This window comes from Phocoena phocoena, chromosome 15 (assembly GCF_963924675.1).
Source record: "Phocoena phocoena chromosome 15, mPhoPho1.1, whole genome shotgun sequence".
NCBI lineage: Eukaryota > Metazoa > Chordata > Mammalia > Artiodactyla > Phocoenidae > Phocoena > Phocoena phocoena.
The window spans coordinates 66,937,553-67,008,550 of NC_089233.1; the positions used below are offsets into that span (position 1 = coordinate 66,937,553).

Consider the following 70,998-nt stretch of genomic DNA (forward strand, 5'->3'; position numbering starts at 1 on the left):
TATTAACTGATTCACCCATCAAAATATCCCTCTACATTCTCCGGCTTACTAAACCAGATATTAGATAAGATCTTAGAAGTTTTATTAGTCAGATCTACCAGATCACCAGGAATTATGTCCCTGAAGATTCCTATGTGCATGAAGGAGGATTTCTGAGCTTCCCCAAAGAGTTAGAGTGTGTGACAACTCTCATTTATCCAGGCTACCCAAACCTTTTCCCATCTGCTGTCCACCTACACCCAACTTGCCCAACGTTAAGCTCCCACTAACAGTGCTCCCCCCTCACATCTCCACCTCCAGTTTCATCCTCAGTGTAGAACACAGCCTCGGACACAGAGATGGGGCTATGCTACAAGGCAGTGAAGCCCTTCTTGACTTTCCAAAGAAAATTAGATGGAGAAAACTCACACCTATTCAGTAGCGTGTGCCAAGTATCTACCGTGTTTGAAATTGTGGGGCCTCCATGATTTATGGAGAGAAGAGGTGTTTTGCTCACGATCACTGAAGGTTGACAGCAAAGCTAAAGTTTGACCTTGGGTATATACTGCTTTTCAGCTATTCCTTTCACATTGGACCAGCCAAAGGCACATGGAGCTTTCCTGAGATAACCTTATATTTGATGCTATCAAAGGTCCCTTTATATCACCCCTCCTTGGGAATCAGCCGCAGAGTGACTGCAAGTCAGACCTTGGGGCCTCCCCTGATCAGCAACCTCCCTGCTTCAGAACATAGGGAACCAAACAATGCACTGGCTGATTCCAGCCCAGGAAAATCTAAAAGAGCTTTTTAAGTTACAGGATGGAACCCAGAACTCCCCTCCTGCAAACATGAGGATACATGAGCCAATCAATTAAGGAGAGACCAGTTTTGTAATGAAAGTTCAAGGAGATACAAGACACTCAAAGAGGATGGGGGGTGATCAGGAAGGGGTGGAATGGAGGGGAAGATAAGCAGGGATTTCGTTCTCCCCTAGTCCCAGGCATTGCCATCTTCTATAGTGTGACTTCAGTCTAGTTATTAAGCCTCACTTGTATTCTGTTTCCTCATTTGTAATATGAGGGATATGATAGCACCTATATCGCAAGGTTGGTGGGTGGATTACATGAGTTGCAGCACATAAAGAACTTAGCAGAGAGCCTGACACAGTAAACTAACTGATTATTGTTGTCATTTCCCTCAAGTTCCTTCTTTGGTCGATATTGATGTGGAATCTCTAACTGCCCCAAGTCCTTCCTGTCTAACATCAGGAAGACTTAGCCTCACTCATTCTGCCTTGGCCAAACAGTCAACCTTTTCTTCAACCACTGAGCAAGCTGAAAAGTACAGACCCCAAAATAACACACCATTATTTGGCCTGCAAAAGAATTCTCCTCCCCCTCCCCTCACCATTCTCTGCCTCCTCCCTCCCCCACCCCTTTCCTTTCCTCCTTCCGTCCCTCCCTCACTCCCTCCTTTTTTTCCTTCCACCTTTTCTTGGAAAGCCTTGCGATGCGCTGTCCTCGGTGCTGACTCTTTTTCCTCCCTTATTCAGCTGAGGAAGGAAACTGTACATAAGTGAAAAGATGTGTAATTCCACACAGCTAGTGAATGCTGAAGCTGGGGACATTCCCCAAGCTTAGTTCTGTGCCTTTGGCATGGCCAGAACTGCCACAGTGCCCCCAGAAAGATGCCCGGAGATATGACCTGGCCTGGAGATGCCAGTCTGGGTGTTATCCCCTCCCCACAGCCATTGACTTCAGAGCTCAGGGTACAGACAGGTAGTGCCTTATCTGGGTGCCCCAGGGGCTGCTACTGGTACAGTGATGGCTCCACTGGGACCGTGAACGTGGAGCCCAAGCAGGATACACAGGCCGGAGATAAGGCCAAGAACAGATTCCCTTTGGCGCTCAGGTGCTGTTCATCAGAAATCGACAGCCCCACAGCCCTGGCTTGTGGCAGGCACAGGATGAAAACAATGCCATGTGATCAGTGACCTCGGAAGACAGGCTGTCACTGGCTCACAGAGATAAGGGAAATATGAGCAACCCCTCCACCTAGGGAGGGGCCCTCAGAGAGCCTACAGGGCAAAGCAGCAGCAACCGAAGCTTGTCTCTGACCCCCACGCCTTGCCACAGCTCACTCCTCCCAGCAGGCCCCCAGAGTTCCCTCCTGTCACCCAGGGATCCTTGGCCCCCATTTTGCACCCACTTTTCCAACCCTTGTTCTCTGCACTTAATCATGCTATTTCTAGAGCACAAGTGTTAAAGGATGATAACAGAATAGAGGTTTCCTTCCTACTTCCCTGCCCCACAGAGGCTGCTGAGCGAGTGGAGTGTGTGTGGGGTAGAAGAGGGACAGAGCTTCCTCCAGATGGTTTATCTGCCCTACCCACTATAAAAGGGAACTGCACCAGGGCATGAATTCTAGGAGGTGAGAATCACTAGGGGCCATCCTGGAAGCTGGCTTCCACAGTGGGAGATGTTCCCAAGGGTGAAACCACCTGCTTGTTCATAAGTTCGGAGACTCAGTCATATCTGCCTGTGCTTTGGGGCATATCTGTTAGTCTTTCATTGTTTATCTCCCTTTGCATTCAAGCTCCATGAGGCCAACTAACAAAACATATTTCTCTTTCGTTACAAATGCAGGCGTGTAAATTATCACCATGTCGCAGTTAATGATAACAGTCAACCCTGATGTAGCAGTTATTATGTGCTGGGCGTGGCTTGAGCAATTTACATATATTAACTCATTTGACCATCAAAAAACTCTATGAGGCAGAAGTTATCATTGTCCCCATTTTAGAGATGAGAAAACTGAGGCACAGAAAAGCAAAGTAACTTCCCCAAGGCCACATAGCCAGCAAGTATCAAAGCAAGGATTTGAACCAAGGAAATCTAGGGGGTAGTGCTCTTAACCATTGCACACTTGACAACTAGCAGAAGGGGTAATAGATTGAATGAGACGTGGGCAGTTTCCAAGTTCCCCTGGGAGCATTCAGAGCGGGTCAGTGACTGGGAGCTTGAAAGCACCAACACATAAGGGCAGCAGCCAAGGAAGAGCTTGGTAAGGAGATGGGAAGGGGCAAAGTAAGAGGTAAGAAAGAAGCAGGAGATGGGTGTTCTCTGGGAATCAGATGTGAGGGGAAAGAATTTGGTCAAAAGCTGCACAGGCCGCCGAGCTGTCAAGGAGAATGAGGATGACGTTAGAGGCTCCAGATACAGCAGTTTGGAAGAATGGTGAGTGGGTCCCAGATTACAGTGGGCTGGAAGTGGATAGGAGGTAAAGCAGTGGATGTAGACCCCTCTAGGAGAGGGAGGCTGGCTGTGAATGAAGAGAGAGGCAGCAAGGTGAGTGCAGGGAGAGAGGGATAAGAGCCATCCCAGCATGACCTGAGGGGTCCAGGACAGAGCTGAGCCCGAGCCCCTGCCTCCCACCCAGGCCAAGTCGAGCAGAATCTGCCTGGCAAAATTTGTTCTTGATCCCAGAAGGAAACCTCATCCCAGTGAGTGCCAAGCGAGGCCTGAAGACACAAATATTTGCTCGGCTTCTGCCTTTCTTGTTCAAATAGGGCTTTGGCTTTGGGGATTGAGGCTGGCTACGCTAGCAAGGAAGTGAGAAATCAGTGAGGGTGGAAGCGTGTATAGGCGCAGCAATTGCTCCTGGGGTCAGTAATGAATCCCCCAGGCTCACAGCTACCGGAATCCATTAGCTCATCAAAGCAGCTACATAACGCCCCTGCTCCTTTAGTACACATCTGTTCAAATAAAGGCAACCTTTCCTCTCACCATCAGTCTCCACTGCGCCCCGTGTCTGCCCTGCTCCGTCTGACTGTGGCTGAGTCAGTCGAGTCGGGTTGTGTGTTGCTGCCCCAGGCTGTAAGATGGTCTATTATTTCAACAGGGTGTGATGTTATATTAAGACCATGACCGTGACCACGTGCTTCTCTGAGGCTGTGCTCTGTGTGGGTTTCTTTTTGCCTGTATGTAAGTGTCTGTGTTTGCTGCTGTGACTGAGTTACTCCGTGTGTGTGTGTGTGTGTGTGTGTGTGTGTGTTTGTGACACCATCTTGCTGTGCAACTATATTATGTGATGTGTGGCTCTGTCGCCACAGACTCTAAAGTGTTTTTTTCATGCTGTGACAATTTGTGTGCCACGTGTTATTGTGAGGTGGTGTGCTACTATGGGTGAGTTGGTGGTTTGCAGTGAGATTTCTCCTCTGTGTGTGTTGTGTGTACACACAGTGTAAAATTGTCCCTGAGTTTGCACATGGCTATATTATGCCACCTGGTTGTGTACAAAGGTACATGAACAGCGGTCAGCCTGTGTGACGCTTCTGGAATTGGGGATTGTGCTACATACATTGAAGTCATGGGCCACTCTGGGAAACAGTGTGTTCTAGTAGGACGCCTTGTTGTGACTGCTGGTGTGAACAGAAGGACCTAAGTCTGATTTCTTTCCCCGTGGACCAGGGCTATCCTCAGGAGCATCTGGCCAGATGTGGCAGATGTGACTGGATGGTAGATGGGCTGGGGCACCACCTCTCGACTGCCGAATGAAGGTCCAAGCCCTAAATCCCACAAAGGACCCATCAAGGGCAGAGGCAACACCCAAGATGCAGCCATTCCAATAGCTGGTCAAGAGAAGGAGCCTGGAGAGAAGGGAGGGAGTCAGACAGTGGAAACCAAGCCCAAGAGGTCAGGTGGTCAGGTGGAGGCAAAGGCAGGGCCTGGAGATTCCATAACTGACCAGAAATTCCCTGCTGTCACCTTGCTGTAATGGGGTTAGGCTAGCAACGTCCCCATGTATCAGATTCATTTGGGATATTTGTTTAAATGCAGGATCCTAGGCCCATAATCAAAGGTACTGGTTTAGTAGGGCTGAGGCCCTGCAATCTGCATTTTTAACAAAAATCCCAAGTATCGAGGGGACCACACTTTAAGAAACATTAGATTCCAGGAACTCTTGGAAAAAATGTTAAGAACATGAGGCCCAGTAAGGATCTCAAGGTAAAAGGAGGAAAGAAGAGAGGGGAAAAGGAGAAAGGGGAGGAAAGATGGAGAAGGGTGATATAGCAGGTGTCATCGGTACCTGCCCACATCTCATGAGAAATCCCCATCCCAATTTGCGCTGTGTCCTGTGGGCTCTTCCCCTGAGCTGGTGCCTGGGGCAGCCCGGGATGCCTGGGAGTCCATCCCCTGCACCGAGCTGCCCTCAGCGGATGACGCCTGGGAGTGCGGGATACACGTCCTGATCCCTCATTTCTCGGGCAGCGCAGGTACTGGCCCCCAGCTGGGTCCCCGGCTGCCCTGGCAGAACCTGCTCAGTGATGCCCTCCCGTGTGTTTCTTAGCTCTCTTCCCTTCCCTCTCTTGCTTGCTCTCCTACTGAGGTTCCTGGAATCACCTGCCATCTAAACTACCAGCACCCACATCCCTGTCTCAGGGTTGGCCTCTCGGGGCCCAACCAAAGACAGGTAAGGGAAAGGAACCCCAAATCTCCTCAGTGTGAAGGGTCAAGGGGTGCTGGGTGGAGCTGACCCACTGGAAATACAAGTGGGGAGGGGAGTCCCGGGCTTCCCCTCCCACTGGCTGTTTTAGACCCTCCCCTGCTTTGGAGGGAGGGGCGACAGTGACCCGCTCACAATCCTGAGGACTGAGTAGAGAAGGTTACGACATTGTGCCTGTGTCCGATCTGGTCTTTGCGGTTTCTGATCAATTTGATGGATCCTTGGAAGTCTCCACCTCCAAAACGTTGTTCTTGAGGCCACAGAGCAAGATCCCCAGGCCTGGCAGTCCCATTCAAAGACATCTTCCAGGGCCACCCTCTTAGCTCCTGGCCTGAGGAGGCAGCAGGAGACCTGGGCAGGATCTGCTGGGACCTCCAACAGCTCCAGTTCTGGAAGCCTCCTTCCTGCTCCATCTGGATGGAATTCCTCTGCTCAGACTGTTCCGAAGTGCTGCCTGTGCTGTCAGATGCTGCCGCTCTCTGGTAGACCCAGCCTGTCTCCCCTGGGTAGCCCCACCATCTGCTTTGGAAATTTCCTGCAGGAATGTACTGCATGAAAAGAAAGACCACTCTAGGATGAGACCCAGCTGCCCAAAGGTCAGCCGCAGTGAGCAGAGACTTTGGACTTTGTTCTGAGGTCATTTCAATGACACTCGCTGACAAACTCCCAGCACTTCTCAGTCTACACAGCACCGTTCCAGCCTTTCCCCCAGAGCTGGAAACTGGGGGCTCTGGGTCTGATCCGTGGGTCCATGCGTCTTCACTAGAACAGTGTCTGAACGTCCAGCCACCCCTCTCTGTACCGGGCACATGCTGAGGTGGCAATTGGGGGCATGCTGGACCGCTTCTTGTCCACTGACCTGGGAGAGCTCTGGGCAAGGTCTAGGAACAGGGAATGTCAAGTGTGGAGGGAGTTAGGGAGCAGAGAAAACAAACTGGAAAGATAGAGCTGCCAGGCGGGATGTGATCACATTGTGTTCTAAATATCAGGAATCGGGAAGCCATTGACCATGACCTGCAACAAGGTCATAGAGTGGGGCTCATCTTAGGTAGCTTAGCTGTAGAGTAATGTGAGGGAGAGGTGCCTCGAAGAAACAGTCTCGTGACCAGAAGAACAAGGTGGGAAAAGGGATGTCCTAGCTTAAGGGCGCTCTCAGAAGCGTTCCCGGAAAGAGGTGACACCTGGGCGACACCTGGGGGATGAGAACTGAGGCACATTCATGGGAGCGAGGTGAGGCTGGCACTGCCCCTGTGCTCCTTAGAAATGTGGGGTTTGACAGCCCTGGGGTGGAAACTCAGACTTGCCACATACTAGCTCTGTGACCTTGGGCAAAGCACTTCAACTCTCTAAGTCTTCGCTGTCTCCTTTGTAAAATGGAAGTATTAATACCTGCTTTGCAGGGCTGCTGTGAGAGTCCATTGAAGTAATGAGCAGGAAGTGCTTCGCTTATGCCTGATATATAGTCAGAGCATCGTAAAGATAATTACCATGAGGGCTTCCCTGGTGGCGCAGTGGTTGAGAGTCTGCCTGCCGATGCAGGGGATGCAGGTTCGTGCCCCGGTCTGGGAGGATCCCACATGCCGCGGAGCGGCTGGGCCCGTGAGCGATGGCCGCTGAGCCTGCGCGTCCGGAGCCTGTGCTCCGCAACGGGGGAGGCCACAACAGTGAGAGGCCCGCGTACAGCAAAAAAAAAAAAAAAAAAAAAAGATGATTACCATGAGACAAATCAATTAGAAAACCTCTGCCACTTTTCCCGCCAGAGCAGTGGCCAGGAGTGGACTTTTTGCTCAGACCTGACTGTGCTTGATTTGTAAAGACTCAGGATCCTCCAAGACCCAGCCATGGGGGCTCAGGACAAGCCAGTTCAGGAATTTGTGTCGAGGACCTGGGTCACGGAAACCCTGGAGGTGATGAGGCTGAGGGGTGATGGGAATCTTAGCTGCAGGGCTGCAGAGGGGAAGCCTCCAGCTGTGGCCTTTCCCTTGGGTGTCCTCATCAGAGCTCTTCTTAGAGGCAGAATGTTTAGTCCATAAGTCTTGACCTAAACACAAACTCCAGTATGAGGATGGAGGATGAGACATCCACCAACGAGCAGTGGCCTGGTAGGCAGAGTAGCACCCAGGCCAGAGGGGGCTCCACTGCAGACCCCCAGCCCACATACCTCCCCTTGTCCACTTTGAGCTTCCTGCTGCTTCTTCTGCCTAGGATCACTCCTTTAATTCTCATCTAATGTGCAGACCAATCTCCAAACTTTTGGCGCAGGAAGGCCTCCCATAAAGAAGCTCTGGTTTTGACTGGGTGAACTCACCCCGGTATCCTATGGGCCCTTGTCTGGTCTCTAGTTTGAGGACCTGCTTTTGCTTATAATACCAGGAATGTCACTTAACCTTGAGCGTTCATCTCCAACCCAGGAGAGGTGAATAAAGAATGACCAACACATAGCACTGTCCCCTGCTACACTCAGGGCAGACAACACTAATTGATCAGATAATCCTTCCCACTGAGATCCAGTGAGCCTCCGAATCCAAGTCTCCTGCAAGCCACTGCCAAAGGATTAGGAAACCCATTTCATTCTAGCAAAGGTCTTCGGGCCTAAGTGATAGCAATGATGATGATTATGTTAATGACAGTGATGGTGATGATGTTGACAGTGGTGATGATAGTGATTTGATTCGCAGACGCACCTTGTGCCTTGAGGCTTGCAAAGTACTAGCAGCTACATTACTTCCACAGTTTACCCCTATAACCCTCAACGATAGGTAATTGTATTATTCAGGCCTCTTGAGGTCGTAAGGAAGAGGATTTTTTCTCAAACGTGCTAGAAGAAAATCCCTTGGGTCACATCTCTGTCCCTGGGACCTGCAGCGTTGGCCCCACCCATACCATAGGCACCAAGGAGGATTATTATGAAATAGGGGGCAGGGCAGGTGATTCTCCAAGAGAATGGATTCTGGAGGCAGAAAAAAGCACAAGTCCACAGGAGTATGATTGCCTCTTCCCCTACTCCTTTTTCCAGAGGAGGAAAGTGGTTGCTCAGAGACGGCAAGTGCCTTGTCCAAAGTCACACAGCCAGCGGATGGAAAAGCCAGGACGAGAACACAGGGTCCTAAAACTCTGGGGTCTTGGATGCTCTTCCCTTCACAAGAGCCGCTTCTCAGAGGCTAAAGCAAAGTGACCCTTAATGCCTTCGAGAAAGTACCCAAAACAGAGCACCCTGCAGTGGTCTCAAGTATCGCTGGCCAGAACCACTTTTTGTCAAAGTGGATAGAAGGTGCCTTTATTCTGCCATGGTTCCTCCCCAAATGGCCTGGGCATGGATTCAGAGGGGACAGTGGAGGCAAGATGTGGAGGGACACTCCCCTCCCAGCCATCAACCAGCCCAGGCCCAGGCCCAGGCAGGAGCTGTCCTGTATCCTCCATCTAGGTGACAGCAGGAGTCCAAATAGGCAATTAATTACTGCCTCGCAGCTGCTGGCTCCCCTCCCCCTCTGCTCAGCCAAGTGTGTAATGGAAATGGGACCAAAACAGACTTCCCTGCCCAGAGGGACCCTGGCCCTCTCAGCAGAGGATGAGCTCCAGGGGACCCGGGGAAGGGGGCTGAGATGCAGAGGTGAGTTTATTAAATCAATGAGCTTCGTTGGGCACCTTTCCCTGACTCTTGGCTGCAATACCATCTTCTCAGGGCCCTGCTCAGAAGTAAGCCCTTCCTGACAGCCTGAGTATAGGAGTACCGTAGGCATTCATCTTAGGTGATATTCATGGCAGTGTGTTGGGGAGTGTCCTACATACTTTACAGACATGATCCCTTAAAATCCTCAAGTCAGTCCTTTGATGTAATTTTTTATCCTTGTTTTACAGATGAGAAAAGGTGAGGCCCAGAGAAGTGAAACGGGCTCTCAGGGAATGGGATAATGTAGTGGTTGGAGTACAGACCCACTTATGTCCCTTACGACTCATTCGGTCCAGGGAAGTTACTTAACTTCTCTGTTCCTCAGTTTCCTCAGCTATGATGCGGCTATGATGGTTATATTCACCTCACAGTGTTGCTAGGACAGTGTGCCATGTGAAGCATTTAATAAATGGCAGCCATCTGACTTTAGAAGTTAGCTGCTATTATACCCTTGTTCTATAATAACTTTAAAATAGTAAATGCACCAGAGACATAAAGTGGATCATAATACATACTATTTGCACCCCAGGCACATAACAAACACCACAAGGAACTGTTCATTCACAAAATTTCAGGCACATTCTGAATCTCCGCACTCTGCCTCCTGTATCCCTCACCTGCCAACTCCGCAGTCGGGTATTACTTTCTGTGCTTTGTGTTAAGAACATTATGGAATTTTTGTTTGTTTCCAGAGGAGCCATGTAAATGCTGATGATGAATTTGCTTTTCTAACACTCAGGCAGGGACTTCCCTGGTGGTGCAGTGGTTAAGAATCTGTCTGCCAATGCAGGGGACACGGGTTCGATCCCTGGTCTGGGAAGATCCCACATGCCGTTGGAGCAGATAAGCCGGTGCACCACAACTACTGAGCCTGCACTGTGAAGCCCGCGTGCCTAGAGCCCGTGCTCCGCAACAAGAGAAGCCACCGCCATGAGAAGCCCGTGCACCACAACAAAGAGTAGCCCCTGCTCACTGCAACTAGAGAGAGCCCACGCGCAGCGACGAAGACACAATGCAGCCAAAAATAAATAAATAAATTAAAAACTCAGACACACACACCCCTGCTAGAGATTTAGTAAAGGTAAGAAAGAAAAACCCAGTCCAGACCAGTGGCCTACAAAAGACAAGTCACTCACGACTAGAGGAAACGCGGGACTGCCCCCTCCCCACCCACAGCTTGCTGGGGGTGACTTGGCGCCCACCAGCCTCTGAGCCCTGAGGAAGGGGGCCTGGGCTAATTCATTTCTGCTGCCCCAGCACCCTGCACAGAGCAGGCGATTGGTGAACGGATGAATGAATGAATGGCACATCTATTGGGGGGGAAGCGGTAGAATATAAAGAAAAGAAGGAAGGAAAAATAATTAGAGAATGCTATTCTCAGCTCCTTTAGAATGCTGAGTAATTTCTATATTCTGATGTGAAAGACCTCCAAAGATAAATTCGGCAAAAAATTAACCCAAAAAGCCTGTCAGGGTGTACAATGTGCCACCTTTTGTGTGACTAAAAAAGGAAAAGGACAATAAGAATATATATTTGTACTTGTTTGTATATTTATATTTGTTGTATAGGCAAATGGAAAGAAGCCAGTAACAGCACGTGGGGAGAATCACAAGGTAGGTGGATAGGAAATAGAAGTCAGAGGGAGACTTTTCACTATATACATTATATATATATTTTTTCACAACCATGTAAAACAAAAAGTAAATCAAGAAAGGAGAGGGCTTCCCTGGTGGCGCAGTGGTTGAGAGTCCGCCTGCCGATGCAGGGGATCCGGGTTCATGCCCTGGTCTGGGAAGATCCCACGTGCCGCGGAGCGGCTGGGCCCGTGAGCCATGGCCGCTGAGCCTGTGCGTCCGGAGCCTGTGCTCCGCAACGGGAGAGGCCACAACAGTGAGAGGCCCGCGTACCGCAAAAAAAAAAAAAAAGAAAAAGAAAGGAGAGAAAAACAACAGAAAGAGGAAATATCTGCTCCAAGAAAACGCTGAATAAGTCACCCCCTTGTTTGGAGGGAAAAGAATGCTTAGTTAATACCTAGTTACAGCTCATCTTCTCAAGGACTTAGCTTAATTAAGGGCTTGGAGATCTCCTCACCTATTGATCTTGGACCAGAAAGCATTAGGTGAGTTCCCAAGAGCCCTGAGCTTTCCAGAATTGTTTCCCTAAATTCCACATCTCTCTTGTTGTAGCCGCTGCACCCAACTTGATGGTAGTAGCTACGGATGGCAGGAAAGAACTCTTGGGGGGAATCAGAGGCCATCCTGGAGGAGGGGGAGAGAGGGGAAGAGGAGAAAAGCATAAATACAAGAGGCCAAGGAGCAAAAAGAAGGAAACCTCATCATCCTTGCCTCATTGCCCCTCCCCCCAGACCCACCTGCTGAGAAACATCGAAAGATCCAATATCTTGGAGAGAAACTTCTGCCAGCCGTGGGATCAGGTGGGCACCCTTTCTGATCTCCAGGGTCAGGGAGCATCCCCTGAAATCAGGGTTACATTTATAATAGGCCAATATGGAGGTTGCACCAATGCTTTTACCCAACATTGAACGCTGAAGGCCCGGCTGGGAGAACAGAGTGGTGGTGGGATGTTGGTGGGGGAAAGGGGGGGGTGGGGGGTTGGGATGGGGGATAGCCTGCAGCACCTGCACCTGAGGGCAGAGTTGATTCTGGAGTCAGAGAGAGGAGGCCAGGGCTGGATCTGACTGGCCCCACTCCGAGGGCCTTGGGTGCTGTTGAGGTACAAGGATTTCTCCCTGACTATGGGATCTAGACCCAGAGACCCACAGACAGGACCTCCTGCCTCAAGCAGGCCTATGGCTTGTGAATTTCTGACATTGAGGGACACCCTCTATAGGAGGCCCTTTGGTGAGTGCATTCACTTGGCTTTTACATCTTTGCATGGAGGAGGCCTCCTTGGCTTTCGGCGACCTTCATTTAACAGACAAAGTAGCCCAGGCTGTGAGTCCCTAAGAGGACAGCCCCAGTTTTGGTCTGCAGCTGCCAGGATCAAGGTCAGAGGGAGACCTCCAGCAGGCTCGGAGAGAGCCCCGCCCTTTGAGCCCTGCCCTACAGGCTGCGTCTGGGGCATGGTCTCTGGTGTGAGCAAATACCCTTTACAGAACAGGGTCTGTTCCAAGGATGGACAGAACCCAAATCTCATGGGTTCCAACCTCACATCCCCGCCTATGAGTGTCACATCCTCCTAAGCTGAATATGATCAAAGCTGGTAATAATAATAACAATAACACCACTGTTAATCACAGCCGCCATTTACTGAGCGTTTACTACAAGGCACGAGACTTTAATGCACATGATCTCATTTAATCCTTGCCACAACCCTACCAGCAGGGCAGACACTCGACTTGAGCTGTCAGACAGCTAGTCTCCCTCTGGTGATGGCAGCTATGACATAGGAGGCTTGGGAGCTATTGGCAGTCATGTTCCCTCGACATGGAAACAGTCAGTTTGCAGCAGAGGAAAGCAAAGGTGACATGTTAAGGAAACAGAAGTAAGGAACGGGGGTGTGGGGGGGTGGTCCCTGGTCCCAGATCCCCTGAGGCCATGCTGCTTCCTGTCCTCCCATAATTACCTGAGACCCCAGCATCCTTCCAGTACTGCCCCTTTAGACTAAGCTAGTGGCTGAGGTTGAGGATAAATAAGATACTACATTTAATGAGATGCTACATTTAATGAGATAATACATTTAGCACATTAGATGGAAAAAGCAAGGCTTCGATAAGTGGTAGCTGCTATTACTATTATTAAAAGAGCACAGACCTAGCTCAAATACACACCCTGAGAGGCAATCCATCTGTGTGGGGCAGACAGGCAAATTCTATTTTCTATGCAGTACTTTGTGGTCAGTGGTCCTGGAAAGTCCCTTGAGCAAGACAGGCTTTGGAGGCCAAGAGGAGGGTGAAAGGCATCCCAGCAGGGAGTACAGTCTGGATAATGGTCCAGGGGCTGGGATGAGGTGACAGGTCCCACTGAAGCATAGACTGGAGGCTTGCAGACTCAGCCCCACCTCCCCCTGGCTCAGGGCTTGGGGGTCAGGGGTTCTTGGCATCCCCACCTGGTCCTGGCTGTCAGGACAGTGGTTTGTCCAGAGGCCCATGGAGAGCCTCCTCCGTGGCAGGCTCTGTGCTGAGCTCCAGAATACAAGGACGAGTAAGACACAGGCCACACCTGTCTGTACCTGCCGCAAGACAGAACAAAGCACAGAGGGTGGTCAGAATACTTAGGAGGGGCAAACCCCAGACTTGGGAAATCAAAGATGGCTTCCTGGAGGAGGTGACATCTAAGCAGTGACCTAAGAATGCATAATACTACAAGCTAATATTCATGAAGGGTGTATTACATGTGAGGTATTTTATTTTTATTTATTTATTTTTATTTTTGGCTGCATTGGGTCTTAGTTGCGGTGCGCGGGTTTCTCTCTAGTTGTGGTGTGCACGTTCCAGAACATGTGGGCTCTGTAGTTGCTGCATGCGGGCTCTCTACTTGAGGTGCACGAGCTCAGTAAGTGTGGTGCGCACAGGCTTAGTTTCCCTGCCGCATGTGGGATCGTAGTTCCCAGACCAGGGATCAAACCAGCGTCCCCTGCATCGTAAGGTGGATTCTTTACAACTGGACCACCAGGGAAGTCCCCATGTGAGATATTTTAGCTGCTTTATCTCCTTTAATGTAATCCTCTCTGCCACCCTGGGAGGGAGATCTGATTATCCTCATTGACAGATGAGGATACCGAGGTTCTGTCAGGTGGAGTGAGTCTCCTGACCACACAGTTACAAAGTGGTGGGAATTCTATTTGAAGGTGGCCCTGCCTGCCTTTCAGTGTGGGTTTTCAGCCACAGAAATGAGAGTAAGTGGGAGTGGGGGTAGGAAGAAGGTCACTCTCTGAAAACAAAGATCCAGTTTTACTGCTGGACAGGAAGCTGTTGAGGCAGGCGGGGGTCAGGACACACGGGGTCTTATAAGCTGCGAGGGCAGGGGAGGGGGTTAGCACTTCATCGTGAGTGCGGTTGGATGATAGAGATGGCCAGACTTGGCTTCAGAACTCTACCAAGTCAGCATGAGGCCCACAGATTAGTCTTCAGTGGCTGGGGATGTCAGTGCATAGGCCTGGAGTGCCACCACTTCCCTGGAGGACAGGGTCTCTTTCTGAGACCCACCTGCCTCTCACAGCCCCCCTTGGGGCTGGGTGCTGGAGAGAAGTAGCCGAGGGACTTGTTTCCAGCTGCCTTACTCAGACCCTCTTCCTCTTGAGTGAGGAGCGAGCCGGGGCTTCTCAGCCAATCACCAAGCCCACCCTAAATAAGCCATAATGATTCCTGATTGCTCCTTTGTCGCTGGCTGGCTGTCAGCTTCACTTCCATCTGAGACTGTGGGAAGGGGGAGGGGGCCATGCAGCCAATGTGTGTGCTTGTTTCCTATTTTAGGATAAATGCGCGTGCTGGCGGGCTGAGCCCCCGGGCTCTCAGAAATCCAGGTGCCAGGCACAGATGAGTGGGGGTGGGTGTGGGGGTGAATAGAACCAGTTCCAACAGTGGGCAGGACTTTACGGTTTGCAAGGCATCTCTGACCAGGGGGCAGCAGCACATCCCTATTTGACTAATGAGTAACTGAGGCTCAGAGAGGGGTTAGTGTACAATCATAGGTAGTAGATAATGGAACCAAGTGGGGTTTTATTCATTAATTCAGTCGACAAACATTTATTCAGCACCTACTATGTGTCAGGCACTGCACTAGGTGTTAAATATAAACCCAGAGCTTTTCTTATTGTGACCACAAGAATAGCTCGCTTTTTTTAAGGTAAGGTTTTCTTTTTAATTCTCATTGAAATATAGTTGATTTATGAGAATAGCTTGCTTTTATTGAGCACGTACTATGTGCCGGATGCTTCGCTACCTACTTTTCACGTGCTGTCTCATTAATCCTTCCACCAACACAGTGAAGTAGGGTCAAGGATGTGCTTGGATGGGGCAGGAAGTGTTTCTGTCTCCATCCTAAAGGTTGATATATGCCAAAGATGGTAACAAATAGGGGCATGTGGGGAGTACAGAGACTGAGGGGCTGAGGACATGAGAGAGGGTCCAAAGGGGCGGAGTGACCACACGATGCATGACCACATGGGTGACTCCAGGAGATCCAATCAAAGAACTCACATCCCGTGTAGGGCGGAGAGCCTGGGTGAGCTGATCACAATACACACACACACACACACACACACACACACACGGACTGTGTTGTATCGAAGATCTTACTTAAACACAAAGTAAAAGCCTCTTCCACATCTTCCTTTGGACTCCCTAGGCAGCTCTGAGCACTGACCAGTTAAATAATGAATGACACACTCCTTCCTCCCACTGACGGGACATCAGTCTAGGACAATCATTTTTATTCCCATTTAACAGATGAGTAAACTAAAACTAAGAGACCCTGAGTCACCGGCCCGGGTCACTCAACCAGGAGTGGCGGAGTAGACTCTGGAGACGAGCTCTGAACCAACATCCCTCTCAGGCTGTCCCTGGACCCGTTAGTCATGAGGTCAGCCCAGGTGCCCTCAGTACCTAGCAGGCAGTGGGCAGCGGAAAAGCTCAGCCCCTCACTGTAAAGCAGCAAGCCCCCTTCCCCCTTCCCCCTCCCCCTCCCCACGGCCCAGCTCTGCTCAGAGCTATTAACCAGGTCACACTGGCTTGTCCCAGTCCAATAGTTCCCTTAATTGCCTTTTTATAGCACGTCGTACAACTGTTCATTACGCTGTCATATTTCCCCTCCAAGGCAGCAGTGGGGGAGCCGGACGGAGGATGGGGACCCATGCAGGTGGCAGGGGCTGTGTGTGGGGGGCACCAATGTGTGAAGCTTATTTTCTACTTGGTCAGAATGAATTAAACGCATGCTTCTCACACTTGACTAATACACGAGCCACTTTTCAAACGGGAAAAAAATCACAGCCCCCTCCCTACAACTGACAAATTATCTTTATTATGATTTTACTGAAATATGTACAAACATAAAGCTAAGTATAAATCCATATCCTTTTAGCTTTATACAACTGGAAAAGCAAACACAATGTACCCACATGATACAAACAAAGCTACAAAATCAGAAATTTCAAAATGACACGATTAATTTAATGTGATGGATGATGTGTCGCTGAAATTAAATCTCCACTTGCACAGTGAGTGTTGTGTTGTACGCGTCAGCATTTAGCCCCTCTATGTTCTTTTGTCATAAGACCCACAACGATTAAAGCAGTATCTGGTCATCCAGGGGATCTAGAATTTGCTGGTAGATACTTTAGATATAAAATGATACAACATAAAATTAACCAGTTCTGGGCGAGGGTTCATACACCCCAAGTTAAGAAACAGTCAATGTCCCAGGAGCCTTTATCAGCTGTGCTAGGCTAAGCCATCCCATGGGGAAGAGCCATGTGCTCTTGAGGCTGGAAAGCCCAGGATACAGGACCTGACCTTCAAAGGCCACCCAGACGTTAGTGAAATCCACAAGCTTTTCTGAGCACCTATTGTATGCCTGCCCCCGTGCCTCCCCACCTCTTGTCCCAGAGGAGTTGCCTGTGTGGTAGGGAGGAAGATGAGGGTGACCAGAGTAGACATAGATACCTCTCAGTGCAGGAAGCATGCCCAAGAGAAGACATGGAGATCTGTTTCGCCAATGGGAGCCAGATCTGGACTTCAGCCCCTCCCTGGAGTCCAAGGCCTAAGCTCTTCTTGGCAGACTCACTTAGAGTGTGGAGGTTATAAGGTCAGCTCTGATCCTGGGTTTGAATCCTGGATCCTCCGCTTCCTAGCTGTGAGATCTTGGACAAGTTACTTAACTTCTCTGTATGCCAGCGTCTTCATCCCTAATGGACATGAAACCAACACAAGCTCAAAAAATGCTCTAAGGCAATAGTGAGAGAACACAGACAAAGCACTTAGCCTAGAACCTGGCATAGAATAAGCATTTGTTAAATATTAATGTTGATATCTCACCTGACTCCAGCTCTCAGCAGAATTGGAAGAGAAAGAAACTTCTAGAGTTAGCCCTTAGACTGGAAGCCATAGAATTATCATGAGTGGACAATAGAGGATTTGAAACTCTGTGTGACATTTTGTGTGTGTTTGTGGAAGGAGGATCTTCAGCCTCTTTAGATGTTCAAAGAGGTTGTGACCTAGAAAAATCTTAGGCCACTGAGGTAGTGCTGGTCAGGGGCTGGCAGATCACTCAGTGTCTTAGCTTGAGCAACATAACAAAATACAACAGACTGGGTGGCTTACACAACAGGCATTTATTTTCTCACAGTACTGGATGCTAGAAGTCCCAGATTAAGACGTGGCAGGGTTGATTGCTGGTGAGGACTCTCTTCCTGGTCTATAAATGGCCACCTTGTCACTGTGTACTCACATGGCAGAGACAGCAAGCAAGATCTGGTGCCTCTTATCAGGACACTAATCCTATTGGATCAGGGCCCCTCCCTTATGACCTCATTTAACCTTAGTTACTTCCATAGAGGGTCTATCTCCAAATAGTCACATTGGGGGTTAGGGCTTCAACATAGTGAATTTTGAGTGGACACAATTTGATCCATATCACTCAGGAAGGTAGGCTATCTGGGTGAGGCAATGTTTTGACCAGCAGAGGCTAGCCCTTAACCCTTCTAAGCAAGGATCACCTCCAGTTCCCCTGGCCCTCCAAATCTAACATCTCTCACCTTGCATAATCCTTCCAACCTTCCCCTTTTCCCTGCTTGTGCCCATCCAGCACCATCTCTCCCAGTCCCTGCCTAAGCCTCTGAAGGTGACAGTAGCCTAACCTAAGGATTGTGGGAATTTAAGGAGGCAATCCCCAGAGTGCTTTCACCAATGCCTGGCACACAAAGAGCACTCAATAAAGGTTAGCTCTGTACCAACAGGTTTGAAGGTCCAGGAGGTCAGACCCACAGCACCTTTGCACTCCTGGAGTTCAGGGCCCTTGCAGCAGGGCTCACTGGAGTCAGAGCCTCCACCACAGCTATCTCTCCCAGTTATAACTGGTGACCCACAGATTCCTAACGGTTGCTGAGAGGTCTTGCAAGGAGTCTTTGAATCTGGGTGTGTACCCCAAGCCCTCTCTGAACAAAAATCACATCTCACACATGTATGTATGACCGGCTTCCTACTATGTTGAAGGTAATGTGAGCATTAAAGATGAATCAGTTTAGAAGAGCTACAGAACTCAGAATTCAGAGCTAAATTTTGGCCATTGCCTATGTGTGTTTCCTCAACCAATTATACTAAAAGTTCATGGGGGGAAATGGTTTTGTGATATGGATTTAATCCAACCCACAAATGTTTATTCAGTGTCTACTGTGTGCTAGGGACCCAGTGCGGAATGAGGTCGTCATTCTCCCTGCTTCCCAGTGTAATAGGAGGCTGTGTTCTCATAAAGGCAGGAACCCTTGGTCTAAGGGTTCAGTCCAGTGTTCTTGCTTCAGTTCCAGGCAGCTTCCTCTGGTTTCAAAGGCTGCCAAGGGCCAGGCCTGGCTCCCCAGTGTCCCCTGCTCCCTGGTCTCTTCTCAGAGCCATGCACACAAAGACATGAACCTAGAAGCCCAGAACTCATGAAATCCAGCCTCCCTTGCCCTGAGGCAGAACTCCACATGATCTCTGAGAGGACATCCAGCCTTGGCCTGCATGCCTCCAGAGACGGCATGCTCTCTATTTCAGCAAGGAAAACTGCTAATATTTACAAAGTCATTAATATATTTTAATATGTTTCACCCTGAGCTAGCAGAGGCAGCATCTTCACCATCCATGGTGCCCCCTGATTTGTCTCACCAAAGGGAGAAGAATCAGGGTCTTTGTTCTGGGCACGGATTGCTGCCCCCTCTCCCCCCTTGTGCCCATGGACTCAGCATCAGGAAAGTGGGTTCTGGTTTGAGGCAAGATGGGCATGACTTTCTCAAGCCAATGCACTAGCTTGATGGGGGAAGGGTGATTTATAGAGCCAGCGCCTGTCCCCATAGCAGGAAAAGGCTCACGGACAGAATATGCTCTGGAAAAGGAAGAGGAGGGGGGTCTGTCTGTGATCATTCAGCCCCGAAACGATGCTCATGATGTTGGCTTTCCAGGCCATTAATTCAAGGGCTCCATGCCCCACCCCCATGGTGCTGCCTGCTCTGGGAGATAAGCCCAGTTCTATTTAACCCTATTTATTCCCCCAAAGTGTCCTCCATCTCTGCTAGCCAGGTGTTTAACCCTTTGGCTACTGAAGGCATCAAAAATAGAGAGAATAATCTCATTTGGAAGAGGGACACCCGCCGCCCCCCAACCCTGGTCCAGGTGGCAGGACCAATCCAGAATACAGGTTTAGCTTCGTGGGACTTGGCAGGAGTCCTGGGAGTCCTTCACTACTCCCTCTCAGGCAGCCCAGGTCCCCCAAGAGGGTGGGACTTTGTGTGGTTCTGGGAGGAGAACCCCCATCCCCACACCCAGGACAGGCAGCAGGGGCAGCTCCTGCCTCCTCACCCGCCATCCACATTATCTTAGTCACAGATCTGGGTTATGACATCGGCCAAGTGGAAGGCTGTGGCAACTCTGTCTCTTTTGTGCCCCCCAGCTGCTGTCTCTGTCTAGCACGTCCTGCTCTGTCTCCCTGCTGCCTCTTCTAGCACGTTCCTTTTTATGTCTCCTCTGCCCCTTTCCTCTCTTTGTTCTCTCCTCTTTTCCCTTTCGTGATCACATAGGGGTATTCTTGCTTTTGTGGGTGCCTGATGATTGGTCTCACTGTGAATCTGTGTGTGTGTGTGTGTGTGTTCCTGTGTCTGGGCGTCTGTCAGCGTGTATGTGCTGGCCTGTCTCTGACCTATGTGTGTTGCTGTTAGGCTGTGTGAATCTGCTAATGTACTTGAATCTGTGTGTTGGTCCTCATTTCTTTGTGCGTCAACTGGCTTGTCATTAGCTGTGTGTGAGTGGATGTGTGTATGCGCATGTTGTGTTTCAACTCAGGGGGCCAAGCAGCTGCAAATCCCTCTCCTGAGGGTGCCCCTAGAGGAGCAAGTAGGAGAATTCAGAAGTTGATGGCTTCACTAGAGCACAGCCCAGCTTAATACCAGATAGATAGGTGGTCCTGGTCGTCTCCTGGGGCTGCCTGCCAGGCCCCCTGCCCTCTGCGTTCCTCCTGCCCTTCATTCTTTTCCCTTCAGGTCAGTCCAGGACTGGAAGGGGTGAGGACAGAGAGGTGTGGCGAAGCCAGAGGGTGTGCATTCAACTCACTTCGACTCTCAGCCCCAATCACAGGCTTTTTCTCGTACACTCATTTTCCCCAAACAATGAAAAATGGTCATTGGGTTATAGCGACAACAACAATGATAATAAAATAATTGCTACCATGTTTTGGGACCCTTAGCACATGCCAAGAATTTTATATGCCCAATCTCGTTGAATCCCCTCAAGAACTCCAGGGGTCTGTTGTTATTTTCACATTTTAGTGATGAGGAAATGGAAGCTGGGACATGTTAAGTGAGTCGCCCAATGTCACACAGCTAGTACGTGATGGGGCAGGATTTTCCAAGATGAGGTCATGGAGGGGAAGGCGCACTGGAGGAGCATCAGGGTTCCTTCGTCCTAGCCCAGCTCTGCCCTGGACTCTGCATGACCTTGCGCAGGACACCTTCCCGCTGGGCCTGGGTTTGCTTCTCTGTACAATGAGAATGAAAGTGAGGCTCTGTTGGGATGTTTTAGGGATGGTTTAAGCATTGCAGAGAGGGTGACTGGCCTGAGTGCTCTCTGGGGTCCCCACCTGCAGTCGCAAGAATTGGGGTGAGAAGCAGAAACAGGGACCGTGCTTGTGTCATCTTCAGCCAAAAGAGAGTCACACACAGAATAAGCTTTGAGAAATTTTGCTGAATGAATGAATAAATGAGTGAATGAATGACCTCATTTCTCAATACTGCAAGAGCTTCACAGCCCACCTTGGGTCCTACAACAGTGAACATCAGTAGGGAAAAGGAAAGACAGGATAAGCACCCCGGACCCTCACAAAATCCACACACAAATAGGCAATGAACAACTGATACATATGTGTTATTGATTCACTTGTCAAAGAAGGCATCAATGACCATCTTCAGGTCTGGGTATGTACGGGGTGGAAGGGAGCCCTAGGGAACTCTTGTCTCTGCCCAGATTATCTCCTGTGCAACTAAAGAATTTCACCAAGAATAGAAGGGGAGGGATGAGAATTAGGAGATAGAGATCTTTGTCTATAGAAATCTGTAGGGAAAAGGCTCTCTCTCCCTAGCATCTGGGGTTTGTGGTGGGGAGGGTCTGTCTCTAGGGCAAATCTCTGGGTTGGGAGATCAGTTAATTTTTTTTGTTTGTTTTTTTCAAAGCCTCTTTGGAGGAGTGAATCTCTGTGTTTGGGGGAAGGATCTCTGTCCTGTCTTTGTTCTGAGTCCTATCATGATTTGGAGGGTCCGTGTCTGGGAGAAGGCTCTATGGAGAGGTTTTCTTGTCATAGTGGTGGTGGGGAATGCTTCACGCTAGGGCAGAGGGTTTCTGTTTTCTGCCAGGCAGGCTCTTGGGGGAATTTAAGGGGGGTACCTGGGAGTGATTACTAGCATCTCTGCCCAATGTGGTGGAGGTTCCGTATCCGGAGAGGAGATTCTCAGAGACTGTGAGGTGCTGGTGGTGTGGGCAGGGAGGGTTAGGAGGTAGAGGGGAAGCCTGTCTTCTCCTGGCAGCTCCAACGCGATGGTCAAAGCCCTCAGGCCGTCCTACTTGTGCGCTGACCTGAGCTAATCTAGAAATACAGCAGGGGAGGAGGAGACTGGGGTTCTGAGAGAGACTGGGTCTTGGGAAGGGGGTCACTGGGAGCCCCTTTCTTTTCGATTCCTTCAGATTCTCCCCATCCCGCCCCCAGTCACAACCACTAGTCCTCCTGTACCTAGGCTGGGACGGCCAGGTCGCTGACACTGCTGTTTAGTGCCTAAGAGCCCGGGGCAGGAGCCCAGCTGGCAACACACCGAGCCGCGGACCCGCACGGAGACACAACTACAAAAGGACTCCTACAGGCAAAACCGCAAGCAACCCATTCAGGAATACATATACACATACAATCCAGCACACAAGCTCTGCGCACACACAGGTTCAAATGCGCGCAGAACTATGCACTTACAGAATAAACATGGTTACCAGATCTCACCCTCGGAGTCCGCTCAGCTCCAGCCCGTAGCAATACCTGGTACAGTGTCGGTCTTTGTCTCTGGGTCTTTCTCCTGCTCTCGAGCTAGACGCAACCCACTCAACAGAAACAGTCTAGGTTTGCAAAGCCCCCGGCAGCCGCCGGGCTAGCAGGGCCGGGGTGCACAGCGCGCCTCCCCACCCTGGGCCCGCCGCAAGCCCTTCCTTCCTCTGTGCCAGGCACCAGCTGCGCCCCTCCGCGGCGCGGGCACTCGCAGACCCGCCTCGAGGCTGTTGACAGGTGCCTTCAGTCCTTCCTCCTTCCAGACCCCCAAAGGAAAAGAAAGCGAACAGCCAACCTCTCGCCCTCATTATGCACACGTTTGGAGAACGGTTGGTGGCGAACAACCCGCAGAATCACTTCCATCTCGTCGTCCCTGGACGGGAGGAGACAGCCCCAGTGACCGAGGCCGGGGCTGAGCCTTCTTGAGAGCGTTCCTCCACTTCTGCCGATCACTTCTGCCTTCAAGGGGGGCTCGCGACCGGGTTGAAGTGCTGGTGATGGGTGCCAGGGAGACAGAGCGATGCCCAGACGGCCTGGGCCGCCGGAGACAGGTAACTGTCCTGCTGCCTTTCTAGGCGTCTAGACCAGTCCTTGGCCAGAGGATCTGGGGCTGAAAGGCTCGCGAACTCTGGAGGGGGTAGCCAGGGACAGGGGACCAAGAGGATCTGCCCGCTCGGGCCCCCTCCCTCCCTGCGGCGGCGAGGTGGGAAGGGCCAGGATCGGAGTTTAGCACCTCCTCCAGAAATGCAGCACTCCGGCCCCCACCCCGCCCTCCACACCCCTCCTTCACGCGCCCCCTCCTGCTCCCTTCCGTGGGCGCCCTTCTCCTGTCCGCATCTCGGTTCTCCGGAGTCCCTTGGTGCCCCCTTTCTCTTCTCCTTGCCCTCTCCTCACTCCTCCTACCTCCTGGAGTTTCTCCCTCCCCAGCCCCTCCGCCCCCGCCAGATTCTGAGGGGCGGGAGCGCTTTGGGCTGCGCGCGGTTGGGGGCGCCGCGCCAGCTTCGCGTAGATGCTCTGACGCCGCCGCCGCCGCCACCGCCGCCCTCCGCAGCCCAGCCCGCGCCCCGCTGCAGCTCCGCAGTGCACTCGCCACCGCCGCTCCGCCAGCCCCGCTGCCCCGCTGCCCGCCCTCCGGGTCGGCCTTGAGCGAGCCTCAGACGCCAGCCGAGGGGGTCATGAGCCAGAGCGCCCCGGGGCGCCGCGGGGAAAGCGAGCGAAGATAGCGGTCTCGCGCCCCCGTGGCCCTCACCGCCTTGCCGTGCGTCCCCCGCGTCCCCAGACCCTTCTGTCCTTTTCTCGGGCCCCGCTGCCGCCATGGCCACCCTGCTCCGCAGCAAGCTGTCCAACGTGGCCACGTCTGTATCCAACAAGTCCCAGGCCAAGGTGAGCGGCATGTTCGCCAGGATGGGTTTTCAGGCGGCCACCGACGAGGAGGCAGTGGGCTTCGCGCACTGCGACGACCTCGACTTTGAGCACCGTCAGGGCCTGCAGATGGACATCCTGAAAACCGAGGGCGAGCCCTGCGGGGACGAGGGCGCTGAACCGCCCGTCGAGGGAGACATCCATTACCAGCGAGGCGGCGGCGCGCCCCTGCCGCCCTCGGGCTCTAAGGACCAGTCCCTGGGAGCTGGTGGCGAGTTCGGGGGCCACGACAAGCCCAAGATCACGGCGTGGGAGGCGGGCTGGAACGTGACCAACGCTATCCAGGTGAGCGCGGGATTCCCAGCTCTGCCTCTCTCCCCGCCCCCCCCCCCCACCCCAGATCTGCGCACCAGGCTCTACTCGCAGTAGAGTCCCCTGGAGATCTCAGCCTCAAGACCCCTTCCTGTACCAGGAATCTCGCCTGCCCCCATCCCTTCCAGCCCTGCGCGGGGATCTACGTCCCCAGGTGGTGTCTCCCCACCCCCTATCCGGCCCCCTCCCTCATCCCCGGCCGCCGGACAGCTAGGCTGAGGTTCGGTTAGAGACGCTTTCCCGGAGACCCTGCCAAGCGAGAAAAACAGGAGGAGGGGGAGTGGGGAGGGGTGAGGGAGAAAGAAAATCAGGATTGGAGGGAACAGTATGGCCTGGGACTCCGGAATGGATTCACAGCTGCATTTTCGGCATAAAAGGAGAGGGGGAAAGATCTGAGCTGAGAGTCTCCTCCCCCGACACACAAGACACACACGCATAGACAGCGCGCATGCACATAGGCAGGCACACATGCCCACAGCCCCCCTCCCCCGAAGAAACGCCGGTCACAGGTGCACACAACATACATCTATATATAGACCACAGAATTATCCTCAAATGCACCTTCATACACCCCTACACCTCCCACACACAGAAACACATACCCGTGCATACCAAGGGCACACACATAAACCCATCTGAACATAACACATGCACACATGCACAAACTCATGCATACAGGATCCACCCGCTCTCAGGTGCAGCCCTGTCGGGGACAAACAGGTATACACAAACATGCACACACACACATACGCATGACCACACAAGCACAATATGGTCCCTGGTACCTCAGCGCTACCTGCGCACAGACACCCCTCTCGCTCGAAATCCCGGCTACACCGCAAAAAGCTCCTCTGCGTGTGACCCTGGAGAAGCCGCCTCCAAATGCTCTGAACCGCCTCTGGTCTCCAGGCCCGCCACCCCGTCACCCCTACTCTCAACCCTCAGTCCCCACCAGGCGGCGCCGGACTCCACCGGGAGCGGGTTTGGAACCTGCACAACGACCCCGGGAGCTGGAGAAGGCGAGCATGCCGCAGCTCGAGGGGCAGAGAGGGCCTCCGCCCCACGCGTCCCCGGGCCCTGCGGCTTGCCTCCCATCTCCCACCCTCGGCGTCCCCGGAGCGCACAGGTCGTTGGGGCGCAGAACGTGGGTTTCCCGGGAGCTGGAGGCCGAAATGGGGTTGTCCCGGGACCCGGGCTCCGCGGGGCTCTTCGGGGCCCTGCTCAGTAAGTGACCCGACCCGAGGCGCCTTCCGCTCTGGGGCCGGGCCGGACGGCCAAGCGCAACCAGGGACCGGGGGCACGCACCAGCTTCGGTTGCCGCCCCCCCCCTTCACCTGGGGCATCTTTAAAGGCCCCGTTCCGTAGGTCTTGATGGAGGCCAGGGTGGAAGGCTGGAGGCCTGCAAGCCTCGTTAACCCTGGATTTCGTTAGCTTTGCTTCCCTATGTGGATTCTGAACCCTTCTTCCACAGCTCTGCCCGCCCGTTCCCGCAGGTTCTGGGTATTGCCTCCCGGTTGGGTTCGCCGTTCACAAAGCGCTTGCGTTTTCCCCGTAGGCCCCTAATCCTGCTCGCCTCTACCACTTAGTCCCCTTCCTTAGGGATCGGTCTCTCCGCCCCAGTTTCGGCCTGGCCCTAAGGCTGTCCAACCCTGTCTCCCCGTCCCCACGCCTCTGGCCTCACCCCACCCAAAGCCCTTCGCCAACAAACCCCACGTTCCCACTGGTCTTGCCTCCCTGCCGCTTGCCCCACGCTCAGCCCCCCTTCCTCCCTACCCCGTCTCCTTTCTCTCCCGCTGCCGCTTTCAACGGTTTCCCTCTCCAGTTCGACCCTTAGGCACCTGCATTCCCCTCACTGCCTTCCTTGCACCCCATTGCAGCCCCACCTTAGACTCTGCATCCCCTTTTCCTAGCGGCTCAGGCCCAGCTCTCTACCTTTCTCCTCGTCCTTTTCCGGTCAACCCCCTCCAGCCCCTTCTCATCTTTTTCCGAACCACCCCCAGGTATCTCCTCGTACCCCTTCCCTCTTTGCGGCTTGACCCCTTACTCAGCCCCCTCCCTACCTCCCTGCCATTAAGCACACCTCTCCTTCTCAGTTCCATCCTTAAACACCCCCTTCTCCACCTCTGACTCAATACCCAGGCTCCCCATTAGACCGCTCTACACCTCCACTCCAGCCTATCCTTACCCTCTCCTCCCAGTGGCTTAGGCCCAGTTCACACTTAGCGCCCCCTTCCGGCTACACCCTTAAGTCACTCCCCCAGACGCCGTATTCCGATACAGCATCCACTGAGCTCCCGGGTCTGGTTGTCTTTTCGTTCCGCAGGGCATGTTCGTGCTGGGCCTGCCCTACGCCATCCTGCACGGCGGCTACCTGGGATTGTTCCTCATCATCTTCGCCGCCGTGGTGTGCTGCTACACTGGCAAGATCCTCATCGCATGCCTGTACGAGGAGAACGAGGACGGCGAGGTGGTACGCGTGCGGGACTCGTATGTGGCCATCGCCAACGCTTGCTGCGCTCCACGCTTCCCCATGCTGGGCGGCCGCGTAGTGAACGTGGCGCAGATCATCGAGCTGGTGATGACTTGCATCCTGTACGTGGTGGTGAGCGGCAACCTCATGTACAACAGCTTCCCAGGGCTGCCTGTGTCGCAGAAGTCCTGGTCCATCATCGCCACGGCGGCGCTGCTGCCCTGCGCCTTCCTTAAGAACCTCAAGGCCGTGTCCAGGTTCAGCCTGCTGTGCACTTTGGCCCACTTCGTCATCAACATTCTGGTCATTGCCTACTGCTTATCGAGGGCGCGCGATTGGGCTTGGGAGAAGGTCAAGTTCTATATCGACGTCAAGAAGTTTCCCATCTCCATTGGCATCATCGTGTTCAGCTACACGTCGCAGATCTTCCTGCCTTCGCTGGAGGGCAACATGCAGCAGCCCAGCGAGTTCCACTGCATGATGAACTGGACGCACATCGCCGCCTGCGTGCTCAAAGGCCTCTTCGCGCTCGTCGCCTACCTCACCTGGGCCGATGAGACCAAGGAGGTCATCACGGATAACCTGCCCGGTTCCATCCGCGCCGTGGTCAACATCTTCCTGGTGGCCAAGGCCCTGTTGTCCTACCCGTTGCCCTTCTTCGCTGCTGTCGAGGTGCTGGAGAAGTCGCTCTTCCAGGAAGGCAGCCGCGCCTTCTTTCCCGCCTGCTACGGCGGCGACGGGCGCCTCAAGTCGTGGGGCCTGACGCTGCGCTGCGCGCTGGTCGTCTTCACGCTGCTCATGGCCATCTACGTGCCGCACTTCGCGTTGCTTATGGGCCTCACCGGCAGCCTCACGGGCGCCGGCCTCTGCTTCCTGCTGCCCAGCCTCTTCCACCTGCGCCTGCTCTGGCGCAAGCTGCTGTGGCACCAGGTCTTCTTCGACGTCGCCATCTTCGTCATCGGCGGCATCTGCAGCGTGTCCGGCTTCGTGCACTCGCTGGAGGGCCTCATTGAGGCCTACCGAACCAACGCGGAGGACTAGGGCGCTAGGGCCAGCCCCGGCCACCCTCCCGCGCTCTCCCCGCTGCCCACCCACCCCTCCCCCAACAAACCCGTGCGCCCTGCAGCCGCGCTTGGGAAGCCAAGCTTTAAACATCTCTGGCTCCCCGTTTCTGATTTTGGGGATTGGGGGCGGGAGGGGATAGGGATCCACAATCCATTGCGTCTGCGTTTCTGTTGTCCTTTCTTTTCCACAACACCCTGGTTTCGGGGGAGGCGGCGGCGCATCTGTGGGCAGGGCTTTCTGTCCTTCCAGGAGGGGCCCCGACACTTTGGTCCCTGTCACCGGGGGGGGGGGGGGGAGGGAGGGAGAGGGGGCGCAACTCGCAGGCGCAGAAACTTGACCTTGCGGGCACATTTCACAGCCATCAGTGCTTGGAATCTGCAGAGTCTAGCCATCTCCAGCAAGAACGATTCCCATTCCGGAGACATTTCAACCCTTCAGCGGGAAAGGCTGGCCGGGAAATCCGTTTCGGGTGGGCGATTTCCTTCGCCGAAGCGGGGAAGCGAGAAGCCCCGGCGGGGCCGGCTTGCTTGCCGGTTTTCAGGAATCCAGACTCACCTTGTGCAATTTATCAGGTTGTGGAACTGTTCTGCTGTGCGTGTGGTGTGCTCGTGGTGAATAAGATGAAATGTATATCAGGAAAAAAATCCTTCTCTAATTTAGAGTGCGGTGCATAATTATATCCGCAAATAAAGAAGAAACAAAGGCACTCGCGGCCCTGTCTCAGTTCTGCATTTTCGCACCCGCGGGAATCCTGGCGCTGGGTGGCGAGGGAACCAGCCCTGGCCCACCCCGTGAAGCAAGTGGGGAAGGAGAAGCAGCTGTAGTTAAAGAGTCCCTGGAGAGCTCCGGAGAGAGTGAGGGGTGCTCAGCACCAAGGGGAGGCTTTCTGAGTACTTGGGGGACTCAGGCAAAGGAGCACATGGTGGTGCGTCCACGGTTTCGGTGTGGCCTTGGCTCCCCAGCCGCCAGGACTAGGCTTCCCCCCCCCCCAAACCTTTCCCCGGGGGCTGGATCCATCTGAGAATTTGGTGGACACTCTTGAACTCCAATCCTAAAATAAAGAGGAAGAAAAAGTTTTGCTTACGTACAAAAGCCCTACAGAGTTGTTCAACAAATATTTATAGACAGCCCACCAGGTCTGGGACCGTGCAGGCTGCCAAACTCAGCCCTGCCCTCCTGGAGCTTACAGTCTAGCAGAGGAGAGACAGGCAATAGATTGGGACTCTGAAATCCACAGTATGACTGCCGGCTGTGAAGAGAGCTACAAAGGAAGTCAGCAGGGCCGTTGTGTATTTCCCAGGGTTTGCCAACCTAGCATCCCAGGCACCTCTCACCCTGGAGAACCCCCCTCAAGTCCAAGGTGGGGTTTACACAGCCACAGTGAAGAGATCTGGCTGTTTAGATTCACCAGGCAGAACCGTTTATGTCCCAGCCTCCCCTTTTCTTGAGCAGCCTGTTTGAGAATGTGTTTGCTTAAATTACCCAGAGGACCCTGTCCTTTTTTATGCAGATCCTACTGCAAGGGCAGCCCTCCTGTTGCTTCCAGGGGCGCCAGTCCTGGGTGCATTGGTATGGATCACGGTCAGACTCTCCAGATGGAATCTGGGAGCTCAGGAAGGCTAGGCCATTCTCAGCGGGAGAGAAGCCACGATGGGAGGTTCTTGATCTCTCCCACCAAGGCAGAGGCCTCGTTTGGAACGATTTCTCCAGGTGCAATGGGAGCATAGGAAAGGGCGGGGAGAATGCCTACGCACAGTGGCCATTTCTCCCTGCCCGCTGCCACGGCGTGGGTCAGAGTGTGCTTGTGTGAGAGAGAGCGCCTACACGAAGACGTGCGGGGTTGGGGGTGGGAGGCTGTATCTGTGTCTTGTGAGAGCTTTGATGAATGCGTGTGCTTGCCTGTGTGTGCAGAGCATCCCTGAGCGCGTGCCTGCGACAGAGGTGACCTCGCACCGCCTGCTTCTGCAGCCATCCAACAAGTGTGGAAGCGCAAGGGGGATAAAATTTGGTCCCCTCGGCCGCCTGCGGCTCTGACGATTTGAACGGGCCATTTAAGATGTCCGCTGTCACCCACCTGATGCCCCTTTGTCTCTATTGTCGCGAGTCAGGATCCAGAGTTGACCAGAGGATTCTCAGTTTCCCATCCCTCTACGCCCTCTGATGCCTCCCAGGCCGGGAGAACTGACTGTTCATCGTCCTTGCCCCGCCTCCGCTGCTCCTCCGCAGGTCCACCCACCCTCGGGTACGATCTGAGTTGGAGCTCGGTCTGTAACCTTCAGAAAAAGCCCTGACTTCTGCAGTGGAAGGGAAGGAGGGAGCGTCACGCTGCACCAGCTCCGTCCTTCCCGTCTTTAAAAGGACAAATGAGACACCAGGCAGGCCCTGGACAACGGCTGCCATCTCCGCGGACTCGCCTGGAGCCGCTGCACTGCCTCTTAGCTCCCGGCTTTGTGCTCAGCTCCCTGGAGCCTGGGTCCCCCACCCGTCACCCTGCGCGGGCCCAGAAAGGCAGAGGCGGGAGAGCCAAGCTCCTAGGAGCCCCAAGGGAAACCCTGCCCCCTCGTGGGCAATACATCCATCCCCAGACTGGCATTCAGGCCGACGGGAGAAATAGACGGCAGGAGAAGATGCGACCCATCTCTGCATCTCCGACTCCTACCCCCAACACCAAAGTGCATGGCTAGAAGTTGAAAAGAACTCCTGAACTCTCCTCGGGTCCGCCGTGAGTTCGCAATCCGAATTCGAGGGAGGCAGCTAGGGCCGGCAAGGTTCATTCAGTGAAGGAATTGAGGAGGAAGGGAATCCACCTCAGGACCAGACCCTTCCCCTCCCACCCCACCAGGGTTCCCTCAGTTCCCAACGGTTCTTATGACGGATCCTGGCTCTACGCCCTTCGGACCCTGACCCAGTTCTGTGCTTTGGGAACCACCAAGATCCCGGAGGAAGCCACCACCCTGTCCCGAGCCAGCCCTGCCTCGCTCCCCAGCGGTGAGAGAAGGTTCTCCATCTTTAGATTTCTTTGTTTTTTAAAATTTTTATTTTATTTTATTTATTTATGGCTGTGTTGGGTCTTCGTTTCTGTGCGAGGGCTTTCTCTAGTTGTGGCAAGTGGGGGCCTGTCTTCATTGTGGTGCGCGGGCCTCTCACTATCGCGACCTCTCTTGCTGCAGAGCACAGGCTTCAGACGCGCAGGCTCAGTAATTGTGGCTCACGGGCCTAGTTGCTCTTCCCGGACCAGGGCTCGAACCCGTGTCCCCTGCGTTGGCAGGCAGATTTTAAACCACTGTGCCACCAGGGAAGCCCTCCACCTTTAGATTTCTAAATGCTTCTTCCCTCCCTGCCACTCCTCACTCTCACCTCCCCACCCAGTTGATAATGATTGCTTATCTCTAGTGCTTTACTTTCAAGTCCTCCATATTTCAAGTGACATTTCGATGGGTTTTTTTTCCCCCCAAAACATAGAAGGATGCTATATCATAGGACATGTTTTGTTAAATGACAAACCCTACCCCAGGGACTAATATGTTCCCCACTTAGGGGCCTTGGAGGGAAGGAGGGAGTCAACCGGACTCCACGGGCACCAGTCAGGAAGTGGAGAGGATCCAGGCCTTTCTATTGGTGGGGAGCAGGGATCTCAAATGCAGAGCCAGAGACAGGCTTAGGTCAAGGAGGAGCAGGCTGGCTGGACCGGTACGTCCTCACTGGACACCTAGGGGTCAAGGGGGTGGAGCTGCTTTGACCCCGGGGAGCCAGCCTCGGGGGTCCTTCCCACTGCTCTTTATTTTTTCTTCTCCAAAATTACAAAAAAAAAAAAAAGTTCAAACATACAGAAAAGGTGAAAGAATTCCACAGCTTAACTTGAGCAATTAACATTTTATGGTGCTGGATTACCTATCCTGTATCTATCCATCAATCCATTCAATAATCCATTTTTTAATGTAAATTTGAAGAATTGAAGACCTCAGTATATTTCCCTCCCAAATACTTAGGCAGGCAGGGTCGGTAAGCGTGACATTCAGATAAGCACAGGACCAGTAGTGGCACAATGCTTGGCCATATGGAGTCTGAGGCAAAAGGAAATAACAGCAATACAATCCTGTCTTTAAATTTTATTATCTGTTCGTCGTGCTATTTTGAACACATGGTTTACTTTTGAATTTTGATTTTTAAAAAGACTGCATAAAATATGATCTTGATTATTGAATTTTTTGGCATCCTTTTATATTTTGCTCTCTAAACAAACGCTTCACTTTCTCACACTAGTCCCAGCTCTGGGTGTGAGGTTGGCCTTGGGAAATGAGTTCTACTCCCTGGAAGTTTGGATTGAGACTTTTCAAGAGTCTGGCTATAGCTGATGCTACAGAGATGCTGTGGGTGCCACCTCTGCCAGTTATGGGGTCCAGGAGGGGCCAGGCGAGGAGGGTCCTCTGGCCAGGGACACCCAGCAGGATGATCCAGCAGTGCTGAGGGCCCAGCCATATGAGCTTCCAGCAGCTCCCAGCAACCTTCTGCAGATGGGGTGAAAACAGGGCAGAGAGATTGAGGATGCAGAGGGAATGGTACAGACTCTAGATGGGAGAGGAAAGTACAGTCCGAACGGAGAGCACAATTAAAGGAATTGTTACCCAGTACCTGGCACAAGTTCTGGTAGGTGTACAGGATTTATTTATCAAATATTTGTTGAGCATCTACTATAGGCCACTGGACTAAGGACTGTTCTAGCCCCTAGGGATGCAGCAATAAACAAGATAGACATGGCCTCTGTGGTAGGGGTCAATGCCTTATCCTATGTCTTTAGGTGCATCTGAGTTCACCAGAAGTTGTGGACACTTCTCAGGAACCTGACAGCAAACCATGACAAAGTGCCTCTCTCCATCTGTCTCTCTCTCCTCTGCCCAAGGACTTTCTAGAATACCTTGGAAGAACAACTTGAAATTGCTGGGGAGTTAAAAGCTCCCAAACACCCAGTCAATTGGCAATAAATGAATGGCTCCTGTCCTATATTGGAATTATTTGTGGTCTATTCCACAAGGTATCTCAGATGGTTCCCAGCAGGATTGAACCTCGTGTGTCCACAAGCTCATCAAAGCACCTTTTATTTGGCTTCCCCTCCCCTTCCCTGTCTCCCTTTCCCTACTACCTCACTTGTCCTTTCTGGGATCACCTTCCAAATGATTAACTACACCTGAGTCCTTGTTGCAGTGTCTGCTTTCCAAGAAAGCTAAACTAAGACAGCTCCTGTATTCACAGTGCTTTTAATCTCGGACAGTGATTCCCAAATATACATCCTTAGACAGGTGCCAGGCAAGGTGAATAGAATCAAATAGGGAGGTTTTCAGAGATTACTGTTCCCTGCCTTCACACCTAGATTCAGATTTTTAGGTTCCTGATGTGCCACTGGTTTGGGATCACTAATATAGAGAAAGTTAGGTCAATGGATTGACAGATGAACAAGTAGATGGATGTGGGTCAGTGGGTATGTGCTTTGAAGGCCAATGGTTGTGTCGATAAGCCATTGACTAATAGATGGATCCGTGGATGAAGGAAAGATGGATAGACAGAAGAATGGGTCAGGGGGTGAACAGATGAAAAGGTGGATCAGTGGATGGATCAATAGGTGAAAGGAAGAAAAGAGGGAAGGATAAATGGGTCTATGGCAACAAACTTTAAGCACAGTAAGCTCCACAAGAGCGGGCATAGTCGCTGTTGGGCTCCCTATTGTATTGTAATTTCTTTTCAAAAAGATCATCAACACATAAATAGATTTGGAGTCACAGGAAATTATGAGGTTGTATGGTCACACCATTCAAGATGGCTGTTCTTTTGCTCTCTGTACATCCCCTGCTTGACCAGTCCTTGCTTCACCTGTACCCTAATCATAGGGCTTAATCAGTAACTACCTATGTGCTTGCTCCCTGCCCCAGCCGCTAGTTTCCCTGGTAACTGATGAGCCAACCTGATGTTAATTCCCCCTATAAATGGTAGCCTCTTTAAGGAAACAATCCCATTTATCACTGCATCAAAAATAATAAAATACCTAGGAATAAACCTACCTAAGGAGGCAAAAGACCTGTGCTCTGAAAACTATAAGATGCTGATGAAAGAAATCGAAGATGACACAAACAAATGGAAAGATATACCATGTCCTTGGATTGGGAGAACCAATGTTGTCAAAATGACTATACTACCCAAGGCAATGTACAGATTCAATGCAATTCCTATCAAATTACCCATGACATTTTTCACAGAACTAGAACAAAATTTTTGTAATTTGTATGGAAACACAAAAGACCCCAAATAGCTAAAGCAATCTGGAGAAAGAAAAACAGAGCTGGAGGAATCAGGCTCCTTGACTTCAAACTATACTACAAAGCTACAGTAATCAAAACAGTATGGTACTGGCACAAAAACAGAAGTATAGATCAAGGGAACAGGATAGAAAGCTCAGAAATAAACCCTTGCATCTGTGGTCAATTAATCTACACCAATGGAGGCAAGAATATACAATGGAGAAAAGACAGTCTCTTCAATAAGTGGTGCTGGGAAAACTGAACAGCTATGTGTACAAGAATGAAATTAGAACATTCTCTAACACCATACACAAAAGTAAACTCAAAATGGATTAAAGACCTAAATGTAAGACCGGATTCTATAAAACTCTTAAAGGAAACCATAGGCAGAAAACTCTTTGAGATAAATTGCAGCAATATTTTTTTAATCCACTTCCTAGAGTAATGAAAATAAAAACAAAAATACACAAAAGGGACGTAATTAAACTTAAAAGCTTTTGCATAACACAGGAAACCATAAACAAACAAAAAGACAACCCACAGAATGGGAGAAAATATTTTCAAATGAAGTGATCAACAAGGGATTAATCTCCAAAATATACAAACAACTCATGCAGCTCAGTATATAAAAAAATGAACAATCCCATCAAAAAATGGGCAGAAGATCTAAAAGGACATTTCTCTAAGGAAGACATATGGATGGGCAAAACATTCAAGAAAAAATGCTCAACATCACTAATTACTAGAGAAATGTAAATCAAAAGTACAATGAAGTATCACCTCACACCAGTCAGAATGACCATCATCAAAAAGTCTACAAAAAATAAATGCTGGAGAGGGTGTGGAGAAAAAAGAACCCTCCTACAGTGTTGGTGGGAATGTAAACTGATACAGTCACTATGGAGAACAGTATGGAGATTCCTTAAAAAAACTAAAAATAGAGCTGCCATATGATTCTGCAATCCCTCTTCTGGGCATATATCCAGAGAAAAACATAATTCACAAAGATACATGCACCCAAATGTTCATAGCAGCACTATTTACAACAGCCAAGATATGGAAGCAACATAAATGTCCATCAACAGAGGAATGGATAAAGAAGAAGTGGTACATATATACAATGGAATATTACTCAGCCATAAAAAAGAACGAAATAATGCCCTTTGCAGCAACATGGACCTAGAGATGATCATACTAAGTGAAGTAAGTCGGACAAAGACAAATATCATATGATATCACTTACATGTGGAATCCAGAAAGATGATACAAATGAACTTATTTACAAAACAGAAACAGACTCACAGACTTTGAAAACAAACTTCAAAGATGAAAGGTAGCTGGGAGGGATAAATTATGAGTTTGGGATAAAAATATATACCCTACTAATATATACTAATATATATAAAATAGATAGTCAACAAAGACCTACTGTATAGCACAGGGAACTCTACTCAATATTCTGTAACAAACTATATGGGAAAAGAATCTGAAAAAGAATGGATATATGTATATGTCTAACTGAACAACTTTGCTGTACACCCAAAACTAACACAACAATGTAAATCAACTATACCCCAATATAAAATAAAAATTAAATTAAAAAAAATTGTAGCCTCCTTCTCTCCACCCTCACCCCCCGCCCCCGAGTAGTGAAGACTGCTGCCATGTCCTACCTGCTGTCTGTCATACAAGGGGTGGGGTATCACTCCAGGACCTTTTGCTTCAGATGTGTAAGGTCCCCTATCCAATAAAACATTGTTGTCTCTGTTGCTGTCTCTGTGCTCTTTCTTTAGTCTCAAGGCTGGGCATTTACAAGGCTTGCAGGCCTGCAGGATACAGCCCAACTGAGGCCAACCAGGAGAATGGATGAAAATAAGAAAAGCACTGGGCCAAGGACCTTGGGGAACAGCAATATTTCAAGCTCAGGCAAAGGAGGATAAGGAAGAGGAGAATTCAAGTCTGATAAAGAATAGTCAGAGAGGTAGGGGAAGAATAAAGACAATGATGTTCTGGGGTTGAAGAAGGACAGGTTGTAAGAAGCAGGAAAGGACAAAAATTTGTTTCCTTTCTCTGGACAAATAGCATCTGATTTGGACCAGGAATGGGGATGTGGGTATCTTTTGTCTCTAAATCTCAGAGCTTGGAGTAGAAGAAGCATACCTAGAAGCTTTTCAAAGAAGAGCGAGACCAGGACTGAGAAACAGCTCTAATGAAGGCTCCACTCTAAAGGGGGATGTATAAAGAGAGGATGTCTAAGAACACCAGTAAGTAAGGCAGACTAAGGGAAGCTGAAGAAAGGAAGCTCAACAACAGGTCAATGAAGATGAGGACTGAAAGGTCACTGCCGAGGGCCTGGGTTCCATCCCTGGTCAGGGAGCTAGGATCCCGCAAGACGTGCAGTGGCCAAAAAAAAAAAAAAGCCACAGCATCCCCTCTATCCAATGAGCCTATTAGTGGGTTGGCAGAATCTGGGGAGAAGCTGGAAACCCTGTGCTAAGTTCCTTGTCTCTAGCCCAAGTCTGCTGCTTGCCTCCTTAGCTACATAATATCTCTTCCTTTTCCCAGGCAGTGAGTGGGCTCAAGGAGCCCTGAGCCAGGCTGAGCACACGGTGTTAGTCCACCATGATGAATCACAGCTCAACAGCCAAATTGTTTTCCTTTTTTAAAAAAAAATTTATTGAAATATAGTTGATATACAATGTTGTATTAGTTACAGGTGTACAGTAAAGTGATTCAGTTATACATATATATAAATATATGTATTCTTTTTACATTCTATTCCATTATAGGTTATTACAAGATATTGAGTACAGTTCCCTGTGCTATACAGTAGACCCTTGTTGGTTACCTATTTTATATACAGTAGTGTGTATATTTTAATCCCAAACTCCTAACTTATGCCTCTCTCCACCTTTCCTTTGGTAACCATAAGGTTGTTTTCTATGTCTGTGAGTCTACTTCTGTTTTGTAAATAAGTTCATTTGTATCCTTTTTTATTTATTATTTTTTTTGCGGTACGCGGGCCTCTCACCACTGTGGCCTCTCCCGCTGCGGAGCACAGGCTCCGGACGCGCAGGCTCAGCGGCCATGGCTCACAGGCCCAGCCGCTCCGCGACATGTGGGATCCTCCCACACCGGGGCACGAACCCATGTCCCCTGCATCGGCAGGCGGACTCTCAACCACTGCGCCATCAGGGAAGTCCCATTTGTATCCTTTTTTTAGATTCCAGATATAGGCAATATCATATGATATTTGTCTTTCTCTGGCTTACTTCACGTAGTATGGTAATCTCTAGGTCCATCCATGTTGATGCAAATGGCATCATTTCATTCTTTTTTAATGGCTGAGTAATATATATATACAAAACACATCTTTATCCATTCATCTGTCAATGGACCCTTAGGTAGCTTCCATGTCTTGACTATTGTAAATAGTGCTTCAATGAACATTGGGGTGTGTGTATCTTTTCAAATTATGTTTTTCTCCAGAAATATGCCCAAGAGTGGGATGGCAGGGTCATATGGTAGCTCTATTTTTAAGGAACCTCCATACCATTCTCCATCGTGGCTGCACCAATTTACATTCCCACCAACACTGTAGGAGGATTCCTTTTTCTCCACACACTCTCCAGGATTTACTGTTTGTAGACTTTTTGATGATGGTCATTCTGACTGGTGTGAGGTGATACCTCATTGTAATTTTGACTTGCATTTCTCTAATAATTAGCGGTGTTGAGCATCTTTTCATGTGCCTCTTGGCCATCTGTCTTCTTTGGAGAAATGTCTTCTTAGGCCTTCTTCCCATTTTTTTATTGGGTTGTTTGTTTTTTGATATTGAGCTTCAACAGCCAAATTTGATGCCCGTTCCCATCACACCCTCCTGGCCAAGCATCAGGCAGACTGGGAAGCAAATATTTCCTTGGAACAGTTTTCTAATGGCTCTATCACCTGAGTCCTGCTGTGCAGACTCCCTCATGAATAAGAGCATATGCATTGCCTGATCACCTAAATGTGCAGTGTGTATACGTAGTGGTGTGTGTGTGTGAGTTCAGAGACCAACATGAGAGTGCCTTAAGTGGAACAGAAGTTGTATTTCCTTCTCACATAAAAATCAGAGCTGGTAAGAGGTCCAGACCCATGCTTCTCAAATTTTAATATGCACGTGAATCATTTGGGGATCTTCTTAAAATTCAGGTTCCTGATTCACTGGATCTCTGGTGGAGCTGGAGGTGATGGTGAGGCTGCTGGGCTGCAATCCACACTTGGAGGTGCAAGGCCCTGGAACACTGATTCTCAAATTTTGCTTCCTTCTACCATCATCTGGGGAGATTAGAAAGCTCCCCATGCCCAGGTCTCACCACATAGGATGAAAGCAGAATCTCTAGGGGTGAGACCCAGGCATTAGCACTTTTGAAAGCTCCCCACACAGCAGTCATAGGTTGATAGCAATGATCAAAATGTGCTGGTCAGGAATTTATGGATTTCCTTCCCTGGCAGTGGAGTAACTTCTGGGTTAGAGCTCTCTCTGCCTCTCCTTTCCTGGGGCAACTCCATTGTCCACTGTTCTCAGTGCTCTTGGCTTTGCCCTCTGAGAAGTTCTTTCATATCTGTGAACCTCCTGGGGATCTCAGAGAGTATCCTCTCCTTGGGGTGGCACAGCTTTCACACTCGGCTTCCTCCTGGTGCAGGTTTGGGATCCTAGGGTTACCTTACAAATCAAATATATAATTTTGGAGTCCAGACTTGTGGTTTCTTGACAAGACAATTCCCTCAAAACTTAGTGTTGACCCTGTAGGTTCAATCATGCCCCTCAAAAAGATATGTTGAAGTCCTAATGTCTTGTACCTGTGAACGTGATCTTATCTGGAAATAAGATTGTTGCAGAGGTACAGATGTAATTAGGATGAGGTCATACTGAGGTAGGGTGGGTCCTTAATCCTAATATGATATGATTTTTTTAAATCTTTATCAGAAGAGGAAAAGAGATACACAGAGAGAGACACACACAGGGAGACCACATGACAATGCAGGCAGAGAGTGCAGGGTTGGGTCTACAAGCCAGAGACTGCCAGCAATACCAGAAGCTGGGAGCGAGGCAAGGAACAGATTCTCCCCTGGAGCTTTCAGAACGAGCACAGGCTTGCTGATACCTTGATTTTGGACTTCTAGCATCCAGGACCGAGAGAGAATAAATTTCTGTTGTTTTCAGCCATTTCACTTTGTGGTACTTTGTTATGGCAGCCCTAGGAAACTAACAAACACAGTAGGCTTCTGATCTATCTTCTAGTCATTTCCATGGGCAAATAACTACAGCCATGGATTTCGTCTGGTGGTACGTTGTGCAACAGAGTAGCCACTAGCCATATATGGCTATTTAAGCTTAAATGTAAATTAAAATTAAATAAAAATTCCATTCCTCAGTTGCACTGCTCACATTTCAAGTGCTCTGTGGTCACATGTGGTTAGTGGCTACTGCATTAGACATTTCAGATTGTAGAACGTTCCCATCAAAACAGAAAGAACTACTGAACGCCATTGGTCTAGTGTATCAGTCAGTTTTTTCCTGCAATAATGTTGCATAGCAACCCCAGAATTTCAGTGGATTATAAAAACAAACATTTTTGGTATCCATGGAACAGCTCAGCTTTAGGTGGCAGGTTGGCTGGACTTGGTTCCAGGCTACAGTTTGTGTTGGGTTTTCTCCATGTGTCTCTCATCCTCTTTAGACTCAGGGCATGTTCTTCTCATGACTAACAGCAGGAGAGTAAGAGGGCAGTCTAAGCCACACAAGCACATTTGAAGCCTCTGCTCAGATCATATCTGGCTAACAGTCCACCGGCTAAAAGTGAGTCCCATGGCCAAGCCCATTATCAATGTCTACGGTGAGAGAGGCCCAACAAAGTTACATGGCAGATGGTATGGATGTTCACTCCTGTATTATCCTATTATAGAGGAGTGAAGAACTGGGAACAATAATCCAATCTACATCGCCTATACATAGTGCTTTCCACCCCCCCTTAAAAGGTAATACTTTCACACGGTTAAAAAATAAAAAGTATATGAAAAAGTATGCAGTGAAAAAGTCTCCCACACCTGACACACTCACCTTGTCCCTTTCCTTTACAAACTCTTTTCTTAGTTTCTTGTACATCTGCATGAAAATACAAGCAAAAACATATATATTTTCTCCCCACCCCCTTTCTTAAAGGGAGTTCCTATAAACTGCACTGCCTTATTTCTTTTAAATATATATCTTGGAGATTTTTCCATATTAGTATACTTAGGTGTAGTTCTTAAACTTATATTCACTTATTTTCACTCTGTTCTGCTCCTCCCCACTTTCTCAGTTTAATGATGGATTCCTTCAGATGTCTGAGAAAATGGCTTGGGTTGAAAGGCAACACCTTTAATCTGATTTTGCCACTAACTGGCTCCCTATTTGGCCTAGAAGTGCTCCTAGAGGTTCTTGAGAACGTTTTGGGGTCTCATCTCTTGCTAAGGATGTTTATTTACAACCACCTTTTATAATTAACTTGCTTTTATCTCTCAAATTGTTCCAGAGCTGGGAGGGTAGAGTCAAGGCAGCTGCTCTAATTCTTGCAATCCCCTTGGCTGGTGGAAAGGGGGAAACAGGGCAGGTGAGAGCGTGCCCAGTCCTTTTAGAGCTAAAACTAAGGGGGTGGGGGGGTCCCGGTCACATTACCTCCACTCCCACCCTCATTGGCCAGAACTGAGTCACATGATCACAACAAGCCAAATGACCATGCAGGGGAATTATACCACTAAAAGGAAGAAAGAGAATATGCACATAGTAGGTAACAATTAGCAGTCCTTTTCTCAGCGTTTGAGGTCTGTGAGAGTGTACAGTGTGTAGGTCTTAATAAATCTATTTTAAAAATTTATATTGTATTATAAAATATAACACACGTGCAGAAAAGTGCACCAATCGTAAAGAGGACGGTTTGATGAATTTTCACAAAGTGAACACGCCTGAGTAGCGAGCTCCTCGGTCAAGAAATTGAGCGGTCGGTACCCCCGAGTTTGTTTCCTTGACAGCAAGGCTAACGGCGACGTAATCACGTGGGGGCAGAGCCAGCGGCGGTTGAAGATGATACCCAGCAAATAGGGCGTGGCTAAGCGGAATAGGGAGCCCCGCGGAGCTCAGTTCTGGAGGCCAGGAAGGGGCTGGACCCTTGGCGTTACGCGCTCGGGGCGGGGCTTCCTGGCCCAGAGTCCCGGCTACAGCGAAGGGGCATGGTCAGGTCGGATGTTGGGGACGAGGTTAAGCCACAGCCAGGGAGGGCGGGGCCTAGCGATCCCGAAGGCGGCCTGGGCCACCAGGGGCGAGTTAGGTGAAAAGGCCGGCCGGGCTTAGAGAGGAGAGGAGGCTTGGAGAACCCGCTGTGATGCGCGGGGGCGGAGTCTCGCGCGATCTGGGCGGGCGCTGCGTCGGGGGCGGGGCTTCGCGCCATTTGGGCGGACGCTACGGCGAGAGGCGGGGCCAGTACGCGCGCGCAAAGATGGCGGCGGCCAGTGCAGCCGGGCCGCCTACGAATGTGTTCCCATTCCGCGATGCCCGCGCCGCGCCGGATCAGGTACTGGAGGCCGGTCCGGTGGCGCACGGGCCACTGCCGGTGCCTCTGGTGCTGGACAACGGGTCGTTCCAGGCCCGCGCAGGCTGGGCGTGCCCCGGGCCGGACCCGGGCCCTGAGCCCCGGCTGCAGTTCCGCGCCGTGTGCGCCCGCGGGCGGGGCGGGGCTCGGGGCGGGGCGGGCCCGCAGGTAGGCAACGCGCTGGGCAGCCTGGAGCCGCTGCGCTGGATGCTGCGATCGCCCTTCGACCGCAACGTGCCGGTGAACCTGGAGCTGCAGGAGCTGCTGCTTGACTACAGCTTCCAGCATCTGGGTGTCTCCTCACAGGTGAAGGGCGTGGTGGGGTTAGGCTTGAGGGGAAGGGTGAGGTCGTGTCCCCGCTCACAACGCTCTCCGAGGGATAATAGTCACTCCAGTAGTTCTGAATGTCATTTAGTCATTGATTTAGTCAGTCAGTCAAATATTAGGCGACTAACGTGTGTTAAGTCCTGTGCTAGGAGCTTGGGGTATGGCAGTGAGCAAAAACAACGCCCTTTTCTCTTGGAGCACATATTCGGGCTCGTTTGTTAATACATTAATTTATTATCAGATATGTATTGGGCATCTACTCTGTGTCAGGCACTTTTCTAGGTGTTTGAAATAACGTCCGTGAACGTGACACGAAATTTCCTGTGCTTATGGAGCTGGTGTGGAAAGTCGCTCTAGTATGAAAAAACAAACAATAAACGATAGAATTAAGTAGTATATTATGTGGCATGATAGAAGGACAGGAGAGCATTACATGTTTTCAATAAGATGGTTAGGGGGAGGACTTGGGAAGAAGGTGTTGCTTGAGCAAGGACTAAAGGAGATGATTGAGGGAGCGATCCTTGTGAATATCTGAGGGAATAGTATTCCGGAGAGAGGGCACAGCCAGTAAAAAGGCCCTGAGGCGGGAGTGTGCCCTAATCCTAACTGAGGGCAGCCAGAGTGAGGGGAAGAGTAGTCAGTGGAAGAGGAAGTCAGAGAGGTAATGAGGGGACAAGTCACACACCTTATAGGCTTTTACGCTGAGTGAAATGGGGAGCCGTTGCAGGGTGTTGAACAAAAAAGGGACGTGACTTATGTTCCAAAAGGATCACCATAGTTGCTGTATGGAGAATGGACTGGCCGGGGTCATAGGGTAGAAACAGGGAGACCAGTTAGAAGGCTGTTGCTGTTAGGAGGTGAGGGATGATGGTGACTTAGGTGAGGAAGGAGTTGAGGATGTGGAAAGAAGCAGTTGGATTCTGGAGATATTTTGAAGATAGAGCCAGATGATTGACTGACAGTTTGGCTGGGGCTTGACTTAAGTTGACCCTACTTTCATATTTTCCAAAGCAACTTCTAGGAGAGATGGGTGTTTTACAGTTGCTTCTGATCCAGTGTTTTGATTGGAGACCAAAAGCCAGTTGAGCCCTTGCAATAAGGATTTCTGTTTCTTTTTAGGCATTAAAAGGAGTATTCTCTTAGCACCTACCAATTTACTCTTTTCTTTCCAAGTAGGGCTGTGTCGATCATCCCATAGTTTTGACAGAAGCCGTGTGCAACCCACTGTATTCACGACAGATGATGTCCGAGCTTCTCTTTGAGTGCTATGGGATTCCTACGGTTGCCTATGGAATAGACAGCCTCTTCAGCTTCTACCACAATAAGCCAAAGAACTTGATTTCCAGTGGGCTCATCATTTCATCTGGATACCAGTGTACACATATTTTACCCATCTTAGAAGGGAGGTGAGTTGCACTTATGGCATTTGGGCACTGTTTTGAGAAGCATTCAGGAAACGTTTATTGGGCACCTGATTTAAAGGTGGAGTGGAAAGAGCAAGGACAGGACCATGAACTGGCCTCTGGGCTTAGTTCTGACCTCCCTCACTGTGTGAGTATAGATGTCACTTCATCGTCCATCCTTTGGGACCTCCTGGATCGAGTTGGGGTAGATGGTCCCTGAGGTCCAAATCCATAATTCTAGAACTTTATCGTTCTGACTTAATGGTGAGATGGCTAACACTGTACCTGTAGGTAGTAGGTGCTCAATAAAAATGTTCTGAGAAAATTACTTAAATAGATTTAATTTAGACTGTTGTGTTCTGGAGTCACTTTTTAATAAGAGATTTTTTATTTTTTTATTTAAAGCTATTTAATGACAATTATTTAGACCTTTCTTTTTAACTACTGTACCTGGTACATAATAGGTACTTAATAGATGTTTTCAAGTTCTATAAAAGGTGAGGGTAGTTTCTGTGATGTTTAAAAATCTTCTCGTTTTATAGCTGGGTTTTCGTTGTCTGTTAAAGAGACTAGACCGGGGAGGGAGGGATAAATTGAGAATTTGGGATTAAAAGATGCACACTACTATATATAAAACAGATAAACAACAAGGATTTACTATAAACACACAGGATTCAATATCTTGTAATAATCTATCATGGAAAAGAAACTGAAAAAGAATGTATATATAACTCAATCACTTTGCTGTACACCTGAAACACTGTAAATTAACTATACTTCAATAAAAAATTTAAAAAAAAAGAGAGAGAGACTAGGCCAGCCTCATGCTCTCCTGAGAAGGTTTCTCTTTGCATAGAGATAGAGGGTGTGTAAGTAGTGAGAGAAGGCCTGGCTTCGGGATTGAAAGCCTGGGTTTGCAGCTCTGCTGAGGTTGAGGTACTTAACTTCTTCACTTAGTTTCCTAACATATAAACTTGGGAAAAACTGATTTCTCAGGGTTACCTTGAGAATGAAACGAGATAATGTAGGTGATGGCACTTTGTAAAACAGTCTGAACATTTAAGTGAAAATAAATGCTGTTGAATTTATTGAGACCTATAGTGGGAATTTCTCTTGAAGTTCTTACAAAAATTTATGAAGAAAAAAGTAATTCTTAGACATTACCAAACACTCCTGCTATAGAGTTTTCTATCTTATGTAACCAGAATATGCAGAAATTAAAAATAATATTGTTATTTTATGTTATGTTATATTGAGAGAAAGTGATTTTACCCAAAGGCTAAGAAATGATCAGATTGGGGCATATCATGTTCTATGCTGGCATCTGCTGGTGAGGTGTGATATAGCAGTGACATTTTAGTACACAGCAAGTTCCTAGAGCTCTGCTCCTCTAACTTTCTCATATTGAGAAAATAAAGGTACTCTGGTTCTCCTCCCCTTCACTTCATGTCAGAGGGACCTGGTTCTCTTAGGAGATTACAGTAAGCCAATGTGTATGTGATTACTTAGTGTGTTTGCATAAGTAGAAGTGGAGTGTCTAGGGGAGGGGTACTCAAACTCTGGCCTACACTAGAGGGACTTGGGAAGCTTGTCAAAATGCATATTCCTGGGGAAAAATGCATATTTCTAGGCCCTTCCCAGAGCAGATGAGTCCTTCCGAGATGCTTGCCAGAAATTAGATGTTCATGTGTCTGTTTGGATGTGCTCTAGGAATGCCTGCATTGGGTAAGAGGTTGCACTAAGGCAACTTTAAAGTTCCTTCCAACTGTTAGGTTTTATTTCCCCCAGCTGGTCAGTTGCTTCCTTATTAGTCTACATCAAACTATCCTCCACACTAGTGCACATGCTCCATATTCTCTCCTCCACATTGCCAAAAATTTCAGTGCTGTTTCCATCCCTTGGTTGTAGGTTGGATGCTAAAAACTGCAAACGCATCAACCTGGGAGGAAGCCAAGCAGCTGGCTACCTCCAGCGTCTCCTGCAGCTGAAGTATCCTGGGCACCTGGCAGCCATCACTCTCAGCCGCATGGAGGAGATCCTGCACGAGCACAGCTACATCGCTGAGGATTATGTGGAAGGTACAAAGAGGATGTTTGCTTGCAGCTTTTGAATGTTGTCTACCTTTGGGGTGTTCCTTAAATTGTTCCCAGGGTGACTCTTTCGCTCACTTTTTTCCTCTTAGTACTTTTTAGCATTCCCTTCCCTTTTTGGTATTTGTTTTCCTAACAGACTTTTTCAATTAATTGATAACTTGCATATGTAGGTTCTTTTTCAACATTGTTTTGGCTACTCTGGTTCCTTTGCCTTTCCATATAAATATTAGGATCAGATTGTCCATATCTACAAAAATGTTCTGTTGGGATTATGATTGAAAGAACATTAAATCTGTAGATCAGTTTGTATATAAAACAACAACATTCTAAATGTAGATTCAGATATAATGTTAACTCCAGATTGGGGAGAATTGACATTTTTTTTTTACTACCTTGAGGCTTCTAATACATGCACATAGTATGTCTTTCCATTTATCTAGGTCTTTATTGATTTGTTTCATCAGCATTTTATAATTTTCAGTGTATAGACTTGTACATGTTTTATTAGATTTATGCCTAATTATTTCTTTCCTTGTTTTTTTCATTTCAGTTGCTCATTGCTATTGTATAGAAATGCAATTAATTTTTGCATGTTTACCTTGTATCCTGTGACCTTGTGAAATTTACTAGTTCTAGTTTTTTGTAGATTCCTTGGGAATTTCTAGGTAGACATGTCATCTGGGAATAGGGACATTTTTATTTCTACCTTTCCAATCTGTTTGCCTTTGTTTCTTTAGGAGTGGTAAGAGTGGACATTTTTGCCTTGTTCCTAATTGCTGATCTTGTGGTGGGGAAAGCCTTTAGTCTTTCCATATTAATTATATGATGTTACCTCTAGTTTTTTTTTTTTTTTTAACCTCTAGTTTTTTTACAGATATCCTTTATCAAATTGAAGTTCCTTTCTGTGCCTAGTTTTGCTGATCATTTTTATCATGAATGGATTTTGAATTTTGTGAAATGCTTTTTCTGCATCTGATATGATCCTATGGTGTTTGTGCTTTGGACTCTTCATATAGGAGGGTATCATGGTTGCTTTTCAAATATTGAACTAACCTTGATTTGGGGGGATAAACCCCACTTATTCATGTATATTATTTTTTAATATATTGCTGGATTCAATTTGGTAAATTTTATGAGGTTTTTGTGTATATTCATGAGGAATATTAATATATACTTTTCTTGTACTGTCTCTGTCTTGTTTTGGTATCATGGCAATGCTGGTCTTATTAAATGAGCTAGAAAGCGTTCTCGTCTGCTTTCTGGAAAAGACTGTGTAAATAATTGATATTATTTTTTTCTTTAAATGTTTGATAGAATTCTCCAGTAGAACCATTTGAGCCTGGGGATTTCTTTTTCTGAATGAATTCAGTTTCTTTAATAGAAGTAGGACTATTTCGGTGATTGCATTGGTGTCTTCTTTTTTGCTTTAGGTTTATTTTGCTCTTTTTTTCTAGTTTCTTAAGGTAGAAGCTTAGATTATTATGATAACTTCTTTTTAATACAGGCATTTAAAGCTTGAATTTCCCTCTCAGCAGTGCTTTATCTGCATTTCACAGATTTTGGTATGTTATGTTTTCTTTTTTACTGAGTTCACATATTTTCCAATTTCGCTAAGCCTTTTTTATTTGGAACCATTGATTATTTAGAAATATATTATTTTATATCCAAGTGTTTGGAGACTTCCTTGTTATCTTTCTGTGGTTGATTTCTAGTTTAATTTCATTATGGTCAAAGAACTTATGTTGTCTGGTATCAGTTAAACTTGTGAAGATTTGTTTTAGGACCCAGGCACGAGCTGCTTTGGCGAATATTCCATATACACTTGCAAAGAATGTGTAGCCTGCCGTTGTTGGGTGGAGTATTCTGTGATGCCATTTAGGTTCTATTGGTTGATGATGTTGTTCAGTTCTTCTATTCTCCTCTTCATTTTCCATCAAGCCATGCTGATTATTAAGGGTGTTGAAATCTCCAGGGATAATTGTGAATTTTCCCATTTCTCCTCTCAGTTCTGTCAGTTTTTGCTTTCAAGTGTCTGGAGCTCTTTTGTTAGGTGAACATTTAGGATTCTTACTTCTTCTTGGCAATTGATCTTTGACCATTATATAGTGTCCCTTTTTATCCCTTGCAATTTTCTTTGCTTTGAAGTCTGCTTGGACATTAACATAGCCACTCCAACTTTCTTTTGATTGGTGTGTCTTTCCGACCTTTTAATCTACCTGTATCATTATATTCAAAGTAAGTTTCTTAATAGTTGGGTCCTTTTTTTTTTAAAAAAAAAGATCCCTCTGTCAGTCTCTATCTTTTAATCGATATGTTAAGACCATTTCCAATTAATTTAATTCTTATGTTTGGGTTTAGGTCCACCATTTGATTTTTTGTTTTCTGTTATTCCTTCTCTTTGTTGTTCTTATTGCTCTCTCTTGCCTTCTTTGGGTTATTTGAACATTTGAAATTTTTTTTTTGGTATTCCATTTTAATTTGTCTACTGTGTTTTTCATTGTATATTTCTCGTGTAGGTTTTTTTAGCTGTTGCTCTAGAGATGACAGTAAACAGGCTTTTCACAGTCTTCTTAGAATCTCTGTTTTACCAGTTCAAGTGGAACATGGAGGTGTCAGCATGCCAGAGGCCCCCTTTTTTTTTTCAACTTATTTATTTTATTTATTTTTGGCTGCGTTGGGTCTTTGTTGCTGCTTGCAGGCTTTCTCTAGTTGCTGCGAGCGGGAGCTACTCTTCATTGTGGTGCACGGGCTTCTCACTGCGATGGCTTCTCCTGTTGCGGAGCATGGGCTCTAGGTGCACGGGCTTCAGTAGTTGTGGTGTGCAAGCTCAGTAGTTGTGGCTCACGGGCTCCAGAGCACAGGCTCAGTAGTTGTGGCACACGGGCTCAGTTGTTCTGCAGCATGTGGGATCTTCCTGGACCAGGGCTCGAACCCATGTCCCCTGCATTGGCAGGTGGATTCTTAACCACTGTGACACCAGAGAAGTCCCCAGAGGCCCCTTTATCGTTCCTCCTTTAGTTGGACTTGTCTTCTGTGTCGCACCTACATACATTGGAAACCCATCAGACGTCATGGTTTTTACTTCCAATTGTCAATGTATTTTAAGGAGCTCAAGAGGAGGTTAATCTACTGTGTTTAATCAGATTTTCATCATTTCTGTTGCTTTCCCTTCATTTCTGGTGCTCTAGATGGTATCCTTTCTGTGTGAAGAACTTTATTTAGCAATTCGCTCAGAGCAGGTGTGTTGGCATCATGTCCAGGTCTTATAGCTGCATTTTGCCGATTGGGTGGCTTCAGAGATGGGATGGAGTGTGCTTCCTCCATCTTACCCGCACCTGGAACCCTGGTGCCGACTTTCTAATCTCAGTGCCATTAGTGTTTCTGTTTCCTAACTTCCAAAATCATTCTGTTGAAGAATTGCAGAAATGGCGGTGCCCCGATTACTATGAGAACAATGTCCACAAGATGCAGCTCCCGTTTTCCAGCAAGCTCCTGGGCAGCACCCTGACCTCCGAGGAGAAGCAGGAGAGGCGGCAGCAGCAGCTGCGGCGGCTGCAGGAGCTCAATGCGCGGCGGCGGGAGGAGAAGCTGCAGCTGGATCAGGAGCGGCTGGACCGGCTGCTCTACGTGCAGGTGACAGCATGCCCCCCAGGGCGGGACCTCAGCCTTGCTCCATATAACGCATCATGCATCTTTTTGACCTGGGGTCAAGAAGGGGTCTGAGGGGGGGGTCATCCATGGAGAGATCGTGCGTGTAGAGGACGGTGTAGCAGCAGGACCTGAGAGCTGTGGACCTGGCCTCGTTGATTTATTTTATTCTTGTGGTCCCCTTTGTTTGATTTTTAACTTTTGGTTTAAGTGTAGCACACGTGATGCAAAGCGCACAAGTCTTAAGTGTCCAGCTCAATGAATTTTCACCACTGAAACATGTGATGTATCCAGGTCAAGAAACAGAGCATTACCAGCAGCCCAGAAGCCTCCCTCAGCCTCCTCTTAGTAACTTTCCCATCTCTTCTCACCCAGAAGCTAACATTTGTGACGTCTGTCCCCATAGATGAGTTTTGCCTGCTCTGGTGGTGCTGAGATGGTGATGCGTGGGAGCTCAGAGATAGCTGGGGAGGAGGGCTTCGTTGTGAAGCTTTGGTGGTGGGGGAGGGGGTGGTTCCATGGGGGGGCAGGCTCAGGGAGCTCGGGGAGCCCTCTGCCGCCATCGTTCTCTGTCCAGTTTCTAAGTTCCATCTCTCCTTCCCGTGCGTGATTGCCCCGATGCACATCTTTGAGGATGGATTGTGACTGCTCGGCTTGCAGGAGCTCCTAGAGGATGGCCAGATGGATCAGTTTCACAAGGCCCTGATAGAGCTGAACATGGACTCCCCGGAAGAGCTGCAGTCCTACATACAGAAGCTCAGTGCCGCAGTGGAGCAGGCGAAGCAGAAGATCCTTCAAGCAGAAGTCAGCCTCGAGGTGGACGTGGTGGACAGCAAGCCAGAGGTACTGCGGGCCTCGGGAGGGAGGTCCCGCGGGGTGGGGTACAGCAGGGGTCCCCAACCCCGGGGCCGCAGAGCAGGAGGTGAACAGTGGGCGAGAGGGTGAAGCTCCATCTGCCGCTCCCCGTAGCTCGCGTTACCACTGGAACCATCCCCCCACCGTCCGTGGAAAAATTGTCTTCCATGAAACCGGTCCCTGGTGCCAGAAAGGTTGGGGACCACTGGTGTAGAGAGAACAGCCCTTTCTGAAGGCGGGAGGAGTGTCTGGAGAAGGCTGACATCAAAGGGGTTGTGACCAGACTCGGGGGAGAGAGAGCAGAGTGGTGTGTGATATCTACGGGTACACGGGTCGGGGCAGGGATGGCACTGACCTTGTACCAACTGAAGTTCTGAGCCAAGGGGTTTCAGCCGGTAGAGCTCTGTCCCCCGGGAAGGGGATGTGTGCGAGTAGAGTAGGAAGAACATACACACGCCTATCGTGTGGCCCATCTTGAACCTGAACCTCTCCCTCTGATGGTTCCTGGGCAGTTAGTCATATGCCCCCTTAACTGTCTTCTGATCTTCTATTGAATATATCATGGTTGCTCTTTCATTCACCTCCTTTCCATCTCCATGCTCCCTAAGGACAGGGCTCATGCTTCATGTATAGTTTAGGAATTTCTTACAGCCGCTAATAGCCATGCTCAATAAGATATTTGTGGGTTGATTTAAGATCAGCCTTTTGTTAGTTACTAAACACTAACTCTTTGATCTTCTCTCTCCTTTTTGTCTCCCTGCCAGTGGGCTGTTAGTGTTGATGTGGCCAAAAGGGCAGGTGGCGGGGCTGAGATAGGATCCTGGGTAATTCATACCGTAGCACTGGGCCCTGCGTGGTGAAGGGGCTGCCTGCAGGTCACACCTCGGCCCCAAGTCACTGGTTGGCTCTCCTGTCTCTAGAACTGGACGAAAGTGTTAATAAGTGGACACATTGTTGCTGAATCTGTCATCTCTAGAGTGCTAAAACAAAGGAACTTGTTCATTGCCTTATGACACTTGTGGGGCAAGATTAGCCAATCCAACTGTTGATTTTTGTTTTTAAATCAACTTTACCTATATGTTTAGAAAGAAACAGTCTTGTGGAAAACTCCAGTTTGCTGCTGGGTGTAGTGTGGTGCTTACCAGGGACCTCAGGGCCGTCCTTGGCTCGGCAGGCAGCCTGCTTTGCAGTGACTGTGTCTCAGCTGGAGGCTGACTCTCGGTTCCTGCCCTCAGCCTCACCTTCCCCACCTCTCCGACAGGCTGTAGACCATGTGAGGACAGTGACTGGCCATGAGCACGCCTGACTGAGGAAGCAGATCCTGAGTCAGGCTGCCTCGGCACAGCGCACTGGATCACTGAGATCCAGGGTAGAAGTGCCCCAACCGCCATCTTATTCTCGCACAGCGTCCCAGATCAGCTTCCAGAGAACTACTGTGCCTTTTCTAGTTTGCTCCTTTTCAGGTCTGTGTTTCAGATTTGAGCTGTTGTTTCCTAGGATCCAGATCCACATTGCTTTTGTTGTTTATTTATCTGTACTCAGTTTTATCATGCTTATCAGCATGTCCACAAGACGTCAGCATCTTTATATCAGAGATGGACCACTAAGCCACATGCACGTGGGGGAGTTCAGATTTAAAAAGGAAAAGACAGGCAACTCTGAAGATGATTCCCAAACAGTCGGGGAACCAGTTCTTCCTTTCCTTTTTTCGTTTTTCTGCATTTGTTGTGCGCCCTGATTCAATCACTCTTTATTCAGTCAGCAGATACTGGAGTCCCTACTTTGTTCTGTGCTCCAAGGGAACATACTCAAATTTCTCTGGGCTTGGGGTGATTTTGAAATGTTGTACTTTAAAAGGTTTCCCTACGTACAACAAATTTGATGAATCGATCTGTCCCCAAAGCTTTAATGGTCAGGGTGATTGTTAGAGATTAGATCGATTACAGTAACATTCATGGAATAAATTTGGCCACGACACTGGCCAGCCAGTTCTACCTTTCAAAAAGTATTTGTTATATTTTCCAACAATATAGTTCTTTTAGAATGGAGAGAACAGATTTATGTGGACCACAGTTCATATTGAAATGCAATCTAAGCAGTAATGGCTGCACTGGATTAATATAGCTACACTTTTTAACTTCCAGTGTTTTCTAAGATCCATTTTTTCGGGACTTCGCTGGCGGCCCAGTGGTTAAGATGCCATGCTTCCAATGCAAGGGGCATTGGTTCGATCCCTGGTCGGGGAACTAAGTTCCCACATGATGCATGGTGCGGCCAAAAACATAAATAAATAAAAATAAAATCCATTTTTTCCTACAGACCAATCCATGCCAGCCCTCGGTATTCTGCAGGTATTCGACGAGGATGTTGTAAAGGAGTAGGCTTCCTTTTGAATACTTTTAAAATTTTAAATACTTTTAATATACTTTAAAATACCTCCTAATGAAGTATTTAAACTAAAAGATGCTGATTTTGCATCGCTACGAGTGCAGCGTAAGGGGATGGGGAGGCGGGAGCACAGCTTTCGAGCACCCTTGTTTGTTGGAAAAGACAGTGGGCCAAATACAGAAAGTGCTCTGGCCTGACGAGCCAAGATCAGAGCTGCCCTTTGCTTGTTTTTATGCTGCTCTGGGCTGTTCCAGGGAACCATGCTGCATCCTCTCTGAGGGACTTTGGCAAACTTGCTCTGTTCAGTTCCAAGAGAACAGTCATATTTACGTTCCCGCATGCCACCCAGTACACGTGGAGACCCTGGCAAACCCTAGGGGGAGAGAAACCAGCCATGCCAGAGAAATATGTTCTGTCTTAGATGCGTATTGTCGGCATTGAAATTACCAGCTTTGTTCCTTTCTGTGAATCATATGAATTGGGATAAGGAAAATATCTTTTTATCATTTTTAGTGAAGCTAGAAATTATCTTATTTTTAAGGTGAGGTGCTTTTGAATATAGCTAGATATGAAGGTGGATAATAATAGTTTTGTCACAGCTGAAGAAGCCTTTTGAAGCCCAGACATTCTACAATCCTCTTTATTCTAGAGAAATTTGAGGGTTGCCAGGGACTAGGGGTACAGAGGTGACTAAGACGCAATCCCTCTCCTCCTTGGTACCTCAAAAAATAGGGCCACAGAACCATACTCAGGCTGTAATAAAACTTATCAAGTGTGGTGGTAGATGTGTGTGGGAATACAGAAGGAGTTTTGAGAAAGGATTGAGGTGTTTGAGCTGGGCCCTGAAAGATTATTTGATTTCAGCAGATAGCAAATGAGGAAGGAAGGACATTTTAGATGGAAAGAAGCACACGTGCGGGGAGCAGAGCACATCGGGCACAGAGAGCGTGGGAGATGAAGCTGGAAGGGAGGCCATGGCCACCTATTAAGGTCTTTATCCATCGCCCGGATATTATCCTTCAGACAGAGCCTTCAAAGTGTGCTGAGCAAGGCAATAATCTGATGAGATTTTATTTTAGGAAAGTAACTGGCAGCGGTTAGGATGATGGCTTTAGGGAGAGGCAAGGCTGGAGGTGGGAAGACAGGATTAAAATGTGTGTAGTCATCCAGAAGAGAGCTGATGTTTGTCAGTGGCTGTTGGGGTGGAAGGTGGAGAGGACACACTTCCAAGGTAGGAGCCAAAGATCCTGGTGTCATTCAGGAGTGGCAGTTGCTGATGGTCACAGAACATGTGCCAGACCCTGTGCTGGGCGCTGTGCAAGTATCATCTTGATTAATTTTCCCAATTCCGTAAGTACTGTCTTCATTCCCATCTTATGAACAGGGAGACTGACATTGAGGCGAGGAAAGAAATGTGCCCAAGGTTGCACAGCTAGGAGCAGCGCAGCTCAGAGACCCGGGCAGTCCGGGTCTAGATTGTCTCCGGTCACTGAGGCTGGGTTGAAAGGCAGCAGGGGGAGGTGGCGCTGGGGACCGAGCTTAGGGCGACGATGAGCTGGGTTCTGAGCCCCCCATCTCTGGAGTCTCTGTGAGACACCAGGCAGGACTGTCCAGGACCCAGCTGTGGAAGGACCTAGACTCACACAGGGAGTGGGGAAAGAAGAATGCCTGGGGAAGGCCACTGCTGAGGGGGTGGGTGGAGTCGAAGGGAAGAGTGTTATGAGAGGTTTAAGACACCTGCTGACCGGTGACAGAGGGATGGCCTGGTAGTGGTCTGGGGCTCTCTCTGCTCCTGCCTCACCAGAAGCCCGTTTCACATATCTGCTGCTACATAAAAAACACTCCACACTTAGCAGTGTGAGGCAACAACCGCGTTAATGTGCTCCTGAATGTGATGGGTCAGGAGTTCAGACAGAGTGGAGCAGGGGACTCTGAGACCTCAGCTGGGAGGACTTGGACAATTGGGAACTGAACTCTCTGGAGGGTTTTTTCACTTCCCTGGCATCTGGGCTGGGATGACTCAGAGGCTGGACTCCACGGACCTGAGCACCCACACGCGGCTCTCCACACGCTTGGGGCTTCTCAGCACGGCCACTGACTTCCAGGAGGGAGCTCCCGGGAGGGAGGAGCCGGAGAGCATATGTCAAGGGGCTTTGCCTTATTTAAGAGTGACTTTGCGTTTTACCTTTGCAGCTGATTATGAGTAGGTTCTAGGGAAATGTAGTTAAGTACTCTGAATTGTGTCGGTAATTTATGTTCGTCATAGATTCTGAGAGTGAGGAGGGCTCTCCTCTCAGGCAACCTTGGCGGTTGGTGTTGAATCTGCTCGAACCCTCCCAGGACGCCGTCTCATCAGATAGTCCTCTCTACAATAGCTGTCACTGTTAGAGCCTCCTTCCAGGGAATGCAACAGAGTTCCTTCCTGAAACTTCTCCCCTTTGAGTCCAGAAGGTACAACTCATCTGCCTTTCATGTGGGAGGATGACAGATGCCCGAGGACATCATCCAGAACTATCCCCCCACCCTCCCAACTTCATTTGTTCAGGTCAAAATTAAAGGTGTCCTAAACCCTCAATTGGGAACCGTGCTGGCATGTCTAGGCCCCGCCCAGGGTCATTGTCATGGAAGAGGAAAGCCTATTCTACAGGCCTCCACATATGGGAGGCATTGGGCCGCCTTGGAGCCTTTAGTCACATCCCCAGCCCAGTGGACCTGCCCTCAAGGGGACTGATTGCTAAGCCTGTTAGTGTTGGCACATATGTTTATTAATTATTGAGACATTGACTTGATTTTGCCCGTAGTCCAAGCTGCTTTGTAGGACACCAGCTCTCACACCCTCTCCCCCAGAGCTCTGTGCGTGGTGGTGTGACAGGTGCAGGCAGACAGTCCTCCCCGGGGCGCCAGGCTGGAGCTGCCCCTCAGAAGCCTTCAGAGAAGGTGGGAGTTGATGAGGCTTGTCTCAGTGGGAAGGGTAGGGGATAAGAGCGAAGCTCATCCCTGGCGTTTTAGTCTTTTAATCTTGTGTTCACGTGTGTTCCTTTTTTTAACAGTTTAGAAACTTTTTCATAGTTTTTATGTGTGGATGTACTTTTAGGACGTTAGGCAAGATCCCAGTTCTTTTTGGTGACAGTGAACTCATAGAACTAAGGCTCGCTGAATTACAGGTTCTGTCCACTTGTGTTTCTTCTCTTCTCAGACCCCTGACCTGGGGCAGCTCGAACCATCTCTGGAAGACGTGGAAAACATCAACGATTTCGAGCCCTTGTTTTCGGAGGAAACGCCCGAAGTGGAGAAGCCGGTGACCACGGTCCAGGTTGGCCTCCCGTAGCCTCCACCTTGCTTATGCTTTGAAGCTTAACATAAATGACCAGTCAGGTTTAGTCTTCTTCTTTAGGAATACTTTTCCCTAAAATACCAGTTGTATTTTCTAGAAGGGAGAGTCCCAGTACCGAAAACTTCCGAAGTCAGGGTTTTTTGCCCCCCCGTGGTGATTGTTTGGGGTTCCAGCACTAAGCTCCGTGAATCTGTGAGAAACAGTCTCCTCGGTGGAAGCATTTGGGCAACTAACTGGGGACTTTAGACCCGAAGACCAGCTTTTACTGATTTTATTTACATTTAAGCCAGTGTCATAATGCTTCATCCTCATTTGGGTCTGTGTTTCTGTCATTACAATGGCAGCCAGGTAGACTGGCGTGAGGCTGAGACACACCTGGGAGAAGGCCTTCTCGGCTCTGTGGGCACTGAGGACTGAGCCAGGCACTTGGTCTTCCAGTACCCGCCTTTCTCAGCTGCTCTTCACCAAGTCTCTTTCCCTGCATCTCAGGGACCATTTCATGAAGCAGATGTGTAGCGGTTTATAATCCAAAGGTTGAAGAAGGTAGAAAATTGAATTATCAAATCAAGAGAGTTGGGGAGAGGTTATTCTGGCACAAAGGACAGAAGCTATGTTGGCATAAGAAATGCAGTTAGAAGAAACTGGCAACTGGGCTGTTTGTTCTCATGGCCTAAAAATATCTTCTAAACCTTGGGTTTTTAAAGCCCGTGTTTAACTTGGCAGCATATCATCAGCTGTTTGTTGGGACAGAAAGAATTCGAGCTCCAGAAATTATCTTCCAGCCGTCTCTCATCGGGGAGGAGCAGGCCGGCGTAGCTGAGACCCTCCAGTACATTCTGGACAGGTGAGACTGAAATTTCTTTCTTTTACGTCTATTTTCCTGAACCATTTCCTTGAATTTTGAATTCAACAGTGGATTTGTTGGCCGGGCATTTCCTTTTCATTGACTTGCTGCACTCAGATGGTATTCTTTCTCTCTCACCAAGCGTGGCACAGAGTTAGGGCTCTCTAATTCATTTCTGAACGTGTAAATGCTTGATTTGAGGAGCTTTAAGAGTTTCTTTCAAAAATTTGGGCAACATGATATATGTGCATTGGCTTTCCTATAAATCTTCACAGTATTGCAGACTAGTGATTCTAAATCACCCTAAAAACGTGCAGAACTTAGTTTTTTTCCCCACCTCGCATTTTATTTATTTAAGAGTTTGCATTTCTACAAGAACATGCCTCCCCCGCACCCGTTTATACAGGTATTTTCCTGCAGTGTGAGTTTTCCTAATACAAGTTGGACAAGTAGGGAACACGATTTTGTGGCACTCTGGTTGCTATTGGTTAAAACAGGGTGGAAACTTACACCTAGCAAGGAAGAAAAGCCATTGCAGCTACTTAGAGTGGCTTTGAGTATTGTCTAGCAGTGGGTGGGAAAGTGAGCAAACACAAATAAGAAAACTAGTAGTAAAAAAAAAAAAAGCACAAGTGGAGAGATGGGTCCTCAAAAGGAGAGGCAGAACTTCTGGGGGTGATAGAAATGTTCTGTATCTTGGGTGTGGTGAAGGTTACTGTGTAATGGTTACTGCTGTTGATGGGTATATAAGTTTGTCAGACTTCATCCAAATGTATTTAAAGTAATCCTCAATAAAGTCAGTTTTTTAGAAAAACGTGTTAGAAGGGCATAATATTTTAATCATGCTAAGGAAATGGATTGACCATTCAAATTAAGGTTTTGGCTAGCTATTTGGAATTCTATAAAGACACAAATGAAAAATGGAAGGCTTTTTTTTTAACTTTTTGCATAGACATTATCTGTTTTGTACTGAGAGCTTGCATTTCCACATCCAGATTCTCTTCCAATATTCAAGTTGGAGGGACTGGAGCAGAGGAATCCTTTTGTCCCCAGGTACCCAAAGGATGTGCAGGAGTTGCTGGTTCAGAATGTTTTCCTCACTGGCGGGAACATGATGTATCCTGGGATGAAGGTCAGAATCGAGAAGGAGCTATTGGAGATGAGACCCTTTCAGTCTTCCTTTCAGGTACCAATTGTCCGTTTAACCAGCTGTTTCGAAAATAGCCTTAATTATTTGTTTTCTGGTTACAAAAGTAGTAAAGTGTAAATGAGAAAAATTACTTGATAATTCCGTCATCCAGAGATAGCCACTATTAACCCGTTTGTGGCTTTCCTTCTGGTCTTCAATCTATGTTTAATTTTCTTTTTTTTTTTACTTTTATTTATGTATTTATTTATTTAATTTTGGCTGTGTTGGGTTCGTTGCTGTTTGCGGGCTTTCTCTAGTTGTAGTGAGTGGGGGCTGCTCTTCGTTGCGGTGAGTGGGCTTCTCACTGCAGTGGCTTCTCTTGTTGCGGAGCATGGGCTCTAGGCGCATGGCTTCAGTAGTTGTGGCGATGGGCTTAGTTACTCCGCGGCATGTGGGATCTTCCCGGACCAGGGATCGAAACCGTGTCCCCTGCATTGGCAGGCAGATTTTTAACCACTGAGCCACCAGGGAAACCCTATGTTTAATTTTTAAAGCAGAATGGAAATCGTATTTTACATATTTCTTTGTTTTAATTGACAAAGGAAGGCCTGCATATAGTAAAAGTTCGGAGAGTACAAAAGAGTGTACATTGAGAATAAGGCATTCTCTAGGAGACTGCTGGGGAGATTTTTCTTTCTTTCACATATTTTCTGCACATTTGAGTGTATACTGCTTTGTAACCTGAATTTCTTAACCTGTTGTGAGCATTTTCTCCCATGTCATTATTCTTCTAAAATACTTAAAAAAATGACTGTATGGTGTGGATGCCCCACAATTTATCTACCAAATTCCTGATCACCAAGAAACATGGTCAGAGCTCCTGTTGCGGACCATGCACCTTGGGATGCTGAGATGTCCTAGACACCAGATGCCCTGGCCCCAAGGAGCTTGCTGTCCAAGGGGGCAGCAGTCAGATGAATAGGCTGGGATAACCCACAGTGTGAGGGGCATACAGACATAGGCACCTAGGAAGGCTTCTTGGAGGTAAGTCTTCTGAGGATGAGGAGGTGTTTGCCAGGTAGAGAGTGTGGAGGGCTGTGAGGTGGAGAGAGCACTCCGGACAGGGCTTAGCAGGAGCAAGGGCTCAGGGGCCGCGAACTTGTTGAGTGGTGAGCAGCTGGGTGTGGCTGGGGCTCATGGCTGTGAAGAGGGGTGGGGGAGGGGAGTGTGCAGGGCACACACGGTGCAGAGCTTCCGTGTCCTGCTGGGGGCTTGGCTGTGGCCCCCTGTGCCGCACGATGTGTTGTGCGTTCAGGGTGTGGTCTCTGGGCTTCGGTCCTGACTCCGGCCCTGCCGTCACTGAGTTTTGCCAGGCCTCAGTTTTCTCCGCAGTACGGAGGGGATCGTCCTGGTGCCTGTTAGCAGCATTCAGCGTGCCTTGCCTGTCAGGTGCTTAGCACAGAGCCTGCGTGTGATAAACAGACATCAGCTGCTGTGCTGAGGGTCCCTAAGAACTCTCCAGGTTCCACAATTCGCTAGAAGGACCCACAGGATTCAACATGTAGTCCTCATGGTTTATCACAGTGAGCACTTCCCCGGTGCAAGGAGTAGAGTGAGAGCCTTACACTCGTTCTGTCACTGACACTTTCTAAGCCAGAGCGGTCGGGGCTTTTGTGGCCCTGATTTTGTTGATGGTCCCTTCTCGCAAGTCTCACCCTCATCCTCCTCCATCTGTGCTGATTCCACCTGCCCTTTACTTCAGAAAGTTCCAAAACCACCATTCCATCCTGGGACTTCTATGGATGGGGCAGGGAAGAGGGAGGTGGGAGGTCAGACAGGCGACTCCAGAGCAGGGGAGGCCCGATCTGAGCTGGAATGCGGTCCGCCCAGTGCTCAGCTCAGCCTCGTTGAGGGGCACTCACAGGGCTGCTGACCCCGGCCTTGCTCCCCTAATAACGGAGAGCCCAGGTCAGCCTCTCTGCTCTCATTTCCCCTGAGGCTCCCTTGCCCGCATGGCCAGAGCCACCTCGCATCAGCCTCTGCTTCCCTCTGCTGGCAGAGAGGGGATCAGGTCCAGGAAGGTCTTCCCTCCAGGTCTCTCCACCTGACGACTTGTGGTCTACAGCATGGAGCAGGAGGCAGGGCAGCTGGTCCCTCTCCCACCCAGAGCGGCAGATCTGACGTTGGTAGAGTAGCTGCTAACCACGTATCCACTGAGGTTGTGTCCAGTGGGCTCTGCATGCTTGTGTGATTTCTTGAAGAGTCTGGAGCATTTCACTCAGCTCTCCTTGGAGGGTGCAGAGGTAGTCCTGCCCCGTCTTGGAATTAAAGGGGGCCCTCCTGCATGTGTATTTCTGGGGATAAAGTGTAGGGGCTATAGCTGGCCTTGCTGAACATTCAGTCCTCGGACCCTGATGGGAGACGCCCATCCAGTGACTGCTCTGCTCACGTTTCAGGTTCAGCTGGCCTCGAACCCTGTGCTGGACGCCTGGTATGGCGCTCGCGACTGGGCCTTGGACCACCTGGACAACGAGGACGTCTGGATCACCAGGAAGGAATATGAAGAGAAGGGAGGAGGCTACCTCAAGGAGCACTGTGCTTCCAACGTGTATGTCCCCATCCGCCTGCCCAAGCAGGCTTCGCGCTCCACAGAAGCCCAGGCATCCGGCAAGGGCTCGGGGGCCAGCGGAGGCGGGGCCGGCGAGCAGGCGTAGCAGACGGGCCCCTGCAGGGACCTTGGGCCACGTCGGCCAGTGTGACAGGACGGTGACTCTGCCAGCTGTGTCCAGCCCGAGTGTGCTGGGAACATTTGGCTGCAAGATGGATTTCTCCTGGGGAGAACAGTTTAGTGCCACTGGGAGTTACCCTCTGCAACTGTGTTGTCTTGGGGGCGTTGGCGGTGAAGGGACTTTAGGTGGCCTGCTGTCTTTGCTGAGCCATGGATGAGCCATAGCCTTCACTTCCCGCAGCAGTGAATGAAGACAGGGTGGGGGACGGAGGTGTACAGTCTGCACAGGCTTCCTTCTTACCACATTTTAAAGCCTTGTTTTTTAAAAAAAATCCTTTAAATGTTATATTGTCAGTGTAGATAGTCTTCTAAATTTATTCCAAAATTGTGTGAATGCCCAGCAGATGGAGTTCTTTCACATACAGGTAAAAAGGTAACATTTGTATCCTAAGAACAATCAACCACGAACTCTCAGGGGCTAGAAATATTTCCCTCCTTCTTCTATTTCTGCTTAGAAATAAGGAAAAGGGGGCCCAAAGAGGGGAACCGGATAGTACGAAGTCACTCCGTTAGGGCCTGCCCGGTGCCCACTTCTGAATGGACAGGTGTGGGGCTAGTGGCCCGGCTCTTGTTTGTACTTTCTTTGCTGGAAACTTCTCCACGATGTGAGGCCTTCCTACAGTTTTTAAAACTTCTCTTCCTGTGAGTGTGTTGGCTGCTTTTCAGTTCTTTCCGAAGAGAGAAACAGACTGGAAAAGGTGAGCCGTGGAGCCTTTTCAGTTTAGCCACAACTTCACATTCCCTGGACCTTTGCAGCCTCATCATAAACAGATAACCCCTCTCTTATACAGAGATTGCTTGGTGAGAATCTTAACTCTCAAACATACCCAGTGCTTGAGCCCAGAAGGCTCCGGAGCTGCTAGTGTCCTTGTCACAGAATCCGTACGTTTAAATCCCAGGGGGTGTCTGGCCCAGCCCTCTGAGGAGGCCACTTTAGAACCAGTCTGCTGCTGCAGTTCACCAAGGACTGTCACCTGCATCTCCAGCTCTCGGGGCTTCGACACCGAAGACCGGGAAGGGCCAGTGGTGGTGGAGGAGGAAGCGGAAGATCCAGGCCAACTCAGGGCCCCCCACGGCCCTGCTGGGGAGCCCCAGGCCATCCACGGCTGGGCCTGAGGCCTGGTGAGATGGTGAGAGCAAACGGGAGCTGCCGAGAAAGGACAGATGCGAAGAAGGCAGGCCCCGCCTCCTGGGAGAGGTTTCCATATCAGGTTTCTGGGGAGAGGAGTTGTGCTGACTGCCGTAGGCCTGGAGAGACAGGGGTCTTTCTCCCACAGTCAACATTTTAAACAGCCCAAACAGCAGTGATGAGGTGGAAGGATTGCCCTGGAAGTCCAGCCTTGGTGAGGAAGGACCCTGGGTGGACAGGTAAGCTGGGCTACAGCGTAGTCCAACAAGAAGTGTGAAGCCGGGCCTAGTCGGAGTGCCCGTAGCCTGGCACTGAGGAGGTTTGGGGCTGCAGTGAGGCTGGACCTTGAGCTCTCCCACTTTATCTCTAAGCCCTCACACTGAGCTTGCCGTGACCTCTGTGACAGCTCTCAGCCCTTCCTCACACAGACCACCAGCAGCACTCATCATGGTACCGAGAGCTTTTTCTCTGCCCCAGATGGTCTCTTATAGACTGTAAAGCATTCCCCAAGAGCAGGAAGAGGGTTTTATTCAGCTTGGAGTATCCACAGCCCAGTGCTGGGCCTGCAGAGTGCTGTGGGCTCACAGGATTTTGAATGAATGACCAACTGGTTGTGTAGATAAATGAATGACTAAATCTGTGAACAAAGACAATTTGAGACTAGCTCGTCCGCTCTGTTGAGAGGAACAAATCAGGGGTCCACACTGACGGCTTCCCCTTAGCTGGGGAGCCCTACTCATTGAGACATCTCAAGTCTTCCCTGTGACCCTGCCAGGACTGTTTGTGGAGAGAAGGTGGGTGTGACTGTAGCTGAATGATCTGAGGGCAGCCGTGAAGGAGTAGATTCCCATAGCCCAGCTTCGGGCTTCTGCCTGGGTTGTGGGAGGGGGAGATAGCCCAGGGGAGGGAGAGTCTGGCATGGGGGGTCAGCCCGGCTCAGGGTTTGAGTCAGAGCATCCCTGAAGGTTGGGTGGCCACCTAGGGTGATTAGGGGCCTCTCTCCCCAGCTAAGATGTGGTAGGGGTGTCCCTCCTTTTGCCCCCACTGCCTTCCATTGGCATTTCTGGAAATAAAAAGTTTTACCAAAGCAACAAAGAAGGCGAAAAAGTAAGAAAATAGAAGTTAAGAGTAATATAAGTGTTAAAATATAGGCAGAGAACACTAAACCAAGAAATGGAGAAACTGAATTCATACAAATACCCTATGCAAAGATTATTTCATGCCTACCTAAGGGATTAAATGAATAAGATGAAGTTTATCATAACAGAACTTTGTAATTAAATCATTTCCAGATAATTAGAAAATGGTAGAACAGAGGATTAAAAAATGTAGGCAGAGAGACTGGCTGTTCACTAAATCCATTTCCCTTTCCTTTGGGCACACAGCTGCACTACATTTCCCAGCCTCTCTTGCAGTCAAACAGGTTACGGCCAGTAGGATATGGACAGAAGAGATATACACCATTTCCAGGGCTGGCTTCCATGAACCTCCCACAAGAGTCTCTTTCCCCGTCGTCTGGCTGAATAGAGAGCAGTCTAAGGCCCAAGAGGAGCACGAGGCCACAAGATGGAGGGAGCCGAATCCTTAAATGACTGCTTGGAGCAGAGACCCTGCAGATTCTTCAGTGAGTGAGAAATAAACTTACTGTGTTAAGCCACTGAGAGCTTTGGCCTAATCTATTACGGCAGCTAGCATTATTCTAACTAAAAGTGTAGGTTAAAAATAAAACCCATTAACTTCTTGTTAGTTGGGGATTTGTTAAGGAGGAAAAATTTTTAAATAATATGAAACAAAGAGAACAGTGTGACAGATAGTTATCCCCTCATTTAGGAAATGGGAATAATTCCTTTTATCCTGTAGTAAGATTAAATGAGATAATGAAATCACCTAAGGATTTCGGGAAAGTGGCAGACTAAGCTCACCCAGGAAGACCCCCTTGCACCTGCTACAAGCTATGCAAAAAGTGGGGATAAAGTAGAACTTAACAAGTTGTAATGCTGAGCTTGGAATCATAGATATCACAGAAAACCTTGGAAATCAGAAATGACTACAAAAAATCATAGCCAGATTGGTAACCAAAAGTTGGCACTGAGGCAAGCCTGAGGTTTCAGGGCTTATTAGAAATAAGCCCTAAGGGCAGGTAGGGACTAGAAGTTTTGAAATGCCTAACCAGGGACCAAATACGTAGCCTGGGCCCTCATGAAATGAGGAACCTGGGATAAACTCCCTGAATAAATAATACTAATGCAGCAAGGGTAATCTCAGAGAGACTAGAAATAGAGCATGTAAATATAAACATTAGGGAAAGCCAAGTCCAGTAGTAGAAGGAAAGTTTGGGAGTGGGTGGGGTGGGGAGAAGAGGTAGCCTAGTTAATAAAAAGTACAAAATAGAATGGTATAAATGAGTTCAAGTATTAATCGTAAAGTAAATGGGCCTGTCAAAAGAGAAAAGAAATAAATTGGTTTTAAAATACACATATGATTGTAAGCTGTTTGCAAAAGATGCTTTGAAAACATGATACAAAGATAAAAGGTAAAGGGATGGAAGGTAAACCAGGCAAATGAACACTGAGCAACTTACCTGCTATAGCAATAGTAACGTCAGGAAAATAGTCTTTAGAGCAAAAATTATTATTAGAAAGAGAAACTTAGTAATAAACAATTCACAAAAAGATAGAACGAGCCTGAAGCTAACCTATGCCCCTGATAAAATAGCCTCAAAGTATATAAAGCACAGATCGACAGAATCATAAAGTGAAATTGACAAAGTGCCTGGCTTTTGGGAGATCATCATTTAGGAGCTGTGATGAAGGTGAGATCCAGGAATGGGGTGGGTCTGGTACTTGTAGCCTCCGGGCTAAGTCCAGTACCTTGGCAGAGCAAAGGAGAACGCTAGGCTAGGCAGCTGTATCTGGACTCCTAGCCTCTCCCTAGGGCCCTCCCAAGGGCTGGGCTCACTGAAATGCTGGGATGGGGGTTGATGGTCTTCGGAATGGCTGTGCTCAGGAGGAAGGGAGGACCCCGAGCTGGAAGCCACATCCTTTCATCCTCTAGCAACAGGTTTACCTCCTCTTCTCCCTCTGGCCTCTGCTGGCCCCTCTGGCCCTCAAAACCCTGTGGATCATTCCTGTAGAAGCAGGCATATGCAGAGGCCGCTGGATAAAACCCAACAGGAAAAACAGGCAAATAATTCCCTCAAGTGCATTCTGGTAACTTGGGAATTTCTGGGACTGGAGCCTTCCCCTTCCCCCCACTTCATTCTTTCCATTGCTTCCCCTCATTCAGCCTCCTGCAGCCCTTGGCAACCAGGGCAGCCCCAGGATTTCCCCTAGCCCAGCAAACCTCTGTCCTCTTGTCACTCCTCTGCTTGGTGGCTAGGAGCGTCACCTTGGAGAGCAGCCAAGGTCAGGGAGGCCAGGTGAGCATCAGAAGTCGACTAAGACAGCCGAGCCCTGGGAAGTCACACAGACAGACTGTTGTTGCCCTTTCTGGTCCCTTCCTTTCGTAAAGTCCTCTATTCTCCAATTCAGTTTCTGTTTCTGAGCACCCACCGTGGCCCAGGCACTCGTCTCTGCCTCTCGCCCATCTGCTCCTTTTCCTTTTGGGCCCAGAGAGCCCCGTGGAATCCAATTGTCCTGGTGACTCAGGAGACATCTCCCACATTTTCATTGACTAAAGTCACCGTGAGTTCAAGATGAGTCTGTGCTACAGGGAAAGTCAGGGTGGTGTATGTAGTGGTTTGAATTGTGTCCCCTCTTCCCCCAAATGATAGGTCCAGGCCCTAAGCCTGTGAATGTGAGCTTATTTGGAAATAGACTCTTCGCAAATGTAATTAAGGATCTTGATAACGATATCCTGGATATAGGGTGGGCCCCAGATCCAATGAATGGTGTCCTTATAAGAGGAAGGAGAGGGAGATTTGACAACAAAGGGACAAAGGCCATGTGAAGACAGAGACAGAGATGGGAGTTACGCCATCACAAGTCAAAGAATACCAGGAGCCACTAGAAGCTGGGAGAGGTGGGGATGGCTTCCTCCCTAGAGCCTTCATAGAGTGTGGCCCGATGACACCTGATCTGGTATCCAGAATAAGTCTCTTTTAGGTACCAAGCTTGTGATAATTTGTTATGGCCTCCCTGGGAGACTTAACAGAGATGGCCAGGTTGAGTCTGGGAATGAATCTGAGTATGGATGGGAAGTTGTTAAGCCATAAAGAAGCAAATAAGTTGCCCATAAGAGGGAGGAGTCCTAACCATGTCAGAATCTGGATAACAACAAAGGTTTATTCCCCGGTAAGCACTGGTAATGATGGAGAAGAAAGGGAGAGGCTTGGAAAGTACACAGGACCAGAGCAGACAGTCTTGGAAAGGCACCCCTACTGGGGTTGAGGGAGGCACCGTGGAAGCCAGAGGTGGCTTGAAGGGAAGCACAGAAGGGGCTGGCAATTCGAGACTTAATAAAGCAAGTTTGGATCAGAGGAAGCCTGACCACAAAAAGGTGCCAAATAGTAAAGAATTTGTCTCTCCCTATAGCACCAGGAGGGGGAGCCCTCGAGGAAACCCAAACCCTTTCCCTGCCCCGCTCCGTGTCCGCATCCTCCTGCTAATAGCCGTTTAAGTAAATTTAACATATGCCCAAATATGAACATTAATAAAACTGCGGCACTCTTGTGGGGACACAGTAAGAAGAGACCAAAACTTTTAAGCAGAGAGAACCAAAAAAGAAAAAAAAAAAAGAAATAGCCACTACAGGCAAAAGAAAACTGTAATGCAGCATTCCAGCATGAATTAAAGTTAGACAAGCCAGGGAATTCCTTGGCGGTTCAGTGGTTAAGGCTTTGCCTCCCAATGCAGGGGGTGTGGGTTTGATCCCTGGTCAGGGAGCTAAGATCCCAACATGCCTCACGGCCAAAAAACCCAAAACATAGAAAAGAGGCAATATTGTAATAAATTCAATAAAGACTTTAAAAATGGCCTATATAAAAAAAATCTTAAAAGAAAAATTGGACAAGCCAATGCAAATGAAGTCACAAAGCAAATGAAAAACTTTGAGCAGAGGTAGATGTGAAGCGGGAACTGGAAGGACTCAGCAAAGAAACTGAATAAAAAGGAAAAATTATCTCATAAACCTAAATTCAAGATGCACAAGGGTGAAGATATCCAACTGAAAAGAAAGGAAAAAGAAAATTAGAGAAAGTTATAGGTAAGGAAAAAAGGCAATGGAAATCGAATCAAACTGAATATAGTCGAAGAAGAAAATTCAACTATATTGACCTGTATTGAAGAGGAATTGAAGAAAAACAGTGGAACAAAATTAATATTTAAAATGGTAATTCAGGGACTTCCTGGTGGCGCAGTGGTTAAGAATTCACCTGCCAATGCAGGGGACACAGTTTCGATCCCTGGTCCAGGAAGATCCCACATGTCGCGGAGCACCTAAGCCCGTGAGCCACAACTACTGAGCCCGCCTGCCACAACTACGGAAGCCTGTGTGCCTAGAGCCTGTGCTCCGCAACAAGAGAAGCCACCGCAATGAGAAGCCCGTGCACCGCAATGAAGAGCAGCCCCCTCCTCGCCGCAACTAGGGAAAGCCCGCGCGCAGCAACAAAGACCCAACGCAGCCAAAAATAATTAAATAAATTAAAATAAATAAAATGGTAATTCAATAAAACTTTCCTCCCTCTGAAAGGAAAACTCCCTGAATATAAATACTGTAAAGACATACCATGTGAATGGTAGGGAAAACTGACTCAGAAGTGTTAAGTCTAAGAAAAATCCTAGCAAAATTATTATGTCAAACTCTAAGTGCTGGTAAAAAAAGAAATCCTCTGGCCTCTAGGAAAAAAGAAGACAAGATGACTTACACAATAAAGAAAAATTAAATGGCATCCAACTCTAACAGAAATGTATAAAACCAGAAAGTTATTAAAAGAAACTGAATAATTTAAAAACAAAAATAGTAAAATAAATCAGCTGTTATTTTTTTTAAAAATTCAACACAGTTTAAGAACTACTAGAAAACCTACTAGGAAAAGACCAACAAAATTTTAAAACTACTAGAAAGAATAGAGAAAGCAAAATACACGAAATAAAAAAGAAACAAATATCAAAATAGGAAAAAAAGTATAACTACCTTGCACAAGTCTCAGCAAATACATTTGAAAATCTAGGTGAGATAGTTAATTTTTTAGAAAAATATAATTGGTCCTAATAGAGATACATAAAGTCCAAACAGACCTATTTCCATAGATGAACTAAAGAAAGGTACCCCAGAGCTACCCCCTGAAAGAAAACTCCAAGTCCAATTAAGTTCACAGAATTCTATTAACCTTTAAAGACTAGATATTTCCAATGTTCCTTAAACTTTTTCAGAACGCAGGAAACAGAAGACACCATCTAAATTATTTTTATGTAGTGAGTATAACATTGTTATCAAAATCTGATAGATTACCACCACCCTCCGCCCCCCATTCCACACACACACAAAGAAAATCATAGCCCAATCTCAAAGATATCAATGAAGTAAACACAATTATTTACAAACGGAATCTACCAGCACATTAAAAAAAAAATACTATATGGTGACCAAATGGGTTTTATTCCAGGAATGCAAGTGTATCCATCAAATATCAAAAATCTCAGAGGCTTAACACAAGGTTTATTTTCTATGTTGTGCGTTCAGTGAACGTCAGCGTGTGTGTAGGTTGGGGGGAATTGTTGCGCACAATCACTGCGCACCGTCTTTGGATCCTGCCATCTCAACACAAAGCAAGAAAAGAGAACATCCAGAGTCAAGTACCGGCTCCGAAATGCTTCCACCAGAAGTAACACATGTCACACCTACTCAGCTTTCATTGACCAAGGCACATCATCTAGCCACGTGTAATTTCTCAGTGTTCCATTTCATCTCTATCTAATTGTGCCTCTCTATATTATTCTTTTGGTAGTTGTTCCAAAGATTACAGTTTACATCCTTAATTTGTTACAGTCTGCCATGAATTAATCTGTAACACTTCACATACAGTGTAAGAATGTTACCATGTATAACTCCTTTTGCCGCTTTAGGAATTTGCCTTTGGTATCATGTGTTTTACTATTACTTATGTTCTACTTATGTTTTACTATTATGTTCTTATTACTATTACTAATGTTTTACTATTACTTATATTACTTACTATTACTTATGTTCCACATTACATTGTTAATATTGTTTTATTTAGTCAATAGTCTTGGAGAAATCTAAAAAGATGGTCTTTTATGTTTACCTCCTCGTCAGCTCTTCCTGGGACAGGAAAGTTGGGACAGGAGGAGGACATGGCCTTGGCCACTAATCTCAGCCTGCACATTCTTCTCAGGAATGCGGAACAGGATGGGAGAGGGGGCTTCCCCTCTGGCTGGTGCCTAGCTGTTCCAGAGGAAATGCAGTGGGATTCTCCTGACAGCCATTCCTCGACCTGGACAACAAGAATTGGGGGGTGAATTCAGCTGCTTGGCACTCTCCAGCCTGCATAACGTTTTGATAAACATCTGGCTGAGGGTGGGCTATATCTTATCATGCCCCAGCCGGGGCAACCATGTGGGGATGGCCTGGGCATTCCCCAACCTGGACAGACTTCTGGGAACTCTTTACTTTTAATGGTGGAGGGAGGTAAAGCTCCTCTTTACGTGCTGGATCATTCCCCAGCTTGGGACACTTCAGCAGTAATTTGGATTGGATTTCATCATTGTTTTAAACCTGTAAGGCTTTATAGTCCAGCAGTATCCGTGCCCTGGTCATTATTCATGGTAAAGGGCATTCCAAGAGTATGAACTAATCCTTTTGTTGATAGCGATCCTGTCAGCTTTTGTCATAGTCCTTTAGCCATTGTGAGAAGGTACGCCCAAATGCTAAAACAGGCAGGGTGCGGGGAAAGATGATCTTCCCCTTTTCTTGGCAGCTTTTCCCACATTCTGGATCTGACAGTAGAAATCTCTTACAAGATTATTGAGATACACTGGGAAATTTGGGGACCTACCAACTACACCCAGTTAATCCTAGCATCCCCTCTGTGTGTGCCAAGGCATGGCTTATGGAACAGATTCTTTGGTACCACCTAGCAGCTTTCTGGGGAGCATCAACGATGACACAGATGCAAAATTTCCCAAAGGTTCTTTTCTGAATTAGGGCTGATTTTGGAGAAGGACCACATTTTTAAAAGTTTCCAGAGAAATCTGGTTGGATGAAGAAAGTCAGAGCAGAGGTGTATCTTGGGAACCTGAAATAACTTGGTTTTAGCTCTTTGTGAATTCTGGAGGCAGAATCTTAAAACTTCTCATTGCCCTTTTCTTTCACATATTCTGAGTTTGAGTCTGCTCTTTTCACTTCCTGCTATTTAATGGGATTCCAGGGCTTGGCCTTGAGACTGGAGGTCCTCCTCATTGACAATTCCTAGTGAAGAGTATCTCAGATAAGAAGGATGTTCCCTCTTCCCCTGCCAGCTTGGAAAAACAGTCTCCTGAGAGCCGTAGAAAACTGGCCCAAAGAGCCTGTTCTGATAAAATATGGACCCTCATCCTGTTCTGAATTTGGTTGCAAATGTTAAATGTAACAAAGAATTCTTTTAAGTCACTTGGGTTTTAGAGAAATGTAATCATGTACTGTTTTTTAAAAAATCCTAAAAAAATTGATATCTATAAAATTTTTTAAATCTTAAAAAAAATTGGCAGCCTTGCTTAATTATATGTTGCCCTAGTAATAACATTTTATTTGACAGCTCTGTTTTTAAAAATGAAGGTAGAGCTGTTTTGAAGTTGTCTGTATTGGCTAGAAGAGCTTAGCAATTTCCTTCTTTCTCCTATGACTATGATTTTAAATTAACAGTGCATGCTTTCTATATTTGGCTCTGTAATCATGTATATGTTATACACAATTATGAAACAAACCAATTTCAATCGAGATAAAAGCACGAGCCTTAAAAATCAGAAGCAAAGTAAAACAAATGAAGCTAATTATTAGATATCAAGTTGGTAGCTTACTCACACAGAGAGGTCTTATTTTAAATCTTTAATTAGGTGACTTTAATTAGGTGACTTTAAGTGACTTTTAGAAGAAAGAGAAAAAAACCCAGTAGTTGAATGTACATCTTTAGTGTGATATATTCTAAGAACAAAAAAGAACTGCAAAGAAATCTTACTGTTTTCAGTAATTATGTTGTTAGTAAATAGCATTGGTGTAGTTACTGTGAAGATATAATTATTTATGTATATATATGTAAATAATTATGTTAATGTGTTTAGGAACCAAGATTTTCAGCATAAGTTACAAGGCATAAAAATATAAAATCAAAAAATTAAAGTCCTGTAATCCTAAATTTGAATCACGAATATCAGTAAGAGCACATGATGTATTTTCTCTCTAAAAGTATTAATTTCTGAGCTGAAATATGATCTAGAAATAATGAACAGCCCAGTATCAAGGAATATCCCTCATGTGGCTTCTCAAATATCATTTCTCATTAAAAGGAACCAGGGCT

The 70,998-nt window shown here is 48.3% G+C and overlaps 2 protein-coding genes across 2 annotated transcripts; both read left to right on the forward strand.

The window, feature by feature from the left end:
- Nucleotides 1-23,691: 23,691 nt before the first annotated feature.
- Nucleotides 23,692-27,622, forward strand: SLC32A1 (solute carrier family 32 member 1). The gene is made up of 2 exons (XM_065893514.1): nt 23,692-24,084; nt 26,435-27,622. Exons 1-2 carry the CDS (start codon nt 23,692-23,694, stop codon nt 27,620-27,622), a joined length of 1,581 nt encoding a protein of 526 aa, XP_065749586.1.
- A 13,720-nt stretch (nt 27,623-41,342) lies between these two features.
- On the forward strand, nt 41,343-60,284 carry ACTR5 (actin related protein 5). Its single transcript, XM_065893294.1, has 9 exons — nt 41,343-41,855; nt 43,053-43,282; nt 45,188-45,357; nt 48,788-49,005; nt 49,681-49,863; nt 55,460-55,576; nt 56,302-56,441; nt 57,495-57,627; nt 60,027-60,284. Exons 1-9 carry the CDS (start codon nt 41,343-41,345, stop codon nt 60,282-60,284), a joined length of 1,962 nt encoding a protein of 653 aa, XP_065749366.1.
- Nucleotides 60,285-70,998: the final 10,714 nt, after the last annotated feature.

Excerpts from the sequence above, each read along its gene's own strand:
- SLC32A1 (XM_065893514.1), top strand. The coding sequence starts at position 23,692 with ATGGCCACCCTGCTCCGCAGCAAGCTGTCCAACGTGGCCACGTCTGTA. Across the intron at positions 24,085-26,434 it reads ACGTGACCAACGCTATCCAG|GGCATGTTCGTGCTGGGCCT; the intron begins GTGAGCGCGGGA and ends TTCGTTCCGCAG.
- ACTR5 (XM_065893294.1), top strand. The coding sequence starts at position 41,343 with ATGCGCGGGGGCGGAGTCTCGCGCGATCTGGGCGGGCGCTGCGTCGGG. Across the intron at positions 49,864-55,459 it reads TGGTGGACAGCAAGCCAGAG|ACCCCTGACCTGGGGCAGCT; the intron begins GTACTGCGGGCC and ends TTCTCTTCTCAG. Across the intron at positions 55,577-56,301 it reads AGCCGGTGACCACGGTCCAG|CCCGTGTTTAACTTGGCAGC; the intron begins GTTGGCCTCCCG and ends GGGTTTTTAAAG.